The 72,089-nt window shown below is 41.9% G+C and overlaps 3 protein-coding genes across 3 annotated transcripts; all 3 read right to left on the bottom strand.

Annotated features, from left to right (window-relative positions):
* Positions 1 to 11,746: 11,746 nt before the first annotated feature.
* On the bottom strand, positions 11,747 to 42,444 carry LOC147962277 (GDSL esterase/lipase At5g03610-like). Its single transcript, XM_087534127.1, has 4 exons — positions 42,247 to 42,444; positions 12,653 to 12,700; positions 12,280 to 12,556; positions 11,747 to 12,175 (listed from the first exon to the last, which is right to left on the bottom strand). Exons 1-4 carry the CDS (start codon positions 42,442 to 42,444, stop codon positions 11,931 to 11,933), a joined length of 768 nt encoding a protein of 255 aa, XP_087390253.1. The 3' UTR covers positions 11,747 to 11,930.
* A 177-nt stretch (positions 42,445 to 42,621) lies between these two features.
* LOC147962276 (GDSL esterase/lipase At5g03610-like) lies at positions 42,622 to 64,938 on the bottom strand. Its single transcript, XM_087534126.1, has 4 exons — positions 64,741 to 64,938; positions 43,528 to 43,575; positions 43,155 to 43,431; positions 42,622 to 43,050 (listed from the first exon to the last, which is right to left on the bottom strand). The coding sequence occupies exons 1-4, from the start codon at positions 64,936 to 64,938 to the stop codon at positions 42,806 to 42,808; spliced, it is 768 nt and encodes a 255-aa protein (XP_087390252.1). The 3' UTR covers positions 42,622 to 42,805.
* Positions 64,939 to 65,115: 177 nt separating this feature from the next.
* Positions 65,116 to 66,929, bottom strand: LOC147962275 (GDSL esterase/lipase At3g09930-like). The gene is made up of 5 exons (XM_087535675.1): positions 66,875 to 66,929; positions 66,503 to 66,733; positions 66,022 to 66,311; positions 65,649 to 65,925; positions 65,116 to 65,544 (listed from the first exon to the last, which is right to left on the bottom strand). The coding sequence occupies exons 1-5, from the start codon at positions 66,927 to 66,929 to the stop codon at positions 65,300 to 65,302; spliced, it is 1,098 nt and encodes a 365-aa protein (XP_087391801.1). The 3' UTR covers positions 65,116 to 65,299.
* Between the last annotated feature and the right edge of the window lie 5,160 nt (positions 66,930 to 72,089).

Genomic DNA, 72,089 nt, shown 5'->3' with positions numbered 1-72,089 from the left:
ATCAAAGAGAGAGAAGAAGCCATCTAGCTACTAGCTATGGACCCATAGGTCTGAGGTAAACTACTCACGCTTCATCGGAAGGGCAATAGAGTTGATGTAGAAGCCCTCCGTGCTCGAATCCTCCTCCGGCAGGGAGCCAGAAAAGGTCCCTAGATGGGATCTGATGGGTACAGAAGGTTGCGGTGGCGGAAAAGTGTTTTCGTGGATGCCTCTGGTGGTTTGGGGATATTTGGGAATATATAGGCGAAAGAATTAGGCCAGGAGGGTCACGGGGGCCCCGCAAGGGTGGGGGCGCGTCCTATCCCCTGGGCGCGCCCTCCGTCCTCGTGGCTGCCTCGTAGCTCCTTCCACTTTATCTCTAAGTCTCCTGGTTGTCTTCTGGTCCATGAAAAATCATTACAAAGGTTTCATTCCGTTTGGACTTCGTTTGGTATTCCGTTTCTGTGAAACTCAAAAATAAGGAAAAAACAGAAAGTGACACTGTGCTCTAGGTTAATAGGTTAGTCCCAAAAATAATATAAAATAGCATATAAAACATCCAAAACAGATAAAATAATATTATGGAACAATCAAAAATTATGGTACAAGTCGAAATTTCACAAGCTAATTCAAAAACTAAGTGTAGAAGAAAATTCAGTTATCTACTAATAGAACAAAATTCAGTTCACTTTAGTGTTCTATAATGAAATGAAAAAAAACAGTTAACTACTAATTTCATTCATTTAACTTCACCTAATTAACCCACTGTACCACTACCACTAGCAGCACTAGTAACCTAAGTGTAGAAGAAAATCCAGTTAACTACTAACAGAACAAAACTTAGTTAACTTTAGTGCTATATAATGATGAGATAAAAAAATCCAGTTAACTATTAATTTCAATCATTTAGGTCATTCATTTAACTTCACCTAGTTAACCTATTGTACCACTACTACCAGTAGCGCTACTAGCCTAATTAACTTAGTAAAACCCTACTACCCTCACTAAAAAACATCTAATTAACATCTACTAGTACCACTACTGCCCTAACCTAATTAACATCTACTAGTACGACTATATACTACTAGCAGCACTGCTGCAACATTTTCTTCAGTTTGTTCTTTCAAGAAAAACATCTATGAAAACAAAAACCCTATTTAAACCCTACTGCCCTACCTAAATTTTTGCTCTAAACCCTACTGCCCTAGATAATTTTTTGATCTAACCTAGCAAACCTAGTTAACCTAATTAACCTAGCTAGTTAACTTAGGTAACCTAGCTAGCTAGTTAACCTAGTTAACCTAGCTAATTCCTAGAATAATATTTTCTGACCTAATTTGATACTTAGCTAATTATATATATATGAAAATAGCTACCTAGGTTTTATACCAAAACCTAGCTATCTAGGGTTCATACCAAAACCTAGGGTCCATGCTTAAACCTAGGGTTCATAACTAAATTCACCTTAGTAAATTAACCTAGAGAGGAGGGTGGGGGCTTACACAGAGGGTGCTCGGAGGAGACGGTGGCAGGGAGGTGCTCGGGGGAGACAGTGGCAGGGAGGGCGTCAAGGGTGGCTTCAGTGGCGTCTACAACAGCTCCGACGGCGAGGGTGGCTCCGGGGGCGTCGAGGGCACGCGGCTCCGGTGGCGGCGACGGCGCGCGGCTCCGATGACGGTGACGGAGGCAGGATGGCGAGGGAGCAGGGACGGCGAGGGAGAGGTAGGAGACGCGAGAAGAATGAGGAATTGGGGGAAGGAGGGACGCCCGTGCAGGGGCAAGTCAAACATAACGGCAACGCAGTTTCTGCAACAGCGCTATAGCTACTTAGCTATAGTGCTGTTTGGTGGACTGCCCTACTAGTTTAGCTAAGTTAAATATAGCGCGTGTAGCGAAAACACGTTGCTACAACGCTTTCATAAACATGCGCTACTGCTATTGCTGTCATTTTTTCCATTCTCTTTAATTTTCTTTTTCTTTTTTCTTTTCTTTTCCTTTTCTTAGTTGCAGCGCTGTCGCCTTAAAACACACTACTACTATTTTTTGTCTGTTTTCTGAATTATCCATGCAATAAAAATGTCCCGAAAATAAAAGTTCTCCAAATGCCCTGAAAATTTGATATGATTTTTTATAGAATGTTTAAGAATTTCTAGCACTGAACGCACACACCAGGAGGCAGCTCACCAAGCAGTAGCTGCTGCATTACTACAACCCCGACTACAACTTTGGATATCCGCTAGGCCAACCGTGGCCTTAGACCAACAGAGGCCAAAAGCCTAAGCTTGGGAGAGTACGTATTTCTCACCGACATTACATTCATGTTCACACACTCATTCTAGTTTTCGGTGCTCATAATTTTTCATTGTTTTATCCATGTTAGTTTATTTCTTTTTCCGCTTTCTTCCTGTGTGTTTGAAAAACCTTAAGAAAAAAATTAGTTGTAGTTAGTTTACTTTTTATGCATGCTTAGTAGTATCAATAGAAAACCCAAAAAGATTTCTCATTCTTCTTTTTCTTGTTGGGAGCTTTTTCGTGTAAATAGTTTTCTCATTCTTGTTTTACTTTCTTCAAAAAAAACAAAATCTCCAAAAATATTTAGTGTGTTTCTTTGAAGTTATTTTATTTTCTTTGGGGGTCGAGAGGAGAAGACCACGATGAAAATGTTGAGTGGCTCTCATATGCATTATTGTTGATCTAACAAAGAGCCCATATTACCTTGTCTTCTCATTTGAATAAATGTTTGCAAATTCCAACTTAGTCCAATGCATGTGCACTCTTATTATTATCCACGCCGTTCGGTCGTGCAAGTGAAAGGCAATAATGACGATATATGATGAAATGATTGAGATGAGGAAAAGCTGGTATGAACTCGACCTATCTTGTTTTTGTAAATATGATTAGTTCATTGTTCCTGATTCAAGCTATTATGAATGAAACATGTTTAGCTAATTATAGTTGCTCGTACCATGCTTAATTAGCTAGGAGTTTATAATGGTTTATCTTGCATGCCAACATAGAAAATTAAAATGGTTGTGATGTAGTATGATAGGATGGTATCCTCCTTTGAATGATTCGAGTGGCTTGACTTGGCACATGTTTACGCATGTAGTTGAAAGAAAATCAACATAGCCTCTACGATATTTATGTTCATGGAGATATATATCCTACTCATGCTTGGACTCAATGTTGGTTAATCTCAATGCATGCTTATGACTGTTGTCGCTCTCTAGTTGGTTGCTTCCCAGTCTCTTTCTAGCCTTCACTTCTACTAAGTGGGAATACTGCTTGTCCATCCACTTCCACAAACCCCAAAGTTGTTCCATACGAGTCCACCATACCTTCCTATATGCGGTTTTTACCTGCCATTCCAAGTAAATTTGCATGTGCCAAACTCTAAACCTTCAAATAATAATCTGTTTTGTATGCTCGAATCGCTCATGTACCAACTAGGGCTGTCAATATCTTCCATGCTAGGTGGGTTATTCTCACGATGAGTGGACTCCGCTCATCATTCACGAGAAAATGGCTGGTAAATGGGATGCCCAGTCCCATGCTCAAATCAAATCAGAATAATAGCAAAGGAAACTCCCCCAGGATTGTTGTTAGTTGGACGGTACCCGTTGTTTCAGACCAGTTGTGGAGTGTTCTTGTTGGTGGTGGGGGAGTATAAAATTTACCATTTTGTTTGGGAACCGCCTATAATGTATGTAGCATGGAAAATACCGAGATCTCTTAGATGTTATGTTGACAATGAAAGCATACCGCTCAAAATATTATTTATCTCTATTTCAAAACTCAAGCTCTGGCACCTTTGCAAATCCATGCTTCCCTCTGCAAAGGGCCTATCTATTTAATTTTATTACCAAGTCATCATCCTCTTATAAAAAGCTGAGCACCACTGTCATTTGTATGCATTGCTATTAATTTATATTGAGTATGACTGTGACTGGATCTTTTTACTATGAATTACAACGTATAGTCAGTCCTTGATCTTCAGGGGTGCTCTGCATTTATGTTTTGCGATCTCAGAAAGGGCTAGCGAGATATCATCTTGTTATATCATATCACGATTGATTTGAGAAAGTGTTGTCATCCGAGATTTATTATTATTGCTCGCAAGTTGATTATGTCATTGATATGAGTAAATGTGAGACTTAAATGTTATTGTGAATATGGTTAGTCCATAATCTTTGCTGAAAAATTGAATGCCGGCTTTACATATTTGCAACAACAAGATCAAACAGAGTTTGTAAAAGTTTTTCTTTATCACTTTCAGTTTGTCAACTGAATTGCTTGGGGGAGTTGATACGTCTCCGTCATATCTACTTTTCCAAACTCTTTTGCCCTTATTTTGGACTCTAATTTGCATGATTTGAATGGAACTAACCCGGACTGACGCTGTTTTTAGCAGAATTGCCATGGTGTTATTTTTATGCAGAATAAAAATTTCTCGGAATGAACTAAAACATCACGGAGATAAGTTTTGGAATTAACAAAAAATATTGGCGAAAGAATCAAGTGAAGGGGCCCAACACCCTGGCCACAAGGGTGTGGGGTGCGCCCACCCCCTGGGGCGCGCCACCCAACCTTGTGGCCCCCCTAGACCTCCACCGACCTCAACTCCAACTCCATATATTCTCTTTCGGGGAGAACAAAAAATAGAGAGAAGGCTTTATTGTGTTTTACGATACGGAGCCGCCGCCAAGCCCTGTTCTTCCTCAGGAGGGCAGATCTCGAGTCCGTTTTGGGCTCCGGAGAGGGGAATCCATCGCCATCGTCATCATCAACCATCCTCCATCACCAATTTCATGATGCTCACTTCTGTGCGTGAGTAATCCCATCGAAGTCTTGCTGGACCGTGATGGGTTGGATGAGATTTACCATGTACTCGAGTTAGTTTTGTTAGGGTTTGACCCCTAGTATCCACTATGTTGTAAGCTGATGTTGCTATGACTTTGCTATGCCTAATGCTTGTCACTAGGGCCCGAGTGCCATGATTTCAGATATGAAACTATTATGTTTTCATGAATATATATGTGTTCTTGATGCGATATTGCAAGTTATAGTCACCTACTACGTGTTATGATCCGGCAACCCCGGAGTGACAATAGTCGGGACCACTCCCGGTGATGACTGTAGTTTGAGGAGGTCATGTATTCACTAAGTGCTAATGCTTTGGTCCGGTACTCTATTAAAAGCAGGCCTTAATATCCCTTAGTTTCTAATAGGACCCCGCTGCAACGGTAGGGTAGGACAAAAGATGTCATGCAAGTTCTTTTCCATAAGCACGTATGACTATATTCGGAATACATGCCTACATTATATTGATGAATTGGAGATAGTTATGTGTCACCCTATGTTATAAACGTTGCATGATGAATGCCATCCGATGTAATTATCCATCATTGATCCATTGCCTACGAGCTTTTCACATATTGATCTCTTCTTAGTTACTTTTCCGTTGCCACTGTTACGATTGCTACAATACTACTACTATACTTTTGCCACTATTACCATTACTTCCATACTACTTTGCTACTAAATATTTTGTTGCAGATATTAAGTCTTTCGGGTGTGGTTGAATTGATAACTCAGCTGCTAATACTTGAGAATATTCTTTGGCTCCCCTTGTGTCGAATCAATAAATTTGGGTTGAATACTCTACCCTCGAAAACTGTTGCTCAAGGGCCCAGAGATACCTCTCCGATACTCGGAGTGACAAATCCTAATCTCGATCTATGCCAACCCAACAAACACCTTCGGAGATACCTGTAGAGCATCTTTATAATCACCCAGTTACGTTGTGGCATTTGATATCACACAAGGTATTCCTCCGGTATCCGGGAGTTGCATGATCTCATGGTCAAAGGAATATGTATAAGTCATGAAGAAAGCAATAGCAATAAAACTTAATGATCATTATTCTAAGCTAATCGGATGGGTATTGTCCATCACATCATTCTTCTAATGATGTGATCCCGTTCATCAAATGACAACACATGTCCATGGTTAGGAAACTTAACCATCTTTGATTAACGAGCTAGTCTAGTAGAGGCTTACTAGGGACACGGTGTTTTGTCTATGTATCCACACATGTATCAAGTTTCCGGTTAATGCAATTCTAGCATGAATAATAAACATTTATCATGATATAAGGAAATATAAATAACAACTTTATTATTGCCTCTAGGGCATATTTCCTTCATGAACTACCGCCACTGCTAACATGCCATCAGTGGTGGGTGAACGCCCGCCATTGGTGGGTCCATAGTACTAGCGGGCGAGTCACAGTGCCCTCCAGAACTTCTACTCTCTACCCGCCACTTCTATGCATAACATTAGTGGCATGGACTAATGGTACCCACCCACTAGTAGTGATCTAGGCCTATAGAATAATTGCTGTTGCAACAACATTTTTTTGCTGCCATGGCGACATCATTTTAATGACGGGGTTGCAGTATGTTGCATTTGATCATCAGAATGCATTACATATATAGAATTTTGTCTCAACATTCAAACAATCACACATACATTATATTACAACGTCGATCCAATAATTAAGAGTATTAGCGGAGCACGACAGTGAGTATAGATGTGTAGCAAAACAAACATGCATGTCTCAACACACAATGAACAATTTCTGAAGCTGTTTTGAAGCATTGTGTCTATCAACATGGCTAGTTGCTGGCAATCAATGACCGAAATGTGTCTTCGACTCGGTGAAGTTGTTCGCCATCTGACTCTGGCGGACAGTAGAACATCCCATCCTCATTTACATCCTCCTTGTTGTTTATTTCTTGCACCCCTTGGGCATATATATAGGAGTACCTGATCGTCTTGGAGTACAAGGCAAGATAGAATAATATCCTATGCTATCCTAGCTTTCTTAATAATTACGATACTCAACATCCCTCCGCAATCACAACGGTAGCGACGCAGACGATGAGACTAGAGAAGAATCCGGAGGCAAGCCAACGGACCATGTTAGAAGGGAGAGAGAGGAATTGTTGCGGAATAGTTGATGTATTGCTTGAGCCTCATGGGCATATATATAAGAGTGCATGATCGTCTTGGAGTACAAGGCAATAAAGAATAATATCCTACGCTATCCTAACTTTCCTAATAATCATGATACTCAACACATGCAACTGAGGGCGCCTCGCTATGTGACCGCACAACAAAACTATGAATGAATACATTTCGCACTTCTGCAGCAGGAGAGAGCCAACTAATCTAGTCGTCTCTACTCATGTGTATTCGTTATTTCTTGAAAATTCAAAACTTCGTACAAGTACTCCCTCCATCCGGGTTTATAAGGTCCCCTCTTATTTTGGCCTTAAGTTTTTTTTATGGAGAAACTTTCAATCCGATTCATCATTTGTCATGGCAGTACAATGAACACCGGAGTAAAAAATATACTCAAAGCAACCGTTTATTTATAGGGACTGTCATCAATTAGAAAAACCAATCATGGGGAACCATGCTCTTTCACATACATAATTGATGTAAATATAGCATGAATACTTCATAAACTATAGATACGTTAGAGATGTATTAGCATCCCAAACTTAATTCATGCCCATCCTCGAATAGGTAAATGATAAACAAATAATTTATGTAGTGTGAATGCTAGGATAGAAAAAACTTTTGCTCACATAGGCAATGATAATTCTGATAACAAGTCACATCAGTCCATTAACTTCAATATATCATAAAGTTGTAATGTAGTATCTAACGAATCTTTCAAGATTATATTGCAAACATAAAGCAACCTAGTATGCATTCTTCTAATAGAGCTCATTGGTTTAAAATAGAGATGAGGTTTATTTTGAGAGGTATATATTCGAGAGCATCAAATGAGAAGTATGTATAGTTGGGTTTCCATCTAATCACGAATCCCGAGTAACCTTTTTTCTGCCTTTTTGCGTTCTAAGCAGTATAATTCAGAATACCTTTTTTGTTCCCTTTACTTTAACATGGGTGCAAGGAACAATACCATTATCCTTCCTGATGTTTTTGTACATATGTTTTCAAATAAATACATTAGATGTTTAGGATTTTCTTCAGAAGTACTTCTATGATATCATAATTTTGTTAGGAAACAGGCGTTTTGTGAATAATAGTGGGATTTTGTAAAAAGTTACTACCATTATCAAATAATTGGATCTTGTTAGGAAACAGACACTTCCATATATACAAAAAATAGTAAGTTTAAGTTTTATTAGTTCTGTAGTTATATGCATTTTTTACAATATAGGGCCTAATATTTTATTTTTCCCTGGCCTGCAAATTTCAGGAGACGGGCCTGGTCCCACCCGACCACCTAGACTGGTGAATCAAACTTACCTACAGTTGGGCTCGCGCCCGCTCTGCCGCGCGCATTCATGACGACGTGTTAGATGTGAGGTTCAGGGTCGGGGCAGGAGCCTTTCATCGTCCTTGGTGACGTGTGCTACAAGCGCTCGTGTGTTCAAGCTAGCCTTGCTGTCCTCTGCGCCCAAGTATTTGGAGCAACAATATGTGGTAGAGCACCTTTCGTTCATTAACATCCATGTAAAATATTTTAAGATAAATGAATATTTTTTGTGAGTTGTAAAATAGTAGATCGGAAACTAATATGATGGAAAACAGAAACTTATATGATGGAAAATAGACCCGGGGGCCATAGGCTTCACTAGAGACTTCTCTCAAGATAGCAAATAATAAGGTGGGTGACCAGATTACTGCCGAGCAATTAATAGAAAAGCACAAAGTTATGACGATATCTAAGGCAATAATCATGAACATAGGCATCACATCCGTGTCAAGTAGACCGAAACGACTCTGCATCTACTACTATTACTCCACATATCGACAGAGTCCTGCCAGCATCTAGAATATTAAGTTCATTAAGAACAGAGTAATGCATTAAGTAAGATGAATGATGAAGAGGAATTTACTCAAGCAATATGACGAAAATCCCATCTTTTTATCCTCGATGGCAAAAATATGATACGTGCCTTGCTGCCCCTACTGTCACTGGGAAAGGACACCGCAAGATTGAACCCAAAGCTAAGCACTTCTCCCATTGCAAGAAAAACCAGTCTAGTTGGCCAAACCAAACCGATAGTTCAAAGAGAATTACAAAGATATCAAATCATGCATAAAAGAATTCAGAGAATATTCAAATAATATTCATAGATAAGCTGATCATAAATCCACAATTCATCGGATCTCGGCAAACACACCGCAAAAAATTATTACATCGAATAGATCTCCAAGAACATCGAGGAGAACATGGTATTGAGAATCAAAGAGAGAGAAGAAGCCATCTAGCTACTAGCTATGGACCCATAGGTCTGAGGTAAACTACTCACGCTTCATTGGAAGGGCAATAGAGTTGATGTAGAAGCCCTCCGTGCTCGAATCCTCCTCCGGCAGGGAGCCAGAAAAGGTCCCTAGATGGGATCTGATGGGTACAGAAGGTTGCGGTGGCGGAAAAGTGTTTTCGTGGATGCCTCTGGTGGTTTGGGGATATTTGGGAATATATAGGCGAAAGAATTAGGCCAGGAGGGTCACGGGGGCCCCGCAAGGGTGGGGGCGCGTCCTATCCCCTGGGCGCGCCCTCCGTCCTCGTGGCTGCCTCGTAGCTCCTTCCACTTTATCTCTAAGTCTCCTGGTTGTCTTCTGGTCCATGAAAAATCATTACAAAGGTTTCATTCCGTTTGGACTTAGCTAGGGTCCATGCCAAAACCTAGCTATCTAGGGTTCATACCAAAACCTAGGGTCCATGCTTAAACCTAGGGTTCATAACTAAATTCACCTTAGCAAATTAACCTAGAGAGGAGGGTGGGGGCTTACACAGAGGGTGCTCGGAGGAGACGGTGGCAGGGAGGTGCTCGGGGGAGACAGTGGCAGGTAGGGCGTCAAGGGTGGCTTCAGTGGCGTCTACAACAGCTCCGACGGCGAGGGTGGCTCCGGGGGCGTCGAGGGCGCGCGGCTCCGGTGGCGGCGACGACGCGCGGCTCCGATGACGGTGACGGAGGCAGGATGGCGAGGGAGCAGGGACGGCGAGGGAGAGGTAGGAGACGCGAGAAGAATGAGGAATTGGGGGAAGGAGGGACGCCCGTGCAGGGGCAAGTCAAACATAACGGCAACGCAGTTTCTGCAACAGCGCTATAGCTACTTAGCTATAGTGCTGTTTGGTGGACTGCGCTACTAGTTTTGCTAAGTTAAATATAGCGCGTGTAGCGAAAACACGTTGCTACAGTGCTTTCATAAACATGCGCTACTGCTATTGCTTTCATTTTTTCCATTTTCTTTAATTTTCTTTTTCTTTTTTCTTTTCTTTTTCTTTTCTTAGTTGCAGCGCTGTCGCCTTAAAACACGCTACTACTATTTGCTTAGCAGTAGCGCGGTGTGTAGACGGGCGCTACTACTACTATACCTAGCTTGTCTCCAACGGTGTGGCAGTTATAGTAGTAGCGCTTTTTATTTGGCCGCACTACTACTATATAAATAGTAGCGGGCTTGTTCTCCCCGCGTTATTGTTTGGTAGTAGTAGCGCCTTGTTTTAGCCAGCGCTACTGATAATCCTCTGTGCATAAGGTTTTCCTTAGTAGTAAATAAATTCTTGGCGTCTTCTGTGTGAGGCATGAATGTTAAAATTTTGACTCACATCCAAGGGTCAAAAGAGGTCCTGTAAATAGTGAGACTTCCATGCACCATTCACGTCAAAAAAATAAGCAACACGGTGTAGTCTGCAATCTCTCTTCAGCACGCTGGGGCGGAAGGATGGTCCTCACAGGATCCAAGTCTTCATGGAAATACCGTCATCAACTCTGTAAAATTATCCCTTCCTTGACTAGCGCCAGCCCGTTTTCTACCGCTATCCACACAGCGGACACATTGCCGGTAAACACTATATCCAACAAATTCCCACTGGGGTACTATTTTCCCTATCGCAATCAGGCACATAAGCCCGTCGGAGCATCAAGCAATCGCCAAACTTGTTTTGCTAGAAGTTCTTGGTTGAATGCACGCACACGATGTAAACAGATACCACCCTTTGACTTAGGCAGCATCATTTTGCGCCAATTCAACTAGGCCATCTTCCTTTGTACTTTCTTCACCATCTACTAGGTGCTGAATATGCTCAAAACATGTTGGACTAGCTTGAGCCACCGACTTGATCAATATTTCCTTGTTCCCCGAAGACATCTCTCTCCCCCCTTAACTTGCTTCCAATACTTGAAATCTACACATTGCAGCTACACGATCAAATGCTTAACAAAATATGTGGCATATGGCCTAGCTTGTTACAGACATGTTTTTGCCATTTGAATTGAAACAAATACCGATTAATGCAAAGGTCATCCCCAACAGCGGCAGGGAGCTAAGTGGAAGTTCTCACAGGCATGACCCGTGCACTTTTAATTACAGGTATGGGAACAACGGCATAAACACGGCCTTGGCGAGCCGGGGTGTACATGGTGAAGGCAGAACCTGATGGAACAGCCGAGAAGGCTGAACGAACGTATGGGGTGCGGTTGCCAGTGTGCCTCTTTCTCGTCTTTGCAACGTCAAACATAGCTGGCTTGGCACCGATCATACCCGTGCTACCACTAGGTGTGGAGCGTTACCTCAATCGACTAAGCCGCAGTCTTTGAGACCAAAGATCGCACATGCAGAGCTATATATCTACTCTTTACTCAAATAGAACCCATCATCCAAGCACCTTCTCGTTTGCTGCAACTCCCCCGTGCTCCTCAAATAGATCCATGCTAGATTCAACATATATAGTATGACAAACTTTCTTAAAACATTAAGCTCACTAGACAAAATTTCATGGAATACAAGGCTATAAAAACTCACAAGTTTCTTCCTAAATATGAATACTATCTAGGCTAACCTAACAAAAAGATATTGCACCAACAAGCAACGGATCGATCCAAACCTAAATTACAAAGAAATCATGGAACATAGTCCCGATCTAGGAACTCCCTCAAAGGTTCTTCTAGTGCCTCTGTAACAGCTTCCCACCCAGCGGTCGTCGGGTAAGTCTCATCCCAGTAGAAATTCTTGGCAGGATTCTTGCATAGGCTGTAGAGGCGCTTCCCTGAAGGGCTAACCTGTCCACAGTACCCCAGCTTGGTGGAAGCCTCACAGCAAGGTGTCAGCTTGCGCTTGAAATTGTTTGACTGCTCCGACCCTTCACCTGCATACACACAGTTCCAACAGACGTTGAATAAAGTGCATACATGTGAAACCAGACTTAATTTTCATCATGCGCGTGCAGACATATAAAGTACGAGTACTTACCCGGGGCGTGATTAACGATGTCAGTGAAGGCAGTGTAGAGGTCCAGCATGTGGGCATTATTCTTGTTCCCCATCAGGTGTTCTATATTGTTGTTGTGCACAGTTGCGGCATAGTTTGCCAGAAGGTCGCATGTCGTGTAGTTGTTCGCACTAGTCCGCAAAGGCGTGCAGCCAATGGGATGCATGTTGTTCACTAGTACCTTTCTCACACCTAGCCTCTGTAGCTTCCCCACGTTCTTCGCAATCTCAGTCGTCACGTTCCCAATATAACTATCAATCTGCATGCAAGAGATGTTACTTGGTAAGAAGCTGGGTATATAGTAATTGCATACTGGTTAGTGTTTGCAAGTTTGAGTCTGCTAACTACTACTCACATCATCGAAGCTACTCAAATAGTTATAATCATTTGAGAGGTACAGATACTCAAATAGTTATAATCAGTACGGTCTGACCAAGTTGTTCTGGTCTGTATATTGAGAATAGTTGTTAAAAAGTATGCAAAATATTAAATAAAACCACCAGTTTATCTTGGCAAAAGTTATATTCAACAATTTTTTTAACTTTTGTGTACACGTGCATCATTACACTAATTTTGTTATTTTCATCTTTTGCGCTACAGTCAAATTGTTTGGGCAAGACAGTTGGCGAGTTGCTCAGGTTGTCATGCTCCAAATTTTTTAAGATAGTAGCTCGTTCGAATTAAGGTTTGGTGTTTTCTATGTTGTTATCTCGAGAATAGGAGTTCATTCACATGATTCTTGCTCGGTTTACAAAACAGAAAAATCATGCATTAATGTTTTACAAAAACACAAAGTTTAAGTTTTATTAGTTCTATAGTTATATGCATTTTGTACAATATAGGGCCTAATATTTCATTTTGCCCTGGCCTGCAAATTTCAGGAGACGGGCCTGGTCCCACCCGACCACCTAGAATGAAGAATCAAACTTACCTACAGTTGGGCTGGCACCCGCTCTGCCGTGCGCATTCATAACGCCGTGTTAGATGTGAGGTTCAGGGCCAGGGCAGGAGCCTTTCATCGTCCTTGCTGACGTGTGCTGCAAGTGCTCGTGTGTTCTAGCTAGCCTTGCTGTCCCCTGCGCCCAAGTATTTGGAGCAACAACATATCGTAGAGCACCTTTAGTTCCTTAACATCCATGTAAAATATTTTAAGATAAACGAATAATTGCTGTGAGTTGCACACACTCGAATACTTATTAGTACAACCCCAAATCCGAAATACAATATATGTGAACTCAATACAACACAAGATACATATGGACTAGGGGCAGCATGCAAATTCGTTGAGAGTCAATTACAAACCTTTACATGTAACTGATTCATATATTCCTCTTAGTTCCCTACGTAGCGACTTAATTACAATCAACTTATCAGAGAGTACAATACACATATACTAGTATTCATTGTTTTAGAGACAGAGTATGTCGATCGAAGATCAGACGGCTGTGATCTTTTCGATGCTTCGCCTAATTGAACTGCTACACACATCGTAGCTTGCCTCAGAAAAAACAAGATTGGTTTGAATAAGACAAAGTGTTTGACGTGTGCAGTATGTACATAAGTAGAACAATAAATTGTTACCATCCATGAGTATGAAACTATATAGTTCACTTGTTTTTTGTTCCTGCAGACTTCGGTTTTCCGGCACCGTGAGACTCCTTATCATGCCCCCTTGGACTTGCTGATGACTACCCATTCCTATTGCTTGATGATGGGGCATGAGGTCTAGGTTGATCTGCATTCACGCAAGGTCACAGGGAGATGGCCAAAGAAACTTTAGCAAACTCACATTTTGGATAAAAAATGCTGAGAAAAAAGCAGATGCCACGTAATGTACATATGTTCACTGCGGTCTAGTGTGTTATGCGTCGATTAGTACTCCTTCCGTCTATGTATACAAGGCCATTTAATCTTCTCTTTGTATAAGTCAAACTATCAAGTTCACAGGAAAAAATATCTGACATGTACAGTACCTGATAGAGCAGATGCTGATATTTTTTACTAAACATGGTCAAACAAAAAACAGTTTGTTTGACTCGAGACAAGATTAAGTGGTCTTGTATACTCCCTTCATTCCAAAATAGATGACTCAACTTTGTATTAACTTTAGTACATATGCATAACCGCTGGATTAAGCGATGCCAAGTTTGCATGTACTGACTTTCTGCACACGGTGCAGAAAGTGGACAAAAATTATTGGAAGTGAATTAAAATTAATGCTCAGTTCTCTGAACACGATGTACAAACCACATATGAAATATATTTCTAGTCGCAATTGAGACTGGTCACATGTATGTGTTTTTTTAGAACGTCACATGTATGTGTTGTGATCATCTCTTCCATAGATATATCTTTCAAACTATATTTATTAGTAGCTAGAAGAAAGGCACACAATGACTAATGAAGTTTACATTTCTTTTGCTCTAGCTAGTAAACGGCACGAAATGTACTACTCCCGCTGTGAACATGATATTCTGCAACAAAAGCTGGATCATGTGTAATTTCCTTGACCTTGTCGTTCAACTCAGGACAAGTCTTTTGAGAGTTAATCTGGCGGGTCTTAGCTTTTTTCGATAAAGAGTGGCTTTATTGACTCAAAATATAGCATTAAGGGATACAATTATAATGAGCTACACCCGACCTTTGCATAACTAAGATGCACACAGCCAACACACACAAAGAAGCACGCTAGCAAAGGAACAAAAAGAAAAATCCCGAAGCGATAGAAAGAACGATTGACAATGTATAGTGACAACCATCATAGCTAGCTAGGTCCTACTATTCTGCACGAACAACTACTGGTATACATAGGGTATAACTTTCATGGCACAACTTTTCATTGTTTGACTTGCTGATGTATATGCGTACATACAGTATACTTTTCCTTAGTCGGCGCTTCAAGTTGGAGTGGGCAGATCATGGTAACACCGCAGTTCCGAGACAGGAAGACGGAGCGGCAAGCATGCGGCCGCCTCATCAGCTGGTACCCTTGTGGGCAATCGGCGAGGTCACACCGGTGCGGTAGTCTCTCCTCCGATCGGTTCCCTAGGACGACGCTGCAAGTTAATATGTGTGGTGGTGCTATCTCGCTCGATCTGCGGACAAAAATGCTACACCTACGGAATTCTAGTACGGACTGGTTTTACGGGCTGCTCTCTCACCAACCAACCCTCCTTGATTTTCGCTGGTGGGCCTCTCTTCCCTAATCTTCTCCAACCACAACTCTTCCGTAAGTCCGTAACAGAAATCCTATGAGAATACTTCCATTAGTCTAGCATTGCCCATCTGCGGATTGCGGCATCCACTGATGGCTCTTGGTTATGGTTCATCTCTCTAAATATAGTTCCTACTGTCGGCAGCTCGTTCTGAAGAGGTTATTGGATGCAGTCGAAAGGCTCCTTTGTGAAGTGCGGTTGCTCTCACACTGACAAGCTTGCCTTCGGCATTGAGATGTGATCTACGATAGCGGCTTGACAAAAAGGCATGGTTGTGCAGTGGCAACGGCGGAATTTCTAGCCAAGCACCTATAGTTGTTGGGATCATAGAAAAATGGCGGCGACAACATACGATTGACCCGATTTGGTGGTGAACATGTTCTCAAGCTTGGTGGTGAAACCCCAAGGTCTCACCCTAGTGGGTTATATCTAGCAATGATGATCTTGCGTCGTTACCGTATTTAAGTCATTGACCAGATATGTTTGTACTTGCTCTTCTGGATGAAAACATAGAATCTGGCCTTTGATGGTTGGATCCATTGGCAATAGCCCTTGATCATTATTCCTTCTTGAAGGCATGGTTGTTGAACACTTGCTGGGCCACATCCTTACCCAACGGCTGTCACTACCACAAACGCACCCAGTCGGGCCTAGCCAGCATCCCAGCATAGCATGCACCTCCGCGCCCAATGCACGCTCGCACCACTCCATTGAGAGTGCCACACAACACTATCACGCCTGCATCACCAGGTGAGCCGTGATGCACATGAAACTCCCTGCCGGGTCTTTGCGGCCCACCAGTGGAGGGGCAATGAGAGGACAGGAGGGAGAATGGCCTAGAGGCGTTCGTAGGGTGTTTTTTGGAAAAGGAGGTTAAACCCCTGGCCTCTGCATCAATCGATGCATACAGTCATCTTTATTAATTATTCAACAAAGGTCTAATAAGAACATATATACATCAAGCCACTGATACGTCTCCATCGTATCTACTTTTGCAAACACTTTTGCCCTTGTTTTGGACTCTAAGTTGCATGATTTGAATGGAACTAACCCGGACTGACGCTGTTTTCAGCAGAATTGTCATGGTATTATTTTTGTGTAGAAATAAAAGTTCTCGGAATGACATGAAAATCAACGGAGAGTTATTTTGGAATATATAAAAAATACTGGAAGGAAGATCCACGTCAGGGGGGCCTCCACCTGTCCACGAGGGTAGGAGGCGCGCCCTACCCCCCCTGGGCGCGCCCTACCCCCCTAGGCGCGCCCCCTGCCTCGTGGCCCCCCTGACGCTCCACCGACCTCAACCCTGACTCCATATATTCACTTTCGGGGAGAGAAAAACCAGGGAGAAGGATTCATCGCGTTTTATGATACGGAGTCGCCGCCAAGCCCTAAACTCTCTCGGGAGGGCTGATCTCGAGTCCGTTCAGGGCTCCAGAGAGGGGAATCCGTCGCCATCGTCATCATCAACCATCCTCCATCACCAATTTCATGATGCTCACCGTCGTGCATGAGTAATTCCATCGTAGGCTTGCTGTACTGTGATGGGTTGGATGAGATTTATCATGTAATCGAGTTAGTTTTGTTACGGTTTGATCCTCAGTATCCACTATGTTCTGAGATTGATGTTGCTATGACTTTGCTATGCTTAATGCTTGTCACTAGGGCCCGAGTGCCATGATTTCAGATCTGAACCTATTATGTTTTCATCAATACATGAGAGTTCTTGATCCTATCTTGCAAGTCTATGGTCACCTACTATGTGTTATGATCCGGCAACCCTGAAGTGACAATAATCGGGACCACTCCCGGTGATGACCGTAGTTAGAGGAGTTCATGTATTCACTATGTGTTAATGCTTTGTTCCGGTACTCTATTAAAAAAAGGCCTTAATATCCCTTAGTTTCCAATAGGACCCCGCTGCCATGGGAGGGTAGGACAAAAGATGTCATGCAAGTTCTTTTCCATAAGCACGTATGACTATATTCGGAATGCATGCCTACATTACATTGATGAATTGGAGCCAGTTCTATGTCACCCTAGGTTATGACTATTACATGATGAACCGCATCCGGCACAATTCTCTGTCACCGATCCATTGCCTACGAGCTTTCCATATATTGTTCTTCGCTTATTTACTTTTCCGTTGCTATTGTTATCATCACTACAAAACACCAAAAATATTACTTTTGATACCGTTACCTTTTGCTACCATTACCACTACTATCATATTACTTTGCTACTAAATACTTTGCTGTAGATATTAAGTTTCCAGGTGTGGTTGAATTGACAACTCAGCTGCTAATACTTGAGAATATTCTTTGGCTCCCCTTGTCTCGAATCACTAAATTTGGGTTGAATACTCTACCCTCGAAAACTGTTGCGATCCCCTACACTTGTAGGTTATCAAGACTATTTTCTGGCGCCGTTGCCGGGGAGCATAGCTCTATTCTTTGAGTCACTTGGGATTTATATCTGCTTATCTTTATGAAGAACTTGAAATATCCAAGAACCAAGATTTATCCCTCAACTACGAGGGGAGGTAAGGAACTGTCATCTAGCTCTGCACTTGATTCACCTTCTGTTTTGAGTCAGCTTGCGACACCTAGACCTGCTTCCGCTATTAATTCTGATATGTCGCCTGTTATTGATGATGCCACTTCTGCTATGCATGATACTTATGATGAAACTACTTCTATGCTTGATACTACTGTGCCACTTGGTGAATTTCTTGATGAACAACTTGCTAGGGCTAGAGAGAATGAAATTATTGAAACTGATAATATTGGTGAAAGTGATGATGAAGATTCTCCCCCTAGATATGAATTACCTGTTGTGCCTGAGGGCTATGTTATGGATGAAGAAACTGCTAGAGATTTTCTTTCTCGCAAGGATAGGAGTGATCTTAAGAAATTATTAGCTAAGCTGAAACAAAAAACTCTGAATGCTAGAATGAAATATGATCCTTCTTATGCTACTTCACCTATCTTTGTTACTGATAAAAATTATGATTTCTCTGTTGATCCAGAGATAATTACTTTAGTTGAATCTGATCCTTTCTATGGGTATGAATCTGAAACTGTTGTGGCACATCTTACTAAATTAAATGATATAGCCACCCTGTTCACTAATGAAGAGAAAACTTGCTACTATTATATCCTTAAATTATTTCCATTCTCATTAAAGGGTGATGCTAAGATATGGTTTAATTCTCTTGATCCTGGTTGTGTGTGTAGTCCCCAAGATATGATTTATTACTTCTCTGCTAAATATTTCCCCGCTCAGAAGAAACAAGCTGCTTTAAGGGAAATATATAATTTTGTGCTAATTGAAGAAGAGAGTCTCCCACAAGCTTGGGGGAGGCTTCTCCAATTACTTAATGCTTTTCCTGATCATCCTCTTAAGAAAAATGAAATACTTGATATCTTTTATAATGGACTAACTGATGCTTCCAGAGACCACCTGGATAGTTGTGTTGGTTGTGTTTCAGGGAAAGAACACCAGATGAAGCTGAAATTCTATTGGATAATATGTTGACCAACGAAAATAATTGGACACTTCCTGATCCAATTCCTGATCCAATTCCTGATCCAATTCCTGAACCAACTCCGAAGAAAAGGGGTATTCTATTTCTCAGCCCTGAAGATATGCAAGAGGCAAAGAAATCTATGAAAGAAAAAGGTATTAAAGCTGAAGATGTTAAGAATTTACCTCCTATTGAAGAAATACATGGTCTTAATCTACCGCCTGTTGAAGAAGTACGTGGTCTTGATAACCCGACATAGGTAGTAAAGGTAAATTCTCTATAGATATGATAAAGCTGAAATCTCATTTACTAAGTTTGCTAGCCCATGCTTGGATGAGTTTGATGACTTTATGGTTAAACAAAAAACTTCAATGCTTACTTTGGTAGAGAATTAAAACACAACGCTGATATGCTTGAACACTTGGGTGATTATATGGCTAATATTAAAGGTGAACTAAAACTTATTAGTAAACATGCTTCTATGGTTACCACTCAAGTATAACAAGTACTTAAAGCTCAGAATGATTTGCTCAATGAATTGAATAGTAAGAAAAATGATAATGCTGTTAGAGTTATGACTAGAGGTGCTAAAATGACTCAGGAACCTTTGTATCCTGAAGGCCATCCTAAGAGAATTGAGTTAGATTCTCAGAGAACTAATGTTGATGCACCTAGTCCTTCTAAGAGGAAGAAGAAGAAAAATGATAGGACTTTGCATGCTTCTAGTGAACCTGTTGTAGACACATCTGAGAATCCGAATGATATCTCTATTTCTGATGCTGAAACACAATCTGGTAATGAGCATGAACCTAGTGATAATGTTAATAATGATGTTCATGCTGATGCTCATCCTAGTAATGATAATGAAGTAGAGATTGAACCTGTTGTTGATCTTGATAACCCACAATCAAAGAATCAACGTTATTATAAGAGAGACTTTGTTGCTAGAAAGCACGGTAAAGAAAGAGATCCATGGGTTCAGAAACCCATGCATTTTCCTCCTAAACCATCCAAGAAAAAGGATGATGACGATTTTGAGCGCTTTGCTGAAATGATTAGACCTATCTTCTTGCGTATGTGTTTGACTGATATGCTTAAAATGAATCCTTATGCTAAATACATGAAAGATATTGTTACTAATAAAAGAAAGATACCGGAAGCTGAAATTTCCATCATGCTTGCTAATTATACATTTAAGGGTGGAATACCTAAGAAACTAGGATATCCCGGAGTACCAACTATACCATGCTCCACTAAAAGAAACTATGTTAAAACTACTTTATGTGATCTTGGAGTCGGTGTTAGTGTTATGCCTCTCTCTTTATATCGTAGACTTGATTTGAATAAGTTGACACCGACCGAAATATCTTTGCAAATGGCTGATAAATCAACTGTTATACCTGTCGGTATTTGTGAGGATGTGCCTGTTGTGGTTGCAAACGTTACTATTTTAACGGACTTTGTTATTCTTGATATTCCCGAGGACGATAGTATGTCTATTATTCTTGGAAGACCATTTTTGAATACTGCAGGGGCTATTATTGATTACACCAAAGGCAATGTCACTTTTCATGTTAATGGTAATGAGCATACGGTACACTTTCTGAGGAAACAACCTCAAGTCCACAGTATCAATTCTATTGGAAAAATTTCAACAATTACTGTTGGAGGTTTTGAATTTCCTCTTCCTACTGTCAAGAAGAAATATGATATTCTTATTGTTGGGGACATGCATATCCCTGTTGAGGTAACCTACTGTTATTCGAAAATTCTCTGGTTCCATATTATTCGGAATGAGTTTGTTAACATGACCTGATCAACCTTGTTAGTGGATTCCTTTTGATGAGCATGAGATGGATGAATTTAGAAAACACAACTCTCTGTACCCTCTTTTACTTTCTGTTATTTATATGAAATAAAGCAAAAATAGTATATTCTGTCTGTTTTCTCAATTATCCGTGCAATAAAAAATACTTCGGAAATAAAAGTTTTTCAAATGCCCTGAAATTTAAATATGATTTTTTCCGGAATATTTGAGAATATCTGGCACTCAGAACATAGCAGGGGAGCAAGCACCTAGCCATGAGGGTCCAGGGCGCGCCCTACCCCCCTGGCCGTGCCCCCTGCCTCATGGGCCCACGGGGCTCCCCTCCACTAATTCCAGCTACCACACACTTCTTCTTCCTCCCACAAACATCACTAACCAGCTCAAACCCTAGTCCAAGCTCCTTGCTCAAAGCTCCATTCAAAAAACTGCTTTGGGGGATTGTTCGTTGGTATGTGACTCCTCCAATGGTCCAATTAGTTTTTGTTAGTGCTTTATTCATTGCATATTTTTGCTGCTTAGGTGACCCTGTTCTTGAGCTTGCATGTCAAATTTATATGGTCAAAAGTAGTTTTGATGCATGATATTGCCTCTAGGCACTTGTATGAGTAGTTGCTATCAATTTTGTTGAGTTTGGTCCACTTTTATTTTGAAGTTACTTAAAATTTCAGAAATTTTCAGAAAAATATGAAGAGATTTTTGAGGGGCTCATCGAGCCGAAGCTCAAACGATAAGCAAAGTGAGGAGGATAAGAGACCCAAATATAATCTTCCTCGCACCGCGGAGGTTCGGCCATGTGAATGGCCTTGTGATGATTTCTTGAGAGCAGCCGGGATTGATGATGATTTCTATGAATTGGCTGAGAATGCAGGCCTCAACGCCTTCCTCCACGACCAACGCGAACAATATCTCTTACTCACCAATATCTTTGTGCAAAACTTTCATTTTCATGCTAGGAGCTCACCACCTACGGTGGAATTTTATTTATATGATGAGCATAAGGAGATGTCACTTCATGACTTTTATCGGGTTTGTTTGATCCCTTTCGAGGGCAGCGTAGAGGAACCACATCGTGATGATGTGGATGGGTTTATTGATACCATTACTGTAGGGGAAACGAGGAAGGTTTCCGACGCACGAATTACTAGCATACACTTTCCTGTTCTACGTTACTTTGCTATATTTGCTAGTAGATGCTTAATTGGGCGCGGAAACTGTGGAAACCTTAGTGCCCCTGATATTGTTATTTTGTGCCATGCCTTGTTCCGTGATGACACATTTAGTATGGGCGCTATTGTTGCAAAGCGGTTCTAAGGGCCCTGTCCTTTGAGGCATCTTCGCCTCGCGCCTCGCTGCACACTTTAACATACCTATTAGGCATTATGAGAAGGAAGAGAAGTTGCTACCTCCTATTTATCTAGATTATAAGAGTATGGTAGCACAGGATTTTATTGTTAAGAATAGGGAAAAGGCGCTTAAGTACAAATTAATATTTGGTAAAAACTATCCTGAGACTATTACCTTGCCTGCTCCTTCCTTGTTTGATTTGTCTGTAGGCAAGTATCTTGTTCCGTTGGAGGCCATTCACGCCTACCGGAACCTTACATCAGCTACAGAGCCAGAGCCGGAACCACAATTTGATCCTCCACGATAGTCTGATTACCAGTGGGATCCGGAAGTGATTGCCAACCAGTGGCAATCCAAGGCTTCTTCATAGTACGACCCTAACTATTACTTTGGATATCCCCCAGGCCAGCCGCAGCCATAGACCAACTTAGGCCAAAAGCCTAAGCTTGGGGGGAGTACGTATATGAGTTCTTTATGACTAATGTGAGTCCATGGATTATACGCACTCTTACCTTTTCGCAATTTGCTAGCGTCGACAGTACTGTGCATTGCCCTTTCTCACCTCGAGAGTCAGTGCAAACTTGGCAGGTGCATCCAAACCCCGAGATATGATACACTCTATCACACATAAGCTTACTATATCTTCCTCAAAACAGCCACCAGACCTACCTATTAAGGCTTCTCCATGGCCATTCCGAGATATATTGTCATGCAACTTCCACCGCTTCCGTTTGATGACTCGAGCATTCATTGTCATATTGCTTTGCATGATAATATACCTGACATAGTAGTGAGGAAAGGATGATGGTGACTATGATTCCCCCACAAGTCGGGATGAGACTCCGGACAATGAGAGAAAAGAAAAAAAAGAAAAAAATAAACAAAGAGAGAAGGGGCATTGTTAGTATCCTTTACCACACTTGTGCTTCAAAGTAGAACCTTGTTTTTCATACGAAGAGTATCCTATGTTGTCACTTTCATATACTAGTGGGAAATTTTCATTATAAGATTAGATGCACACCCACTTAGTTTTCATATTGAGATTTCATACACTTATAGCTCTTAGTGCATCCGTTGCATGGCAATCCGTACTGCTCACATTGATATTGATTGATGGGCACCTCCATAGCCCGTTGGTTAGCCGCATCTATGTGAGACTTTCTTACCTTTTTGTCTTCTCTATATTTACCCCTATCATCATACTCTATTCCACCCCTAGTGCTATATCCATGGCTTGCGCTCATGTATTCTGTAAGAGTTGAAAAAGCGGAAGCGCGTTAAAAAGTATGAACCAATTGCTCGGCTTGTCATCGGGGTTGTGCATGATAAATACTTTGTGTTAAGAAGACAGAGCATGACAAGACTATATGATTTTGTAGGGATAACTTATTTTAGCATTGATATTTTGAAAGACATGGTTGCTTGTTGATATGCTTGAGTATCTAAATTACTATGTCAAAAGTAGACTATTGCTTTGAATCACATAAAAAGTCCAAATGTCCATGGTATAAAGAAAATAATATGATATGACATGTTAAACAACACTCCACATCAAAAAATTTGTTTTTATCACTTACCTACTCAAGGACGAGTAGGAGTTAAGCTTGGGGATGTTGATATGTCTCAATGTACCTATAATTTTTGATTGTTCCATGCTGTTATATTATCATTCTTTGATATTTTATAATCATTTTATATCATTTTTGGTACTAACTTATTGACATAGTGCCAAGTGCTAGTTCCTGTTTTTTCCGTGTTTTTTACATCACAGAAAATCAATATCAAACGGAGTCCAAATGCCACGAAAATTTACAGAGATTTTTTATGGAATAGGAAGAACATGTTGGGCCCTGGTTGCACATGGGTGGAGTCCTGAGGAGGGGACAACCCACCAGGGTGCGCCAGGAGGCCCAGGCGCGCCCTGGTGGGTTGTGCCCACCTCGGGTGCCCCCCGGACCGCCTCTTTGCTCTATAAATAACCCAAAAATATCAGAACCCTAGGGGAGTTGGCAAAATATCCATCCAGCCGCTGCAGTGTCCAGAACCACTAGATCTAATCTAGACACCATCTTGGATGGGGTTCACCACCTTCATTGGTGCCTCTCCAATGATACGTGAGTAGTTCTTTGTAGACCTTCGGGTCCGTAGTTAGTATCTAGATGGATTCATCTCTCTCTCTCTCTCTCCCCCTCTCTTGTTCATCAATACAATGGTCTCTTTGAGATCCATATGATGTAACTCTTTTTGCGGTGTGTTTGTTGGATCTGATGAACATTGAGTTTATGATCAGTCATATATTTTTATATCCATGAAAGTTATTTGAGTTTCTTTGATCTCTTATAGCCTCGTATTTCTTCTCCGATATTTGGGTTTTGTTTGGCCAATTTGATCTATTTATCTTGCAATGGGAAGAGGTGCTTGGTAGTGGGTTCGATCTTACAGTGCTTGATCCCAGTGACAGAAAGGGAACTGACACGTATGTATCGTTGCTACTAAGGATAAAAAGATGTGATCTATATCTACGCAATAGATAAGCGGATCTTGTCTACATCATGTCATCGTTCTTATTGCATTACTCCGTTTTCCATGAACTTAATACACTATATGCATGCTGGATAGCGGTCGATGTGTGGAGTAATAGCAGTTAATGCAGGCAGGAGTCGGTCTACTAATCTTGGATGTGATGCCTATGTAATGATCATTGCCTGGATATCGTCATAATTATTTGAGGTTCTATCAATTGCCCAACAGTAATTTGTTTACCCATCGTTTGCTATCTTTCTCGAGAGAAGCCACTAGTGAAACCTACGGCCCCGGGTCTTCTTCCTCATATATTTCTTGCGATCTACTTTTTCTTTGCATTTTTATTCAGATCTACCAAAAATACAAAAATACTTTTCTGCACTTTATTTTATTTACGATATATTATTTCAATCTACTACAAATTTCTGGCATCGTTACCTGAAAGGGATTGACAACCCCTTTAAGACGTCGGGTTGCGAGGTGTTGTTATTTGTGTGCAGGTAACGTTTACATTGTGTTTCTTGGTTCTCCTATTGGTTCGGTAACCATGGTTTAATCACTGAGGGAAATACCTACCTTCACTATGCTACATCATCCCTTCCTCTTTGGGGAAATACCGACGTAGTCCTAGCAGACAAGAGTTTTGTGGCGCTATAGTCCGGGAAAAATCAATGCCACCGCCCTGCGCTCGTTCATCTAGACACGAAGACACAGGAAGATCGGTCGTGCGTAGTACCTATCGAACAGGCATGACATAGCGTAGCACCTGTCGTCCAGGCATGACTTGACATCTCCACTGAAGCTCCATGCAAGACAGAGCCTCTGCATGCCTCCTACCTTTGTCTTTCAGCGATGCTCCACAAACTATGCTCCCAAGAGAGAAACAACATCACAACGCCGCCATTGTCTGATCTATAAGACGAGATCCTAGAGTTTCCCCTGGAGCTCGACAGTAGTTACACGACGATGCGTTCGTCAAGGTAACGGCGTTGAACACAACCATCGCCCACTGTCAGCTCGCTTTTCACTGGCAACTATGTCTCCCCGACTCGCGGCCGGGACTAGATGACGGATCTCGAGATCAGACCACCCAGCATCAGGCGGACCACCTCCGACGGAGGAGATGGCCACCACCACCAATCTGAGGTCCACCCCGTCGCCGCTCGCCCTTCGCGAGGACGTCGCCGCCATGCCACCGAGCCCTGAGCTCGCCCGCCGCCGCCGCCTTGATAGGCCACCCCACATCGGCCATCCCCGAGCATCAGAGAAAACGTGCCCCGCCGCAAGCCACCACGAGGGGTTTTGCGATGGTCTGGGAGGGTGGCGGGAGGGGAGGGTGGCACGCACCGCCGCCCGAGTCACCCACGGGAGGGATGACGCGGGGGCTCGGATGTGATTTGGGAGGGTTCGCAAGTGTGCATGTCGTTGGTAGGGTGCTTGTATACCCCACAAAAAGGTAGGGTCCTTGTATAGCATTTCAATTTCTTTTGTGTTTTTAGACCATATACTAGTTTCTTTGAACAAAAGTTGTATTAATAAATTTGTCTTGCATGCTACTTATCGTCACATTAATTTCTTTTAAACAATACAAGTACAGTCTCTTAAAATTGTGCAAATGATAATATAGCTGCAAATTGTGCAAATGATAATATAGTGTCAAACACCCGGTTGGCCTACCTATTTGTGAGAGAAAAGTAAGGTTTGTATTGAACACTTGCTTCAAAACAAGTCTCAACTTTATTGATATGTGCCAAAGAAACATGTTCATAACGGGAACTTGATTTTCATGGTAAAAGTAGTTCTTCGACAATATTCATCAGAACATGCCCATATGGGCTCGAATTTCAAAGAAGATCTCATCACAATGAACACAATGACGAAAGCATATTTTGATTTGGCGAAGTTTTTAAAATCGATGCAATTTTTCATCCATGGCGCCGACCTCGTCTTGTTTGAAATTTGAATGCATGTGTGTTGCCGGTCTTTTCATTTATAGGTTGGTCCATCACTAATGTATTTTAGAGTGCTCTTGCATGTGGGATGCGCTTCCTTACATCCATAGGTTGATCCATCACTAAATTTACATTTAGAGAGCTCCTGCATATGGGGAGCACCAACTCAACGAAAAAGGAAAAAAGAGTTGCAAGTGTGGGGGAGAAATTCTCAGGCAACGAGCGGGCCTCCTCGGAGAAGTCGGATCCCAACAATCGCCTTATCTTACATCCTACATTTTTAAGAAGTTGATCCCCACTACTACCAATTCTCTTAACATGCACACTGTCCACATCATCATCATGCCACATCACCATTCAGTTTGCAAATCATCTTAACATGCACCTAGTCAACTCAGCCATGCAGCCACATCATCGCATCGCCGGCTGGCTTTGTCCCTGAAGAAGGGTTCTCAATGCATCAGTTCCTTTCTTCTTCACGCTGCCAGCCATTATTGCTACCGTTTACATCTTCCACTATCCCACACGTACAAGATTAACTAACGGGGTAATCAAGCGGCCGGCCGGCGGTTCATTACCCGTCCGCTTCCTGTACTTTATAGTTGTAGGTCCCCTCACGTCCTTTTCCACTTCCCAGTCTACGTCGGCAAATTTCTACTCTAGAAGGCGGTGTCAATCTGCATCTTTGTTATGTGGTTGCAACGCTTGTCGGAAAATTCACTGGTAACTCCGCGGGTGCAGCAGCTGCAGGTGCCACCGTTGCTCTCCGTCAACCTCAAAGGTCTGCCTCACAAATCACGATTCGTTTGTTTTTCTATATCCATTATTCCATTGATTGTTGAGAGTATGTAGAATAGCAGAGCACGCGCTAGCTTTTGGTGTTGACGAACATATTCTACCGGTTCTCATACGTAGCCGGGGTGGTAGCCAGCCAATTGCTATGTCCGTGACGGACCCGCATGACGTACCTCCACGTGCGAGCGCGGGCGCCATGGAGTGCCCGCCTGAATCCGACACCGAGAACTACAGTCCTGCCCGTCGCCGTGGAAAGTGCATCGCCCTACCTTGCCGACTCTTTGCCCCCCGAAGCGTGGGGTGACAGGCCCGTTCCACCAGGCCCGGCAGCACAGGTGCACGCGCGTCCCCTCTTAAGCGTGTCGCCAGCGATGACAGTTACCCGTGTGAGACTAATAAAATGTAAAAAAATCAAGTATCCGTACTTGTTCTTCAAAGCACTTAAACAACTCAAAAACACTAGCCATGCGCGCACGCACATAGATCGACATGGTCGGCAAAGGGCAGGCGCATCGATCGAACATAGTGTGTACGCGAGTATTGTCTTTTCGGTGGCGGTCATTAGAACATCGAGCAATGCAAATGCGGACATAAACGTACATACAATCATCCTATCCTATAAGCACCACTGTCTGAGATACCGAACCGGCATAATATCTTGAGATTAATAAAATAATCATGAGCACCTTCGTAGTGGATGAGAACGCCTATAACAAATTCAAACAAAAAAATGCAAGAACCAGTTCCAAACTTAGGACCTAAACCCTGATGAGCTGGTTCAACCATAAGCAAACTAATCATCTGAGCTATACTCAGTTCACGGTGGCGGCCATTTGCGAAGACTAATTATGCATGCTGTTAGAATGGAGAGACAGGGATTGTTGCGGAATAGTTGGTGTATTTCTTGCACCCCATGGGCATATATATAGGAGTACCTGATCGTCTTGGAGTACAAGGCAAGATAGAATAATATCCTATGCTATCCTAGCTTTCTTAATAATTACGATACTCAACATCCCTCCGCAATCACAACGGTAGCGACGCAGACGATGAGACTGGAGAAGAATCCGGAGGCAAGCCAACGGACCATGTTAGAAGGGAGAGAGAGGAATTGTTGCGGAATAGTTGATGTATTGCTTGAGCCTCATGGGCATATATATAAGAGTGCATGATCGTCTTGGAGTACAAGGCAATAAAGAATAATATCCTACGCTATCCTAACTTTCCTAATAATCATGATACTCAACACATGCAACTGAGGGCGCCTCGCTATGTGACCGCACAACAAAACTATGAATGAATACATTTCGCACTTCTGCAGCAGGAGAGAGCCAACTAATCTAGTCGTCTCTACTCATGTGTATTCGTTATTTCTTGAAAATTCAAAACTTCGTACAAGTACTCCCTCCATCCGGGTTTATAAGGTCCCCTCTTATTTTGGCCTTAAGTTTTTTTTATGGAGAAACTTTCAATCCGATTCATCATTTGTCATGGCAGTACAATGAACACCGGAGTAAAAAATATACTCAAAGCAACCGTTTATTTATAGGGACTGTCATCAATTAGAAAAACCAATCATGGGGAACCATGCTCTTTCACATACATAATTGATGTAAATATAGCATGAATACTTCATAAACTATAGATACGTTAGAGATGTATTAGCATCCCAAACTTAATTCATGCCCATCCTCGAATAGGTAAATGATAAACAAATAATTTATGTAGTGTGAATGCTAGGATAGAAAAAACTTTTGCTCACATAGGCAATGATAATTCTGATAACAAGTCACATCAGTCCATTAACTTCAATATATCATAAAGTTGTAATGTAGTATCTAACGAATCTTTCAAGATTATATTGCAAACATAAAGCAACCTAGTATGCATTCTTCTAATAGAGCTCATTGGTTTAAAATAGAGATGAGGTTTATTTTGAGAGGTATATATTCGAGAGCATCAAATGAGAAGTATGTATAGTTGGGTTTCCACCTAATCACGAATCCTGAGTAACCTTTTCTCTGCCTTTTTGCGTTCTAAGCAGTATAATTCAGAATACCTTTTTTGTTCCCTTTACTTTAACATGGGTGCAAGGAACAATACCATTATCCTTCCTGATGTTTTTGTACATATGTTTTCAAATAAATACATTAGATGTTTAGGATTTTCTTCAGAAGTACTTCTATGATATCATAATTTTGTTAGGAAACAGGCGTTTTGTGAATAATAGTGGGATTTTGTAAAAAGTTACTACCATTATCAAATAATCGGATCTTGTTAGGAAACAGACACTTCCATATATACAAAAAATAGTAAGTTTAAGTTTTATTAGTTCTGTAGTTATATGCATTTTTTACAATATAGGGCCTAATATTTTATTTTTCCCTGGCCTGCAAATTTCAGGAGACGGGCCTGGTCCCACCCGACCACCTAGACTGGTGAATCAAACTTACCTACAGTTGGGCTCGCGCCCGCTCTGCCGCGCGCATTCATGACGACGTGTTAGATGTGAGGTTCAGGGTCGGGGCAGGAGCCTTTCATCGTCCTTGGTGACGTGTGCTACAAGCGCTCGTGTGTTCAAGCTAGCCTTGCTGTCCTCTGCGCCCAAGTATTTGGAGCAACAATATGTGGTAGAGCACCTTTCGTTCATTAACATCCATGTAAAATATTTTAAGATAAATGAATATTTTTTGTGAGTTGTAAAATAGTAGATCGGAAACTAATATGATGGAAAATAGAAACTTATATGATGGAAAATAGACCCGGGGGCCATAGGTTTCACTAGAGACTTCTCTCAAGATAGCAAATAATAAGGTGGGTGAACAGATTACTGCCGAGCAATTAATAGAAAAGCACAAAGTTATGACGATATCTAAGGCAATAATCATGAACATAGGCATCACATCCGTGTCAAGTAGACCGAAACGACTCTGCATCTACTACTATTACTCCACATATCGACCGAGTCCTGCCAGCATCTACAATATTAAGTTCATTAAGAACAGAGTAATGCATTAAGTAAGATGAATGATGAAGAGGAATTTACTCAAGCAATATGATGAAAATCCCATCTTTTTATCCTCGATGGCAAAAATATGATACGTGCCTTGCTGCCCCTACTGTCACTGGGAAAGGACACCGCAAGATTGAACCCAAAGCTAAGCACTTCTCCCATTGCAAGAAAAACCAATCTAGTTGGCCAAACCAAACCGATAGTTCAAAGAGAATTACAAAGATATCAAATCATGCATAAAAGAATTCAGAGAATATTCAAATAATATTCATAGATAAGCTGATCATAAATCCACAATTCATCGGATCTCGGCGAACACACCGCAAAAAATTATTACATCGAATAGATCTCCAAGAACATCGAGGAGAACATGGTATTGAGAATCAAAGAGAGAGAAGAAGCCATCTAGCTACTAGCTATGGACCCATAGGTCTGAGGTAAACTACTCACGCTTCATCGGAAGGGCAATAGAGTTGATGTAGAAGCCCTCCGTGCTCGAATCCTCCTCCGGCAGGGAGCCAGAAAAGGTCCCTAGATGGGATCTGATGGGTACAGAAGGTTGCGGTGGCGGAAAAGTGTTTTCGTGGATGCCTCTGGTGGTTTGGGGATATTTGGGAATATATAGGCGAAAGAATTAGGCCAGGAGGGTCACGGGGGCCCCGCAAGGGTGGGGGCGCGTCCTATCCCCTGGGCGCGCCCTCCGTCCTCGTGGCTGCCTCGTAGCTCCTTCCACTTTATCTCTAAGTCTCCTGGTTGTCTTCTGGTCCATGAAAAATCATTACAAAGGTTTCATTCCGTTTGGACTTCGTTTGGTATTCCGTTTCTGTGAAACTCAAAAATAAGGAAAAAACAGAAAGTGACACTGTGCTCTAGGTTAATAGGTTAGTCCCAAAAATAATATAAAATAGCATATAAAACATCCAAAACAGATAAAATAATATTATGGAACAATCAAAAATTATGGTACAAGTCGAAATTTCACAAGCTAATTCAAAAACTAAGTGTAGAAGAAAATTCAGTTATCTACTAATAGAACAAAATTCAGTTCACTTTAGTGTTCTATAATGAAATGAAAAAAAACAGTTAACTACTAATTTCATTCATTTAACTTCACCTAATTAACCCACTGTACCACTACCACTAGCAGCACTAGTAACCTAAGTGTAGAAGAAAATCCAGTTAACTACTAACAGAACAAAACTTAGTTAACTTTAGTGCTATATAATGATGAGATAAAAAAATCCAGTTAACTATTAATTTCAATCATTTAGGTCATTCATTTAACTTCACCTAGTTAACCTATTGTACCACTACTACCAGTAGCGCTACTAGCCTAATTAACTTAGTAAAACCCTACTACCCTCACTAAAAAACATCTAATTAACATCTACTAGTACCACTACTGCCCTAACCTAATTAACATCTACTAGTACGACTATATACTACTAGCAGCACTGCTGCAACATTTTCTTCAGTTTGTTCTTTCAAGAAAAACATCTATGAAAACAAAAACCCTATTTAAACCCTACTGCCCTACCTAAATTTTTGCTCTAAACCCTACTGCCCTAGATAATTTTTTGATCTAACCTAGCAAACCTAGTTAACCTAATTAACCTAGCTAGTTAACTTAGGTAACCTAGCTAGCTAGTTAACCTAGTTAACCTAGCTAATTCCTAGAATAATATTTTCTGACCTAATTTGATACTTAGCTAATTATATATATATGAAAATAGCTACCTAGGTTTTATACCAAAACCTAGCTATCTAGGGTTCATACCAAAACCTAGGGTCCATGCTTAAACCTAGGGTTCATAACTAAATTCACCTTAGTAAATTAACCTAGAGAGGAGGGTGGGGGCTTACACAGAGGGTGCTCGGAGGAGACGGTGGCAGGGAGGTGCTCGGGGGAGACAGTGGCAGGGAGGGCGTCAAGGGTGGCTTCAGTGGCGTCTACAACAGCTCCGACGGCGAGGGTGGCTCCGGGGGCGTCGAGGGCACGCGGCTCCGGTGGCGGCGACGGCGCGCGGCTCCGATGACGGTGACGGAGGCAGGATGGCGAGGGAGCAGGGACGGCGAGGGAGAGGTAGGAGACGCGAGAAGAATGAGGAATTGGGGGAAGGAGGGACGCCCGTGCAGGGGCAAGTCAAACATAACGGCAACGCAGTTTCTGCAACAGCGCTATAGCTACTTAGCTATAGTGCTGTTTGGTGGACTGCCCTACTAGTTTAGCTAAGTTAAATATAGCGCGTGTAGCGAAAACACGTTGCTACAACGCTTTCATAAACATGCGCTACTGCTATTGCTGTCATTTTTTCCATTCTCTTTAATTTTCTTTTTCTTTTTTCTTTTCTTTTCCTTTTCTTAGTTGCAGCGCTGTCGCCTTAAAACACACTACTACTATTTTTTGTCTGTTTTCTGAATTATCCATGCAATAAAAATGTCCCGAAAATAAAAGTTCTCCAAATGCCCTGAAAATTTGATATGATTTTTTATAGAATGTTTAAGAATTTCTAGCACTGAACGCACACACCAGGAGGCAGCTCACCAAGCAGTAGCTGCTGCATTACTACAACCCCGACTACAACTTTGGATATCCGCTAGGCCAACCGTGGCCTTAGACCAACAGAGGCCAAAAGCCTAAGCTTGGGAGAGTACGTATTTCTCACCGACATTACATTCATGTTCACACACTCATTCTAGTTTTCGGTGCTCATAATTTTTCATTGTTTTATCCATGTTAGTTTATTTCTTTTTCCGCTTTCTTCCTGTGTGTTTGAAAAACCTTAAGAAAAAAATTAGTTGTAGTTAGTTTACTTTTTATGCATGCTTAGTAGTATCAATAGAAAACCCAAAAAGATTTCTCATTCTTCTTTTTCTTGTTGGGAGCTTTTTCGTGTAAATAGTTTTCTCATTCTTGTTTTACTTTCTTCAAAAAAAACAAAATCTCCAAAAATATTTAGTGTGTTTCTTTGAAGTTATTTTATTTTCTTTGGGGGTCGAGAGGAGAAGACCACGATGAAAATGTTGAGTGGCTCTCATATGCATTATTGTTGATCTAACAAAGAGCCCATATTACCTTGTCTTCTCATTTGAATAAATGTTTGCAAATTCCAACTTAGTCCAATGCATGTGCACTCTTATTATTATCCACGCCGTTCGGTCGTGCAAGTGAAAGGCAATAATGACGATATATGATGAAATGATTGAGATGAGGAAAAGCTGGTATGAACTCGACCTATCTTGTTTTTGTAAATATGATTAGTTCATTGTTCCTGATTCAAGCTATTATGAATGAAACATGTTTAGCTAATTATAGTTGCTCGTACCATGCTTAATTAGCTAGGAGTTTATAATGGTTTATCTTGCATGCCAACATAGAAAATTAAAATGGTTGTGATGTAGTATGATAGGATGGTATCCTCCTTTGAATGATTCGAGTGGCTTGACTTGGCACATGTTTACGCATGTAGTTGAAAGAAAATCAACATAGCCTCTACGATATTTATGTTCATGGAGATATATATCCTACTCATGCTTGGACTCAATGTTGGTTAATCTCAATGCATGCTTATGACTGTTGTCGCTCTCTAGTTGGTTGCTTCCCAGTCTCTTTCTAGCCTTCACTTCTACTAAGTGGGAATACTGCTTGTCCATCCACTTCCACAAACCCCAAAGTTGTTCCATACGAGTCCACCATACCTTCCTATATGCGGTTTTTACCTGCCATTCCAAGTAAATTTGCATGTGCCAAACTCTAAACCTTCAAATAATAATCTGTTTTGTATGCTCGAATCGCTCATGTACCAACTAGGGCTGTCAATATCTTCCATGCTAGGTGGGTTATTCTCACGATGAGTGGACTCCGCTCATCATTCACGAGAAAATGGCTGGTAAATGGGATGCCCAGTCCCATGCTCAAATCAAATCAGAATAATAGCAAAGGAAACTCCCCCAGGATTGTTGTTAGTTGGACGGTACCCGTTGTTTCAGACCAGTTGTGGAGTGTTCTTGTTGGTGGTGGGGGAGTATAAAATTTACCATTTTGTTTGGGAACCGCCTATAATGTATGTAGCATGGAAAATACCGAGATCTCTTAGATGTTATGTTGACAATGAAAGCATACCGCTCAAAATATTATTTATCTCTATTTCAAAACTCAAGCTCTGGCACCTTTGCAAATCCATGCTTCCCTCTGCAAAGGGCCTATCTATTTAATTTTATTACCAAGTCATCATCCTCTTATAAAAAGCTGAGCACCACTGTCATTTGTATGCATTGCTATTAATTTATATTGAGTATGACTGTGACTGGATCTTTTTACTATGAATTACAACGTATAGTCAGTCCTTGATCTTCAGGGGTGCTCTGCATTTATGTTTTGCGATCTCAGAAAGGGCTAGCGAGATATCATCTTGTTATATCATATCACGATTGATTTGAGAAAGTGTTGTCATCCGAGATTTATTATTATTGCTCGCAAGTTGATTATGTCATTGATATGAGTAAATGTGAGACTTAAATGTTATTGTGAATATGGTTAGTCCATAATCTTTGCTGAAAAATTGAATGCCGGCTTTACATATTTGCAACAACAAGATCAAACAGAGTTTGTAAAAGTTTTTCTTTATCACTTTCAGTTTGTCAACTGAATTGCTTGGGGGAGTTGATACGTCTCCGTCATATCTACTTTTCCAAACTCTTTTGCCCTTATTTTGGACTCTAATTTGCATGATTTGAATGGAACTAACCCGGACTGACGCTGTTTTTAGCAGAATTGCCATGGTGTTATTTTTATGCAGAATAAAAATTTCTCGGAATGAACTAAAACATCACGGAGATAAGTTTTGGAATTAACAAAAAATATTGGCGAAAGAATCAAGTGAAGGGGCCCAACACCCTGGCCACAAGGGTGTGGGGTGCGCCCACCCCCTGGGGCGCGCCACCCAACCTTGTGGCCCCCCTAGACCTCCACCGACCTCAACTCCAACTCCATATATTCTCTTTCGGGGAGAACAAAAAATAGAGAGAAGGCTTTATTGTGTTTTACGATACGGAGCCGCCGCCAAGCCCTGTTCTTCCTCAGGAGGGCAGATCTCGAGTCCGTTTTGGGCTCCGGAGAGGGGAATCCATCGCCATCGTCATCATCAACCATCCTCCATCACCAATTTCATGATGCTCACTTCTGTGCGTGAGTAATCCCATCGAAGTCTTGCTGGACCGTGATGGGTTGGATGAGATTTACCATGTACTCGAGTTAGTTTTGTTAGGGTTTGACCCCTAGTATCCACTATGTTGTAAGCTGATGTTGCTATGACTTTGCTATGCCTAATGCTTGTCACTAGGGCCCGAGTGCCATGATTTCAGATATGAAACTATTATGTTTTCATGAATATATATGTGTTCTTGATGCGATATTGCAAGTTATAGTCACCTACTACGTGTTATGATCCGGCAACCCCGGAGTGACAATAGTCGGGACCACTCCCGGTGATGACTGTAGTTTGAGGAGGTCATGTATTCACTAAGTGCTAATGCTTTGGTCCGGTACTCTATTAAAAGCAGGCCTTAATATCCCTTAGTTTCTAATAGGACCCCGCTGCAACGGTAGGGTAGGACAAAAGATGTCATGCAAGTTCTTTTCCATAAGCACGTATGACTATATTCGGAATACATGCCTACATTATATTGATGAATTGGAGATAGTTATGTGTCACCCTATGTTATAAACGTTGCATGATGAATGCCATCCGATGTAATTATCCATCATTGATCCATTGCCTACGAGCTTTTCACATATTGATCTCTTCTTAGTTACTTTTCCGTTGCCACTGTTACGATTGCTACAATACTACTACTATACTTTTGCCACTATTACCATTACTTCCATACTACTTTGCTACTAAATATTTTGTTGCAGATATTAAGTCTTTCGGGTGTGGTTGAATTGATAACTCAGCTGCTAATACTTGAGAATATTCTTTGGCTCCCCTTGTGTCGAATCAATAAATTTGGGTTGAATACTCTACCCTCGAAAACTGTTGCTCAAGGGCCCAGAGATACCTCTCCGATACTCGGAGTGACAAATCCTAATCTCGATCTATGCCAACCCAACAAACACCTTCGGAGATACCTGTAGAGCATCTTTATAATCACCCAGTTACGTTGTGGCATTTGATATCACACAAGGTATTCCTCCGGTATCCGGGAGTTGCATGATCTCATGGTCAAAGGAATATGTATAAGTCATGAAGAAAGCAATAGCAATAAAACTTAATGATCATTATTCTAAGCTAATCGGATGGGTATTGTCCATCACATCATTCTTCTAATGATGTGATCCCGTTCATCAAATGACAACACATGTCCATGGTTAGGAAACTTAACCATCTTTGATTAACGAGCTAGTCTAGTAGAGGCTTACTAGGGACACGGTGTTTTGTCTATGTATCCACACATGTATCAAGTTTCCGGTTAATGCAATTCTAGCATGAATAATAAACATTTATCATGATATAAGGAAATATAAATAACAACTTTATTATTGCCTCTAGGGCATATTTCCTTCATGAACTACCGCCACTGCTAACATGCCATCAGTGGTGGGTGAACGCCCGCCATTGGTGGGTCCATAGTACTAGCGGGCGAGTCACAGTGCCCTCCAGAACTTCTACTCTCTACCCGCCACTTCTATGCATAACATTAGTGGCATGGACTAATGGTACCCACCCACTAGTAGTGATCTAGGCCTATAGAATAATTGCTGTTGCAACAACATTTTTTTGCTGCCATGGCGACATCATTTTAATGACGGGGTTGCAGTATGTTGCATTTGATCATCAGAATGCATTACATATATAGAATTTTGTCTCAACATTCAAACAATCACACATACATTATATTACAACGTCGATCCAATAATTAAGAGTATTAGCGGAGCACGACAGTGAGTATAGATGTGTAGCAAAACAAACATGCATGTCTCAACACACAATGAACAATTTCTGAAGCTGTTTTGAAGCATTGTGTCTATCAACATGGCTAGTTGCTGGCAATCAATGACCGAAATGTGTCTTCGACTCGGTGAAGTTGTTCGCCATCTGACTCTGGCGGACAGTAGAACATCCCATCCTCATTTACATCCTCCTTGTTGTTTATTTCTTGCACCCCTTGGGCATATATATAGGAGTACCTGATCGTCTTGGAGTACAAGGCAAGATAGAATAATATCCTATGCTATCCTAGCTTTCTTAATAATTACGATACTCAACATCCCTCCGCAATCACAACGGTAGCGACGCAGACGATGAGACTAGAGAAGAATCCGGAGGCAAGCCAACGGACCATGTTAGAAGGGAGAGAGAGGAATTGTTGCGGAATAGTTGATGTATTGCTTGAGCCTCATGGGCATATATATAAGAGTGCATGATCGTCTTGGAGTACAAGGCAATAAAGAATAATATCCTACGCTATCCTAACTTTCCTAATAATCATGATACTCAACACATGCAACTGAGGGCGCCTCGCTATGTGACCGCACAACAAAACTATGAATGAATACATTTCGCACTTCTGCAGCAGGAGAGAGCCAACTAATCTAGTCGTCTCTACTCATGTGTATTCGTTATTTCTTGAAAATTCAAAACTTCGTACAAGTACTCCCTCCATCCGGGTTTATAAGGTCCCCTCTTATTTTGGCCTTAAGTTTTTTTTATGGAGAAACTTTCAATCCGATTCATCATTTGTCATGGCAGTACAATGAACACCGGAGTAAAAAATATACTCAAAGCAACCGTTTATTTATAGGGACTGTCATCAATTAGAAAAACCAATCATGGGGAACCATGCTCTTTCACATACATAATTGATGTAAATATAGCATGAATACTTCATAAACTATAGATACGTTAGAGATGTATTAGCATCCCAAACTTAATTCATGCCCATCCTCGAATAGGTAAATGATAAACAAATAATTTATGTAGTGTGAATGCTAGGATAGAAAAAACTTTTGCTCACATAGGCAATGATAATTCTGATAACAAGTCACATCAGTCCATTAACTTCAATATATCATAAAGTTGTAATGTAGTATCTAACGAATCTTTCAAGATTATATTGCAAACATAAAGCAACCTAGTATGCATTCTTCTAATAGAGCTCATTGGTTTAAAATAGAGATGAGGTTTATTTTGAGAGGTATATATTCGAGAGCATCAAATGAGAAGTATGTATAGTTGGGTTTCCATCTAATCACGAATCCCGAGTAACCTTTTTTCTGCCTTTTTGCGTTCTAAGCAGTATAATTCAGAATACCTTTTTTGTTCCCTTTACTTTAACATGGGTGCAAGGAACAATACCATTATCCTTCCTGATGTTTTTGTACATATGTTTTCAAATAAATACATTAGATGTTTAGGATTTTCTTCAGAAGTACTTCTATGATATCATAATTTTGTTAGGAAACAGGCGTTTTGTGAATAATAGTGGGATTTTGTAAAAAGTTACTACCATTATCAAATAATTGGATCTTGTTAGGAAACAGACACTTCCATATATACAAAAAATAGTAAGTTTAAGTTTTATTAGTTCTGTAGTTATATGCATTTTTTACAATATAGGGCCTAATATTTTATTTTTCCCTGGCCTGCAAATTTCAGGAGACGGGCCTGGTCCCACCCGACCACCTAGACTGGTGAATCAAACTTACCTACAGTTGGGCTCGCGCCCGCTCTGCCGCGCGCATTCATGACGACGTGTTAGATGTGAGGTTCAGGGTCGGGGCAGGAGCCTTTCATCGTCCTTGGTGACGTGTGCTACAAGCGCTCGTGTGTTCAAGCTAGCCTTGCTGTCCTCTGCGCCCAAGTATTTGGAGCAACAATATGTGGTAGAGCACCTTTCGTTCATTAACATCCACGTAAAATATTTTAAGATAAATGAATATTTTTTGTGAGTTGTAAAAGAGTAGATCGGAAACTAATATGATGGAAAACAGAAACTTATATGATGGAAAATAGACCCGGGGGCCATAGGCTTCACTAGAGACTTCTCTCAAGATAGCAAATAATAAGGTGGGTGACCAGATTACTGCCGAGCAATTAATAGAAAAGCACAAAGTTATGACGATATCTAAGGCAATAATCATGAACATAGGCATCACATCCGTGTCAAGTAGACCGAAACGACTCTGCATCTACTACTATTACTCCACATATCGACAGAGTCCTGCCAGCATCTAGAATATTAAGTTCATTAAGAACAGAGTAATGCATTAAGTAAGATGAATGATGAAGAGGAATTTACTCAAGCAATATGACGAAAATCCCATCTTTTTATCCTCGATGGCAAAAATATGATACGTGCCTTGCTGCCCCTACTGTCACTGGGAAAGGACACCGCAAGATTGAACCCAAAGCTAAGCACTTCTCCCATTGCAAGAAAAACCAGTCTAGTTGGCCAAACCAAACCGATAGTTCAAAGAGAATTACAAAGATATCAAATCATGCATAAAAGAATTCAGAGAATATTCAAATAATATTCATAGATAAGCTGATCATAAATCCACAATTCATCGGATCTCGGCAAACACACCGCAAAAAATTATTACATCGAATAGATCTCCAAGAACATCGAGGAGAACATGGTATTGAGAATCAAAGAGAGAGAAGAAGCCATCTAGCTACTAGCTATGGACCCATAGGTCTGAGGTAAACTACTCACGCTTCATTGGAAGGGCAATAGAGTTGATGTAGAAGCCCTCCGTGCTCGAATCCTCCTCCGGCAGGGAGCCAGAAAAGGTCCCTAGATGGGATCTGATGGGTACAGAAGGTTGCGGTGGCGGAAAAGTGTTTTCGTGGATGCCTCTGGTGGTTTGGGGATATTTGGGAATATATAGGCGAAAGAATTAGGCCAGGAGGGTCACGGGGGCCCCGCAAGGGTGGGGGCGCGTCCTATCCCCTGGGCGCGCCCTCCGTCCTCGTGGCTGCCTCGTAGCTCCTTCCACTTTATCTCTAAGTCTCCTGGTTGTCTTCTGGTCCATGAAAAATCATTACAAAGGTTTCATTCCGTTTGGACTTAGCTAGGGTCCATGCCAAAACCTAGCTATCTAGGGTTCATACCAAAACCTAGGGTCCATGCTTAAACCTAGGGTTCATAACTAAATTCACCTTAGCAAATTAACCTAGAGAGGAGGGTGGGGGCTTACACAGAGGGTGCTCGGAGGAGACGGTGGCAGGGAGGTGCTCGGGGGAGACAGTGGCAGGTAGGGCGTCAAGGGTGGCTTCAGTGGCGTCTACAACAGCTCCGACGGCGAGGGTGGCTCCGGGGGCGTCGAGGGCGCGCGGCTCCGGTGGCGGCGACGACGCGCGGCTCCGATGACGGTGACGGAGGCAGGATGGCGAGGGAGCAGGGACGGCGAGGGAGAGGTAGGAGACGCGAGAAGAATGAGGAATTGGGGGAAGGAGGGACGCCCGTGCAGGGGCAAGTCAAACATAACGGCAACGCAGTTTCTGCAACAGCGCTATAGCTACTTAGCTATAGTGCTGTTTGGTGGACTGCGCTACTAGTTTTGCTAAGTTAAATATAGCGCGTGTAGCGAAAACACGTTGCTACAGTGCTTTCATAAACATGCGCTACTGCTATTGCTTTCATTTTTTCCATTTTCTTTAATTTTCTTTTTCTTTTTTCTTTTCTTTTTCTTTTCTTAGTTGCAGCGCTGTCGCCTTAAAACACGCTACTACTATTTGCTTAGCAGTAGCGCGGTGTGTAGACGGGCGCTACTACTACTATACCTAGCTTGTCTCCAACGGTGTGGCAGTTATAGTAGTAGCGCTTTTTATTTGGCCGCACTACTACTATATAAATAGTAGCGGGCTTGTTCTCCCCGCGTTATTGTTTGGTAGTAGTAGCGCCTTGTTTTAGCCAGCGCTACTGATAATCCTCTGTGCATAAGGTTTTCCTTAGTAGTAAATAAATTCTTGGCGTCTTCTGTGTGAGGCATGAATGTTAAAATTTTGACTCACATCCAAGGGTCAAAAGAGGTCCTGTAAATAGTGAGACTTCCATGCACCATTCACGTCAAAAAAATAAGCAACACGGTGTAGTCTGCAATCTCTCTTCAGCACGCTGGGGCGGAAGGATGGTCCTCACAGGATCCAAGTCTTCATGGAAATACCGTCATCAACTCTGTAAAATTATCCCTTCCTTGACTAGCGCCAGCCCGTTTTCTACCGCTATCCACACAGCGGACACATTGCCGGTAAACACTATATCCAACAAATTCCCACTGGGGTACTATTTTCCCTATCGCAATCAGGCACATAAGCCCGTCGGAGCATCAAGCAATCGCCAAACTTGTTTTGCTAGAAGTTCTTGGTTGAATGCACGCACACGATGTAAACAGATACCACCCTTTGACTTAGGCAGCATCATTTTGCGCCAATTCAACTAGGCCATCTTCCTTTGTACTTTCTTCACCATCTACTAGGTGCTGAATATGCTCAAAACATGTTGGACTAGCTTGAGCCACCGACTTGATCAATATTTCCTTGTTCCCCGAAGACATCTCTCTCCCCCCTTAACTTGCTTCCAATACTTGAAATCTACACATTGCAGCTACACGATCAAATGCTTAACAAAATATGTGGCATATGGCCTAGCTTGTTACAGACATGTTTTTGCCATTTGAATTGAAACAAATACCGATTAATGCAAAGGTCATCCCCAACAGCGGCAGGGAGCTAAGTGGAAGTTCTCACAGGCATGACCCGTGCACTTTTAATTACAGGTATGGGAACAACGGCATAAACACGGCCTTGGCGAGCCGGGGTGTACATGGTGAAGGCAGAACCTGATGGAACAGCCGAGAAGGCTGAACGAACGTATGGGGTGCGGTTGCCAGTGTGCCTCTTTCTCGTCTTTGCAACGTCAAACATAGCTGGCTTGGCACCGATCATACCCGTGCTACCACTAGGTGTGGAGCGTTACCTCAATCGACTAAGCCGCAGTCTTTGAGACCAAAGATCGCACATGCAGAGCTATATATCTACTCTTTACTCAAATAGAACCCATCATCCAAGCACCTTCTCGTTTGCTGCAACTCCCCCGTGCTCCTCAAATAGATCCATGCTAGATTCAACATATATAGTATGACAAACTTTCTTAAAACATTAAGCTCACTAGACAAAATTTCATGGAATACAAGGCTATAAAAACTCACAAGTTTCTTCCTAAATATGAATACTATCTAGGCTAACCTAACAAAAAGATATTGCACCAACAAGCAACGGATCGATCCAAACCTAAATTACAAAGAAATCATGGAACATAGTCCCGATCTAGGAACTCCCTCAAAGGTTCTTCTAGTGCCTCTGTAACAGCTTCCCACCCAGCGGTCGTCGGGTAAGTCTCATCCCAGTAGAAATTCTTGGCAGGATTCTTGCATAGGCTGTAGAGGCGCTTCCCTGAAGGGCTAACCTGTCCACAGTACCCCAGCTTGGTGGAAGCCTCACAGCAAGGTGTCAGCTTGCGCTTGAAATTGTTTGACTGCTCCGACCCTTCACCTGCATACACACAGTTCCAACAGACGTTGAATAAAGTGCATACATGTGAAACCAGACTTAATTTTCATCATGCGCGTGCAGACATATAAAGTACGAGTACTTACCCGGGGCGTGATTAACGATGTCAGTGAAGGCAGTGTAGAGGTCCAGCATGTGGGCATTATTCTTGTTCCCCATCAGGTGTTCTATATTGTTGTTGTGCACAGTTGCGGCATAGTTTGCCAGAAGGTCGCATGTCGTGTAGTTGTTCGCACTAGTCCGCAAAGGCGTGCAGCCAATGGGATGCATGTTGTTCACTAGTACCTTTCTCACACCTAGCCTCTGTAGCTTCCCCACGTTCTTCGCAATCTCAGTCGTCACGTTCCCAATATAACTATCAATCTGCATGCAAGAGATGTTACTTGGTAAGAAGCTGGGTATATAGTAATTGCATACTGGTTAGTGTTTGCAAGTTTGAGTCTGCTAACTACTACTCACATCATCGAAGCTACTCAAATAGTTATAATCATTTGAGAGGTACAGATACTCAAATAGTTATAATCAGTACGGTCTGACCAAGTTGTTCTGGTCTGTATATTGAGAATAGTTGTTAAAAAGTATGCAAAATATTAAATAAAACCACCAGTTTATCTTGGCAAAAGTTATATTCAACAATTTTTTTAACTTTTGTGTACACGTGCATCATTACACTAATTTTGTTATTTTCATCTTTTGCGCTACAGTCAAATTGTTTGGGCAAGACAGTTGGCGAGTTGCTCAGGTTGTCATGCTCCAAATTTTTTAAGATAGTAGCTCGTTCGAATTAAGGTTTGGTGTTTTCTATGTTGTTATCTCGAGAATAGGAGTTCATTCACATGATTCTTGCTCGGTTTACAAAACAGAAAAATCATGCATTAATGTTTTACAAAAACACAAAGTTTAAGTTTTATTAGTTCTATAGTTATATGCATATTGTACAATATAGGGCCTAATATTTCATTTTGCCCTGGCCTGCAAATTTCAGGAGACGGGCCTGGTCCCACCCGACCACCTAGAATGAAGAATCAAACTTACCTACAGTTGGGCTGGCACCCGCTCTGCCGTGCGCATTCATAACGCCGTGTTAGATGTGAGGTTCAGGGCCAGGGCAGGAGCCTTTCATCGTCCTTGCTGACGTGTGCTGCAAGTGCTCGTGTGTTCTAGCTAGCCTTGCTGTCCCCTGCGCCCAAGTATTTGGAGCAACAACATATCGTAGAGCACCTTTAGTTCCTTAACATCCATGTAAAATATTTTAAGATAAACGAATAATTGCTGTGAGTTGCACACACTCGAATACTTATTAGTACAACCCCAAATCCGAAATACAATATATGTGAACTCAATACAACACAAGATACATATGGACTAGGGGCAGCATGCAAATTCGTTGAGAGTCAATTACAAACCTTTACATGTAACTGATTCATATATTCCTCTTAGTTCCCTACGTAGCGACTTAATTACAATCAACTTATCAGAGAGTACAATACACATATACTAGTATTCATTGTTTTAGAGACAGAGTATGTCGATCGAAGATCAGACGGCTGTGATCTTTTCGATGCTTCGCCTAATTGAACTGCTACACACATCGTAGCTTGCCTCAGAAAAAACAAGATTGGTTTGAATAAGACAAAGTGTTTGACGTGTGCAGTATGTACATAAGTAGAACAATAAATTGTTACCATCCATGAGTATGAAACTATATAGTTCACTTGTTTTTTGTTCCTGCAGACTTCGGTTTTCCGGCACCGTGAGACTCCTTATCATGCCCCCTTGGACTTGCTGATGACTACCCATTCCTATTGCTTGATGATGGGGCATGAGGTCTAGGTTGATCTGCATTCACGCAAGGTCACAGGGAGATGGCCAAAGAAACTTTAGCAAACTCACATTTTGGATAAAAAATGCTGAGAAAAAAGCAGATGCCACGTAATGTACATATGTTCACTGCGGTCTAGTGTGTTATGCGTCGATTAGTACTCCTTCCGTCTATGTATACAAGGCCATTTAATCTTCTCTTTGTATAAGTCAAACTATCAAGTTCACAGGAAAAAATATCTGACATGTACAGTACCTGATAGAGCAGATGCTGATATTTTTTACTAAACATGGTCAAACAAAAAACAGTTTGTTTGACTCGAGACAAGATTAAGTGGTCTTGTATACTCCCTTCATTCCAAAATAGATGACTCAACTTTGTATTAACTTTAGTACATATGCATAACCGCTGGATTAAGCGATGCCAAGTTTGCATGTACTGACTTTCTGCACACGGTGCAGAAAGTGGACAAAAATTATTGGAAGTGAATTAAAATTAATGCTCAGTTCTCTGAACACGATGTACAAACCACATATGAAATATATTTCTAGTCGCAATTGAGACTGGTCACATGTATGTGTTTTTTTAGAACGTCACATGTATGTGTTGTGATCATCTCTTCCATAGATATATCTTTCAAACTATATTTATTAGTAGCTAGAAGAAAGGCACACAATGACTAATGAAGTTTACATTTCTTTTGCTCTAGCTAGTAAACGGCACGAAATGTACTACTCCCGCTGTGAACATGATATTCTGCAACAAAAGCTGGATCATGTGTAATTTCCTTGACCTTGTCGTTCAACTCAGGACAAGTCTTTTGAGAGTTAATCTGGCGGGTCTTAGCTTTTTTCGATAAAGAGTGGCTTTATTGACTCAAAATATAGCATTAAGGGATACAATTATAATGAGCTACACCCGACCTTTGCATAACTAAGATGCACACAGCCAACACACACAAAGAAGCACGCTAGCAAAGGAACAAAAAGAAAAATCCCGAAGCGATAGAAAGAACGATTGACAATGTATAGTGACAACCATCATAGCTAGCTAGGTCCTACTATTCTGCACGAACAACTACTGGTATACATAGGGTATAACTTTCATGGCACAACTTTTCATTGTTTGACTTGCTGATGTATATGCGTACATACAGTATACTTTTCCTTAGTCGGCGCTTCAAGTTGGAGTGGGCAGATCATGGTAACACCGCAGTTCCGAGACAGGAAGACGGAGCGGCAAGCATGCGGCCGCCTCATCAGCTGGTACCCTTGTGGGCAATCGGCGAGGTCACACCGGTGCGGTAGTCTCTCCTCCGATCGGTTCCCTAGGACGACGCTGCAAGTTAATATGTGTGGTGGTGCTATCTCGCTCGATCTGCGGACAAAAATGCTACACCTACGGAATTCTAGTATGGACTGGTTTTACGGGCTGCTCTCTCACCAACCAACCCTCCTTGATTTTCGCTGGTGGGCCTCTCTTCCCTAATCTTCTCCAACCACAACTCTTCCGTAAGTCCGTAACAGAAATCCTATGAGAATACTTCCATTAGTCTAGCATTGCCCATCTGCGGATTGCGGCATCCACTGATGGCTCTTGGTTATGGTTCATCTCTCTAAATATAGTTCCTACTGTCGGCAGCTCGTTCTGAAGAGGTTATTGGATGCAGTCGAAAGGCTCCTTTGTGAAGTGCGGTTGCTCTCACACTGACAAGCTTGCCTTCGGCATTGAGATGTGATCTACGATAGCGGCTTGACAAAAAGGCATGGTTGTGCAGTGGCAACGGCGGAATTTCTAGCCAAGCACCTATAGTTGTTGGGATCATAGAAAAATGGCGGCGACAACATACGATTGACCCGATTTGGTGGTGAACATGTTCTCAAGCTTGGTGGTGAAACCCCAAGGTCTCACCCTAGTGGGTTATATCTAGCAATGATGATCTTGCGTTGTTACCGTATTTAAGTCATTGACCAGATATGTTTGTACTTGCTCTTCTGGATGAAAACATAGAATCTGGCCTTTGATGGTTGGATCCATTGGCAATAGCCCTTGATCATTATTCCTTCTTGAAGGCATGGTTGTTGAACACTTGCTGGGCCACATCCTTACCCAACGGCTGTCACTACCACAAACGCACCCAGTCGGGCCTAGCCAGCATCCCAGCATAGCATGCACCTCCGCGCCCAATGCACGCTCGCACCACTCCATTGAGAGTGCCACACAACACTATCACGCCTGCATCACCAGGTGAGCCGTGATGCACATGAAACTCCCTGCCGGGTCTTTGCGGCCCACCAGTGGAGGGGCAATGAGAGGACAGGAGGGAGAATGGCCTAGAGGCGTTCGTAGGGTGTTTTTTGGAAAAGGAGGTTAAACCCCTGGCCTCTGCATCAATCGATGCATACAGTCATCTTTATTAATTATTCAACAAAGGTCTAATAAGAACATATATACATCAAGCCACTGATACGTCTCCATCGTATCTACTTTTGCAAACACTTTTGCCCTTGTTTTGGACTCTAAGTTGCATGATTTGAATGGAACTAACCCGGACTGACGCTGTTTTCAGCAGAATTGTCATGGTATTATTTTTGTGTAGAAATAAAAGTTCTCGGAATGACATGAAAATCAACGGAGAGTTATTTTGGAATATATAAAAAATACTGGAAGGAAGATCCACGTCAGGGGGGCCTCCACCTGTCCACGAGGGTAGGAGGCGCGCCCTACCCCCCCTGGGCGCGCCCTACCCCCCTAGGCGCGCCCCCTGCCTCGTGGCCCCCCTGACGCTCCACCGACCTCAACCCTGACTCCATATATTCACTTTCGGGGAGAGAAAAACCAGGGAGAAGGATTCATCGCGTTTTATGATACGGAGTCGCCGCCAAGCCCTAAACTCTCTCGGGAGGGCTGATCTCGAGTCCGTTCAGGGCTCCAGAGAGGGGAATCCGTCGCCATCGTCATCATCAACCATCCTCCATCACCAATTTCATGATGCTCACCGTCGTGCATGAGTAATTCCATCGTAGGCTTGCTGTACTGTGATGGGTTGGATGAGATTTATCATGTAATCGAGTTAGTTTTGTTACGGTTTGATCCTCAGTATCCACTATGTTCTGAGATTGATGTTGCTATGACTTTGCTATGCTTAATGCTTGTCACTAGGGCCCGAGTGCCATGATTTCAGATCTGAACCTATTATGTTTTCATCAATACATGAGAGTTCTTGATCCTATCTTGCAAGTCTATGGTCACCTACTATGTGTTATGATCCGGCAACCCTGAAGTGACAATAATCGGGACCACTCCCGGTGATGACCGTAGTTAGAGGAGTTCATGTATTCACTATGTGTTAATGCTTTGTTCCGGTACTCTATTAAAAAAGGCCTTAATATCCCTTAGTTTCCAATAGGACCCCGCTGCCATGGGAGGGTAGGACAAAAGATGTCATGCAAGTTCTTTTCCATAAGCACGTATGACTATATTCGGAATGCATGCCTACATTACATTGATGAATTGGAGCCAGTTCTATGTCACCCTAGGTTATGACTATTACATGATGAACCGCATCCGGCACAATTCTCTGTCACCGATCCATTGCCTACGAGCTTTCCATATATTGTTCTTCGCTTATTTACTTTTCCGTTGCTATTGTTATCATCACTACAAAACACCAAAAATATTACTTTTGATACCGTTACCTTTTGCTACCATTACCACTACTATCATATTACTTTGCTACTAAATACTTTGCTGTAGATATTAAGTTTCCAGGTGAGGTTGAATTGACAACTGAATTGCTAATACTTGAGAATATTCTTTGGCTCCCCTTGTCTCGAATCACTAAATTTGGGTTGAATACTCTACCCTCAAAAACTGTTGCGATCCCCTATACTTGTAGGTTATCAAGACTATTTTCTGGCGCCGTTGCCGGGGAGCATAGCTATATTCTTTGAGTCACTTGGGATTTATATCTGCTTATCTTTATGAAGAACTAGAAATATCCAAGAACCAAGATTTATCCCTCAACTACGAGGGGAGGTAAGGAACTGTCATCTAGCTCTGCACTTGATTCACCTTCTATTTTGAGTAAGCTTGCGACACCTAGACCTGCTTCTGCTATTAATTCTTATATGTCGCCTGTTATTGATGATGCCACTTCTGCTATGCATGATACTTATGATGAAACTACTTCTATGCTTGATACTACTGTGCCACTTGGTGAATTTCTTGATGAACAACTTGCTAGGGCTAGAGAGAATGAAATTATTGAAACTGAGAATATTGATGAAAGTGATGATGAAGATTCTCCCCGTAGATATGAATTAACTGTTGTCCCTGAGGACTATGTTATGGATGAAGAAACTGCTAGAAATTTTCTTTCTCGCAAGGATAGGAGTGATCTTAAGAAATTATTAGCTAAGCTGAAACAAAAAACTCTGAATGCTAGAATGAAATATGATCCTTCTTATGCTACTTCACCTATCTTTGTTACTGATAAAAATTATGATTTCTCTGTTGATCCAGAGATAATTACTTTAGTTGAATCTGATCCTTTCTATGGGTATGAATCTGAAACTGTTGTGGCACATCTTACTAAATTAAATGATATAGCCACCCTGTTCACTAATGAAGAGAAACTCGCTACTATTATATCCTTAAATTATTTCCATTCTCATTAAAGGGTGATGCTAAGATATGGTTTAATTCTCTTGATCCTGGTTGTGTGCGTAGTCCCCAAGATATGATTTATTACTTCTCTGCTAAATATTTCCCCGCTCAGAAGAAACAAGCTGCTTTAAGGGAAATATATAATTTTGTGCTAATTGAAGAAGAGAGTCTCCCACAAGCTTGGGGGAGGCTTCTCCAATTACTTAATGCTTTTCCTGATCATCCTCTTAAGAAAAATGAAATACTTGATATCTTTTATAATGGACTAACTGATGCTTCCAGAGACCACCTGGATAGTTGTGTTGGTTGTGTTTTCAGGGAAAGAACACCAGATGAAGCTGAAATTCTATTGGATAATATGTTGACCAACGAAAATAATTGGACACTTCCTGATCCAATTCCTGATCCAATTCCTGAACCAACTCCTAAGCCAACTCCGAAGAAAAGGGGTATTCTATTTCTCAGCCCTGAAGATATGCAAGAGGCAAAGAAATCTATGAAAGAAAAAGGTATTAAAGCTGAAGATGTTAAGAATTTACCTCCTATTGAAGAAATACATGGTCTTAATCTACCGCCTGTTGAAGAAGTACGTGGTCTTGATAACCCGACATAGGTAGTAAAGGTAAATTCTCTATAGATATGATAAAGCTGAAATCTCATTTACTAAGTTTGCTAGCCCATGCTTGGATGAGTTTGATGACTTTATGGTTAAACAAAAAACTTCAATGCTTACTTTGGTAGAGAATTAAAACACAACGCTGATATGCTTGAACACTTGGGTGATTATATGGCTAATATTAAAGGTGAACTAAAACTTATTAGTAAACATGCTTCTATGGTTACCACTCAAGTATAACAAGTACTTAAAGCTCAGAATGATTTGCTCAATGAATTGAATAGTAAGAAAAATGATAATGCTGTTAGAGTTATGACTAGAGGTGCTAAAATGACTCAGGAACCTTTGTATCCTGAAGGCCATCCTAAGAGAATTGAGTTAGATTCTCAGAGAACTAATGTTGATGCACCTAGTCCTTCTAAGAGGAAGAAGAAGAAAAATGATAGGACTTTGCATGCTTCTAGTGAACCTGTTGTAGACACATCTGAGAATCCGAATGATATCTCTATTTCTGATGCTGAAACACAATCTGGTAATGAGCATGAACCTAGTGATAATGTTAATAATGATGTTCATGCTGATGCTCATCCTAGTAATGATAATGAAGTAGAGATTGAACCTGTTGTTGATCTTGATAACCCACAATCAAAGAATCAACGTTATTATAAGAGAGACTTTGTTGCTAGGAAGCACGGTAAAGAAAGAGAACCATGGGTTCAGAAACCCATTCATTTTCCTCCTAAACCATCCAAGAAAAAGGATGATGACGATTTTGAGCGCTTTGCTGAAATGATTAGACCTATCTTCTTGCGTATGTGTTTGACTGATATGCTTAAAATGAATCCTTATGCTAAATACATGAAAGATATTGTTACTAATAAAAGAAAGATACCGGAAGCTGAAATTTCCATCATGCTTGCTAATTATACATTTAAGGGTGGAATACCTAAGAAACTAGGAGATCCCGGAGTACCAACTATACCATGCTCCACTAAAAGAAACTATGTTAAAACTACTTTATGTGATCTTGGAGTCGGTGTTAGTGTTATGCCTCTCTCTTTATATCGTAGACTTGATTTGAATAAGTTGACACCTACCGAAATATCTTTGCAAATGGCTGATAAATCAACTGTTATACCTGTCGGTATTTGTGAGGATGTGCCTGTTGTGGTTGCAAACGTTACTATTTTAACGGACTTTATTATTCTTGATATTCCCGAGGACGATAGTATGTCTATTATTCTTGGAAGACCATTTTGAATACTGCAGGGGCTATTATTGATTACACCAAAGGAAATGTCACTTTTCATGTTAATGGTAATGAGCATATGGTACATTTTCTGAGGAAACAACCTCAAGTCCACAGTATCAATTCTATTGGAAAAATTTCAACAATTACTGTTGGAGGTTTTGAATTTCCTCTTCCTACTGTCAAGAAGAAATATGATATTCTTATTGTTGGGGACATGCATATCCCTGTTGAGGTAACCTACTGTTATTCGAAAATTCTCTGGTTCCATATTATTCGGAATGAGTTTGTTAACATGACCTGATCAACCTTGTTAGTGGATTCCTTTTGATGAGCATGAGATGGATGAATTTAGAAAACACAACTCTCTGTAACCTCTTTTTACTTTCTGTTATTTATATGAAATAAAGCAAAAATAGTATATTCTGTCTATTTTCTCAATTATCCGTGCAATAAAAAATACTTCGGAAATAAAAGTTTTTCAAATGCCCTGAAATTTAAATATGATTTTTTCCGGAATATTTGAGAATATCTGGCACTCAGAACATAGCAGGGGAGCAAGCACCTAGCCATGAGGGTCCAGGGCGCGCCCTACCCCCCTGGCCGTGCCCCCTGCCTCATGGGCCCACGGGGCTCCCCTCCACTAATTCCAGCTACCACACACTTTTTCTTCCTCCCACAAACATCACTAACCAGCTCAAACCCTAGTCCAAGCTCCTTGCTCAAAGCTCCATTCAAAAAACTGCTTTGGGGGATTGTTCGTTGGTATGTGACTCCTCCAATGGTCCAATTAGTTTTTGTTAGTGCTTTATTCATTGCATATTTTTGCTGCTTAGGTGACCCTGTTATTGAGCTTGCATGTCAAATTTATATGGTCAAAAGTAGTTTTGATGCATGATATTGCCTCTAGGCACTTGTATGAGTAGTTGCTATCAATTTTGTTGAGTTTGGTTCACTTTTATTTTGAAGTTACTTAAAATTTCAGAAATTTTCAGAAAAATATGAAGAGATTTTTGAGGGGCTCATCGAGCCGAAGCTCAAAGGATAAGCAAAGTGAGGAGGATAAGAGACCCAAATATAATCTTCCTCGCACCGCGGAGGTTCGGCCATGTGAATGGCCTTGTGATGATTTCTTGAGAGCAGCCGGGATTGATGATGATTTCTATGAATTGGCTGAGAATGCAGGCCTCAACGCCTTCCTCCACGATCAACGCGAACAGTATCTCTTACTCACCAATATCTTTGTGCAAAACTTTCATTTCCATGCTAGGAGCTCACCACCTACGGTGGAATTTTATTTATATGATGAGCATAAGGAGATGTCACTTCATGACTTTTATCGGGTTTGTTTGATCCCTTTCGAGGGCAGCGTAGAGGAACCACATCGTGATGATGTGGATGGGTTTATTGATACCATTACTGTAGGGGAAACGAGGAAGGTTTCCGACGCACGAATTACTAGCATACACTTTCCTGTTCTACGTTACTTTGCTATATTTGCTAGTAGATGCTTAATTGGGCGCGGAAACTGTGGAAACCTTAGTGCCCCTGATATTGTTATTTTGTGCCATGCCTTGTTCCGTGATGACACATTTAGTATGGGCGCTATTGTTGCAAAGCGGTTCTAAGGGCCCTGTCCTTTGAGGCATCTTCGCCTCGCGCCTCGCTGCACACTTTAACATACCTATTAGGCATTGTGAGAAGGAGAAGTTGCTACCTCCTATTTATCTAGATTATAAGAGTATGGTAGCAAAGGATTTTATTGTTAAGAATAGGGAAAAGGCGCTTAAGTACAAATTAATATTTGGTAAAAACTATCCTAAGACTATTACCTTGCCTGCTCCTTCCTTGTTTGATTTGTCTGCAGGCAAGTATCTTGTTCCGTTGGAGGCCATTCACGCCTACCGGAACCTTACATCAGCTACAGAGCCAGAGCCGGAACCACAATTTGATCCTCCACGATAGTCTGATTACCAGTGGGATCCGGAAGTGATTGCCAACCAATGGCAATCCAAGGCTTCTTCATAGTACGACCCTAACTATTACTTTGGATATCCGCCAGGCCAGCCGCAGCCATAGACCAACTTAGGCCAAAAGCCTAAGCTTGGGGGGAGTACGTATATGAGTTCTTTATGACTAATGTGAGTCCATGGATTATACGCACTCTTACCTTTTCGCAATTTGCTAGCGTCGACAGTACTGTGCATTGCCCTTTCTCACCTCGAGAGTCAGTGCAAACTTGGCAGGTGCATCCAAAACCCGTGATATGATACACTCTATCACACATAAGATTACTATATCTTCCTCAAAACAGCCACCAGACCTACCTATTAAGGCTTCTCCATGGCCATTCCGAGATATATTGTCATGCAACTTCCACCGCTTCCGTTTGATGACTCGAGCATTCATTGTCATATTGCTTTGCATGATAATATACCTGACATAGTAGTGAGGAAAGGATGATGGAGACTATGATTCCCCCACAAGTCGGGATGAGACTCCGGACAATGAGAGAAAAGAAAAAAAAGAAAAAAATAAACAAAGAGAGAAGGGGCATTGTTAGTATCCTTTACCACACTTGTGCTTCAAAGTAGAACCTTGTTTTTCATATGGAGAGTATCCTATGTTGTCACTTTCATATCCTAGTGGGAAATTTTCATTATAAAATTAGATGCACACCCACTTAGTTTTCATATTGAGATTTCATACACTTATAGCTCTTAGTGCATCCGTTGCATGGCAATCCGTACTGCTCACATTGATATCGATTGATGGGCACCTCCATAGCCCGTTGGTTAGCCGCATCTATGTGAGACTTTCTTACCTTTTTGTCTTCTCTATATTTACCCCTATCATCATACTCTATTCCACCCCTAGTGCTATATCCATGGCTTGCGCTCATGTATTCCGTAAGAGTTGAAAAAGCGGAAGCGCGTTAAAAAGTATGAACCAATTGCTCGGCTTGTCATCGGGGTTGTGCATGATAAATACTTTGTGTTAAGAAGACAGAGCATGACAAGACTATATGATTTTGTAGGGATAACTTATTTTAGCATTGATATTTTGAAAGACATGGTTGCTTGTTGATATGCTTGAGTATCTAAATTACTATGTCAAAAGTAGACTATTGCTTTGAATCACATAAAAAGTCCAAATGTCCATGGTATAAAGAAAATAATATGATATGACATGTTAAACAACACTCCACATCAAAAAATTTGTTTTTATCACTTACCTACTCAAGGACGAGTAGGAGTTAAGCTTGGGGATGTTGATATGTCTCCAACGTACCTATAATTTTTGATTGTTCCATGCTATTATATTATCATTCTTTGATATTTTATAATCATTTTATATCATTTTTGGTACTAACTTATTGACATAGTGCCAAGTGCCAGTTCCTGTTTTTTCCGTGTTTTTTACATCACAGAAAATCAATATCATACGGAGTCCAAATGCCACGAAAATTTACGGAGATTTTTTATGGAATAGGAAGAACATGGTGGGCCCTGGTTGCACATGGGTGGAGTCCTGAGGAGGGGACAACCCACCAGGGTGCGCCAGGAGGCCCATGCGCGCCTTGGTGGGTTGTGCCCACCTCGGGTGCCCCCGGACCGCCTCTTTGCTCTATAAATAACCCAAAAATATCAGAACCCTAGGGGAGTTGGCAAAATATCCATCCAGCCGCCGCAGTGTCCAGAACCACTAGATCTAATCTAGACACCATCTTGGATGGGGTTCACCACCTTCATTGGTGCCTCTCCAATGATACGTGAGTAGTTCTTTGTAGACCTTCGGGTCCGTAGTTAGTATCTAGATGGATTCATCTCTCTCTCTCTCTCTCTCCCTCTCTCTTGTTCCTCAATACAATGGTCTCTTTGAGATCCATATGATGTAACTCTTTTTGCGGTGTGTTTGTTGGATCTGATGAACATTGAGTTTATGATCAGTCATATATTTTTATATCCATGAAAGTTATTTGAGTTTCTTTGATCTCTTATAGCCTCATATTTCTTCGCCGATGTTTGGGTTTTGTTTGGCCAATTTGATCTATTTATCTTGCAATGGGAAGAGGTGCTTGGTAGTGGGTTCGATCTTACGGTGCTTGATCCCAGTGACAGAAAGGGAACTGACACGTATGTATCGTTGCTACTAAGGATAAAAAGATGTGATCTATATCTACGCAATAGATAAGCGGATCTTGTCTACATCATGTCATCGTTCTTATTGCATTACTCCATTTTCCATGAACTTAATACACTATATGCATGCTGGATAGCGGTCGATGTGTGGAGTAATAGTAGTTAATGCAGGCAGGAGTCGGTCTACTAATCTTGGATGTGATGCCTATCTAATGATCATTGCCTGGATATCGTCATAATTATTTGAGGTTCTATCAATTGCCCAATAGTAATTTGTTTACCCATCGTTTGCTATCTTTCTCGAGAGAAGCCACTAGTGAAACCTACGGCCCCGGGTCTTCTTCCTCGTATATTTCTTGCGATCTACTTTTTCTTTGCATTTTATTCAGATCTATTGAACCAAAAATACAAAAATACTTTTCTGCACTTTATTTTATTTACAATATATTATTTCAATCTACTACAAATTTCTGGCATCGTTACACGAAAGGGATTGACAACCCCTTTAAGACGTCGGGTTGCGAGGTGTTGTTATTTGTGTGCAGGTAACGTTTACATTGTGTTTCTTGGTTCTCCTACTGGTTCGGTAACCATGGTTTAATCACTGAGGGAAATACCTACCTTCACTATGCTACATCATCCCTTCCTCTTTGGGGAAATACCGACGTAGTCCTAGCAGACAAGAGTTTTGTGGCGCTATAGTCCGGGAACAATCAATGCCACCGCCCTACGCTCGTCCATCTAGACACGAACACACTGGAAGATCGGTCGTGCGTAGTACCTGCCGAACAGGCATGACATAGCGTAGCACCTGTCGTCCAGGCATGACTTGACATCTCCACTGAAGCTCCATGCAAGACGGAGCCTCTGCATGCCTCCTACCTTTGTCTTTCAGCGATGCTCCACAAACTATGCTCCCAAGAGAGAAACAACATCACAATGCCGCCATTGTCTGATCTATAAGACGAGATCCTAGAGTTTCCCCTGGAGCTCGACAGTAGTTACACGACGATGCGTTCGTCAAGGTAATGGCGTTGAACACCACCATCGCCCACTGTCAGCTCGCTTTTCACTGGCAACTATGTCTCCCCGACTCGCGGCCGGGACTAGATGACGGATCTCGAGATCAGACCACCCAACATCAGGCGGACCACCTCCGACGGAGCAGATGGCCACCACCGCCAATCTGAGGTCCACCCCGTCGCCGCTCGCCCGTCGCGAGGACGTCGCCGCCGTGCCACCGAGCCCTGAGCTCGCCCGCCGCCGCCTTGATAGGCCACCCCACATCGGCCATCCCCGAGCATCAGAGAAAACGTGCCCCGCCGCAAGCCACCACGAGGGGTTTTGCGAAGGTTTGGGAGGGTGGCGGGAGGGGAGGGTGGCACGCACCGCCGCCCGAGTCACCCACGGGAGGGATGACGCGGGGGCTCGGATGTGATTTGGGAGGGTTCGCAAGTGTGCATGTCGTTGGTAGGGTGCTTGTATACCCCACAAAAAAGGTAGGGTCCTTGTATAGCATTTCAATTTCTTTTGTGTTTTTAGACCATATACTAGTTTCTTTGAAGAAAAGTTGTATTAATAAATTTGTCTTGCATGCTACTTATCGTCACATTAATTTCTTTTAAACAATACAAGTGCAGTCTCTTAAAATTGTGCAAATGATAATATAGCTGCAAATTGTGCAAATGATAATATAGTGTCAAACACCCGGTTGGCCTACCTATTTGTGAGAGAAAAGTAAGGTTTGTATTGAACACTTGCTTCAAAACAAGTCTCAACTTTATTGATATGTGCCAAAGAAACATGTTCATAATGGGAACTTGATTTTCATGGTAAAAGTAGTTCTTCCACAATATTCATCAGAACATGCCCATATGGGCTCAAATTTCAAAGCAGATCTCATCACAATGAACACAATGACGAAAGCATATTTTGATTTGGCGAAGTTTTTAAAATCGATGCAATTTTTCATCCATGGCGCCGACCTCGTCTTGTTTGAAATTTGAATGCATGTGTGTTGCCGGTCTTTTCATTTATAGGTTGGTCCATCACTAATGTATTTTAGAGTGCTCTTGCATGTGGGATGCGCTTCCTTACATCCATAGGTTGATCCATCACTAAATTTACATTTAGAGAGCTCCTGCATATGGGGAGCACCAACTCAACGAAAAAGGAAAAAAGAGTTGCAAGTGTGGGGGAGAAATTCTCAGGCAACGAGCGGGCCTCCTCGGAGAAGTCGGATCCCAACAATCGCCTTATCTTACATCCTACATTTTTAAGAAGTTGATCCCCACTACTACCAATTCTCTTAACATGCACACTGTCCACATCATCAACATGCCACATCACCATTCAGTTTGCAAATCATCTTAACATGCACCTAGTCAACTCAGCCATGCAGCCACATCATCGCATCGCTGGCTGGCTTTGTCCCTGAAGAAGGGTTCTCAACGCATCAGTTCCTTTCTTCTTCACGCTGCCAGCCATTATTGCTACCGTTTACATCTTCCACTATCCCACACGTACAAGATTAACTAACCGGGTAATCAAGCGGCCGGCCGGCGGTTCATTACCGGTCCGCTTCCTGTACTTTATAGTTGTAGGTCCCCTCACGTCTTCTTCCACTTCCCAGTCTACGTCGGCAAATTTCTACTCTAGAAGGCGGTGTCAATCTGCATCTTTGTTATGTGGTTGCAACGCTTGTCGGAAAATTCACTGGTAACTCCGCGGGTGCAGCAGCTGCAGGTGCCACCGTTGCTCTCCGTCAACCTCAAAGGTCTGCCTCACAAATCACGATTCGTTTGTTTTTCTATATCCATTATTCCATTGATTGTTGAGAGTATGTAGAATAGCAGAGCACGCGCTAGCTTTTGGTGTTGACGAACATATTCTACCGGTTCTCATACGTAGCCGGGGTGGTAGCCAGCCAATTGCTATGTCCGTGACGGACCCGCATGACGTACCTCCACGTGCGAGCGCGAGCGCCATGGAGTGCCCGCCGGAATCCGACACCGAGAACTACAGTCCTGCCCGTCGCCGTGGAAAGTGCATCGCCCTACCTTGCCGACTCTTTGCCCCCCGAAGCGTGGGGTGACAGGCCCGTGCCACCAGGCCCGGCAGCACAGGTGCACGCGCGTCCCCTCTTAAGCGTGTCGCCAGCGATGACAGTTACCCGTGTGGGACTAATAAAATGTAAAAAAATCAAGTATCCGTACTTGTTCTTCAAAGCACTTAAACAACTCAAAAACACTAGCCATGCGCGCACGCACATAGATCGACATGGTCGGCAAAGGGCAGACGCACCGATTGAACATAGTGTGTACGCGAGTATTGTCTTTTCGGTGGCGGTCATTTGAACATCGAGCAATGCAAATGCGGACATAAACGTACATACAATCATCCTATCCTATAAGCACCACTGTCTGAGATACCGAACCGGCATAATATCTTGAGATTAATAAAATAATCATGAGCACCTTGGTAGTGGATGAGAACGCTTATAACAAATTCAAACAAAAATGCAAGAACCAGTACCAAACTTAGGACCTAAACCCTGATCAGCTGGTTCAACCATAAGCAAACTAATCATCTGAGCTATACTCAGTTCACGGTGGCGGCCATTTGCGAAGACTAATTATGCACGCTGTTAGAATGGATAGACAGGGATTGTTGCGGAATAGTTGGTGTATTTCTTGCACCCCATGGGCATATATATAGGAGTACCTGATCGTCTTGGAGTACAAGGCAAGATAGAATAATATCCTATGCTATCCTAGCTTTCTTAATAATTACGATACTCAACATCCCTCCGAAGTCACAACGGTAGCGACGCAGACGATGAGACTGGAGAAGAATCCGGAGGCAAGCCAACGGACCATGTTAGAAGGGAGAGAGAGGAATTGTTGCGGAATAGTTGATGTATTGCTTGAGCCTCATGGGCATATATATAAGAGTGCATGATCGTCTTGGAGTACAAGGCAATAAAGAATAATATCCTACGCTATCCTAACTTTCCTAATAATCATGATACTCAACACATGCAACTGAGGGCGCCTCGCTATGTGACCGCGCAACAAAACTATGAATGAATACATTTCGCACTTCTGCAGCAGGAGAGAGCCAACTAATCTACTCGTCTCTACTCATGTGTATTGTTATTTCTTGAAAATTCAAAACTTCATACAAGTACTCCCTTCATCCGGGTTTATAAGGTCCCCTCTTATTTTGGCCTTAAGTTTTTTTATGGAGAAACTTTCAATCCGATTCATCATTTGGCATGGCAGTACAATGAACACCGGAGTAAAAAATATACTCAAAGCAACCGTTTATTTATAGGGACTGTCATCAATTAGAAAAACCAATCATGGGGAACCATGCTCTTTCACATACATAATTGATGTAAATATAGCATGAATACTTCATAAACTATAGATACGTTAGAGATGTATTAGCATCCCAAACTTAATTCATGCTCATCCTCGAATAGGTAAATGATAAACAAATAATTTATGTAGTGTGAATGCTAGGATAGAAAAAACTTTTGCTCACATAGGCAATGATAATTCTGATAACAAGTCACATCAGTCCATTAACTTCAATATATCATAAAGTTGTAATGTAGTATCTAATGAATCTTTCAAGATTATATTGCAAACATAAAGCAACCTAGTATGCATTCTTCTAATAGAGCTCATTGGTTTAAAATAGAGATGAGGTTTATTTTGAGAGGTATATATTCGAGAGCATCAAATGAGAAGTATGTATAGTTGGGTTTCCATCTAATCACGAATCCTGAGTAACCTTTTTTCTGCCTTTTTGCGTTCTAAGCAGTATAATTCAGAATACCTTTTTTGTTCCCTTTACTTTAACATGGGTGCAAGGAACAATACCATTATCCTTCCTGATGTTTTTGTACATATGTTTTCAAATAAATACATTAGATGTTTAGGATTTTCTTCAGAAGTACTTCTATGATATCATAATTTTGTTAGGAAACAGGCGTTTTGTGAATAATAGTGGGATTTTGTAAAAAGTTACTACCATTATCAAATAATTGGATCTTGTTAGGAAACAGACACTTCCATATATACAAAAAATAGTAAGTTTAAGTTTTATTAGTTCTGTAGTTATTGCATTTTTTACAATATAGGGCCTAATATTTTATTTTGCCCTAGCCTGCAAATTTCAGGAGACGGGCCTGGTCCCACCCGACCACCTAGACTGGTGAATCAAACTTACCTACAGTTGGGCTCGCGCCCGCTCTCCCACGCGCATTCATGACGACGTGTTAGATGTGAGGTTCAGGGTCGGGGCAGGAGCCTTTCATCGTCCTTGGTGACGTGTGCTACAAGCGCTCGTGTGTTCAAGCTAGCCTTGCTGTCCTCTGCGCCCAAGTATTTGGAGCAACAATATGTGGTAGAGCACCTTTCGTTCATTAACATCCATGTAAAATATTTTAAGATAAATGAATATTTTTTGTGAGTTGTAAAATAGTAGATCGGAAACTAATATGATGGAAAACAGAAACTTATATGATGGAAAATAGACCCGGGGGCCATAGGTTTCACTAGAGACTTCTCTCAAGATAGCAAATAATAAGGTGGGTGAACAGATTACTGCCGAGCAATTGATAGAAAAGCACAAAGTTATGACGATATCTAAGGCAATAATCATGAACATAGGCATCACATCCGTGTCAAGTAGACCGAAATGACTCTGCATCTACTACTATTACTCCACATATCAACCGAGTCCTGCCAGCATCTAGAATATTAAGTTCATTAAGAACAGAGTAATGCATTAAGTAAGATGAATGATGAAGAGGAATTTACTCAAGCAATATGATGAAAATCCCATCTTTTTATCCGCGATGGCAAAAATATGATACGTGCCTTGCTGCCCCTACTGTCACTGGGAAAGGACACCGCAAGATTGAACCCAAAAAAGCCAAACCAAACCGATAGTTCAAAGAGAATTACAAAGATATCAAATCATGCATAAAAGAATTCAGAGAATATTCAAATAATATTCATAGATAAGATGATCATAAATCCACAATTCATCGGATCTCGGCAAACACACCGCAAAAAATTATTACATCGAATAGATATCCAAGAACATCGAGGAGAACATGGTATTGAGAATCAAAGAGAGAGAAGAAGCCATCTAGCTACTAGCTATGGACCCATAGGTCTGAGGTAAACTACCCACGCTTCATCGGAAGGGCAATAGAGTTGATGTAGAAGCCCTCCGTGCTCGAATCCTCCTCCGGCAGGGAGCCAGAAAAGGTCCCTAGATGGGATCTGATGGGTACAGAACGTTGCGGTGGCGGAAAAGTGTTTTCGTGGATGCCTCTGGTGGTTTGGGGATATTTGGGAATATATAGGCGAAAGAATTAGGCCAGGAGGGTCACGGGGGCCCCGCAAGGGTGGGGGCGCATCCTATCCCCTGGGCGCGCCCTCCGTCCTCGTGGCTGCCTCGTAGCTCCTTCCACTTTATCTCCAAGTCTCCTGGTTGTCTTCTGGTCCATGAAAAATCATTACAAAGGTTTCATTCCGTTTGGACTTTGTTTGGTATTCCGTTTCTTTGAAACTCAAAAATAAGGAAAAAAACAGAAAGTGACACTGTGCTCTGGGTTAATAGGTTAGTCCCAAAAATAATATAAAATAGCATATAAAACATCCAAAACAGATAAAATAATATTATGGAACAATCAAAAATTATGATACAAGTCGAAATTTCACAAGCTAATTCAAAAACTAAGTGTAGAAGAAAATTCAGTTATCTACTAATAGAACAAAATTCAGTTCACTTTAGTGTTCTATAATGAAATGAAAAAAAAAACAGTTAACTACTAGTTTCATTCATTTAACTTCACCTAATTAACCCACTGTACCACTACCACTAGCAGCACTAGTAACCTAAGTGTAGAAGAAAATTCAGTTAACTACTAACAGAACAAAACTTAGTTAACTTTAGTGCTATATAATGATGAGATAAAAAAATCCAGTTAACTAATTTCAATCATTTAGGTCATTCATTTAACTTCACCTAGTTAACCTATTGTACCACTACTACCAGTAGCGCTACTAGCCTAATTAACTTAGTAAAACCCTACTACCCTCACTAAAAAACATCTAATTAACATCTACTAGTACCACTACTGCCCTAACCTAATTAACATCTACTAGTACGACTATATACTACTAGCAGCACTGCTGCAACATTTTCTTCAGTTTGTTCTTTCAAGAAAAACATCTATGAAAACAAAAACACTATTTAAACCCTACTGCCCTACCTAAATTTTTGCTCTAAACCCTACTGCCCTAGTTAAATTTTTGCTCTAACCTAGCAAACCTAGTTAACCTAATTAACCTAGCTAGTTAACTTAGGTAACCTAGCTAGCTAGTTAACCTAGTTAACCTAGCTAATTCCTAGAATAATATTTTCTGACCTAATTTGATACTTAGATAATTTTATATATATGAAAATAGCTACCTAGGTTTTATACCAAAACCTAGCTATCTAGGGTTCATACCAAAACCTAGGGTTCATGCTTAAACCTAGGGTTCATAACTAAATTCACCTTAGCAAATTAACCTAGAGAGGAGGGTGGGGGCTTACACAGAGGGTGCTCGGAGGAGACGGTGGCAGGGAGGTGCTCGGGGGAGACAGTGGCAGGTAGGGCGTCAAGGGTGGCTTCAGTGGCGTCTACAACAGCTCCGACGGCGAGGGTGGCTCCGGGGGCGTCGAGGGCGCGCGGCTCCGGTGGCGGCGACGACGCGCGGCTCCGATGACGGTGACGGAGGCAGGATGGCGAGGGAGCAGGGACGGCGAGGGAGAGGTAGGAGACGCGAGAAGAATGAGGAATTGGGGGAAGGAGGGACGCCCGTGCAGGGGCAAGTCAAACATAACGGCAACGCAGTTTCTGCAACAGCGCTATAGCTACTTAGCTATAGTGCTGTTTGGTGGACTGCGCTACTAGTTTTGCTAAGTTAAATATAGCGCGTGTAGCGAAAACACGTTGCTACAGCGCTTTCATAAACATGCGCTACTGCTATTGCTTTCATTTTTTCCATTTTCTTTAATTTTCTTTTTCTTTTTTCTTTTCTTTTCCTTTTCTTAGTTGCAGCGCTGTCGCCTTAAAACACGCTACTACTATTTGCTTAGCAGTAGCGCGGTGTGTAGACGGGCGCTACTACTACTATACCTAGCTTGTCTCCAACGGTGTGGCAGTTATAGTAGTAGCGCTTTTTATTTGGCCGCACTACTACTATATAAATAGTAGCGGGCTTGTTCTCCCCGCGTTATTGTTTGGTAGTAGTAGCGCCTTGTTTTAGCCAGCGCTACTGATAATCCTCTGTGCATAAGGTTTTCCCTAGTAGTAAATAAATTCTTGGCGTCTTCTGTGTGAGGCATGAATGTTAAAATTTTGACTCACATCCAAGGGTCAAAAGAGGTCCTGTAAATAGTGAGACTTCCATGCACCATTCACGTCAAAAAAATAAGCAACACGGTGTAGTCTGCAATCTCTCTTCAGCACGCTGGGGCGGAAGGATGGTCCTCACAGGATCCAAGTCTTCATGGAAATACCGTCATCAACTCTGTAAAATTATCCCTTCCTTGACTAGCGCCAGCCCGTTTTCTACCGCTATCCACACAGCGGACACATTGCCGGTAAACACTATATCCAACAAATTCCCACTGGGGTACTATTTTCCCTATCGCAATCAGGCACATAAGCCCGTCGGAGCATCAAGCAATCGCCAAACTTGTTTTGCTAGAAGTTCTTGGTTGAATGCACGCACACGATGTAAACAGATACCACCCTTTGACTTAGGCAGCATCATTTTGCGCCAATTCAACTAGGCCATCTTCCTTTGTACTTTCTTCACCATCTACTAGGTGCTGAATATGCTCAAAACATGTTGGACTAGCTTGAGCCACCGACTTGATCAATATTTCCTTGTTCCCCGAAGACATCTCTCTCCCCCCTTAACTTGCTTCCAATACTTGAAATCTACACATTGCAGCTACACGATCAAATGCTTAACAAAATATGTGGCATATGGCCTAGCTTGTTACAGACATGTTTTTGCCATTTGAATTGAAACAAATACCGATTAATGCAAAGGTCATCCCCAACAGCGGCAGGGAGCTAAGTGGAAGTTCTCACAGGCATGACCCGTGCACTTTTAATTACAGGTATGGGAACAACGGCATAAACACGGCCTTGGCGAGCCGGGGTGTACATGGTGAAGGCAGAACCTGATGGAACAGCCGAGAAGGCTGAACGAACGTATGGGGTGCGGTTGCCAGTGTGCCTCTTTCTCGTCTTTGCAACGTCAAACATAGCTGGCTTGGCACCGATCATACCCGTGCTACCACTAGGTGTGGAGCGTTACCTCAATCGACTAAGCCGCAGTCTTTGAGACCAAAGATCGCACATGCAGAGCTATATATCTACTCTTTACTCAAATAGAACCCATCATCCAAGCACCTTCTCGTTTGCTGCAACTCCCCCGTGCTCCTCAAATAGATCCATGCTAGATTCAACATATATAGTATGACAAACTTTCTTAAAACATTAAGCTCACTAGACAAAATTTCATGGAATACAAGGCTATAAAAACTCACAAGTTTCTTCCTAAATATGAATACTATCTAGGCTAACCTAACAAAAAGATATTGCACCAACAAGCAACGGATCGATCCAAACCTAAATTACAAAGAAATCATGGAACATAGTCCCGATCTAGGAACTCCCTCAAAGGTTCTTCTAGTGCCTCTGTAACAGCTTCCCACCCAGCGGTCGTCGGGTAAGTCTCATCCCAGTAGAAATTCTTGGCAGGATTCTTGCATAGGCTGTAGAGGCGCTTCCCTGAAGGGCTAACCTGTCCACAGTACCCCAGCTTGGTGGAAGCCTCACAGCAAGGTGTCAGCTTGCGCTTGAAATTGTTTGACTGCTCCGACCCTTCACCTGCATACACACAGTTCCAACAGACGTTGAATAAAGTGCATACATGTGAAACCAGACTTAATTTGCATCATGCGCGTGCAGACATATAAAGTACGAGTACTTACCCGGGGCGTGATTAACGATGTCAGTGAAGGCAGTGTAGAGGTCCAGCATGTGGGCATTATTCTTGTTCCCCATCAGGTGTTCTATATTGTTGTTGTGCACAGTTGCGGCATAGTTTGCCAGAAGGTCGCATGTCGTGTAGTTGTTCGCACTAGTCCGCAAAGGCGTGCAGCCAATGGGATGCATGTTGTTCACTAGTACCTTTCTCACACCTAGCCTCTGTAGCTTCCCCACGTTCTTCGCAATCTCAGTCGTCACGTTCCCAATATAACTATCAATCTGCATGCAAGAGATGTTACTTGGTAAGAAGCTGGGTATATAGTAATTGCATACTGGTTAGTGTTTGCAAGTTTGAGTCTGCTAACTACTACTCACATCATCGAAGCTACTCAAGAAGGCATTGTCGACGTTGGCACCAGTCATGTAGTCACTGCCGGAGATGGAGACGAGAGCGACGGAGCTCTGAAGCTGTTGTTTTGAGATGACCCCAGTATTAAGTAGCCTCGTGAAAGCATTAACCTGTGTTGCAAGGGTCGGCACCTTCTTGTCCGGCACCTCGTAGACGCCAGCACCGCCGAAAGCAAAGGTCATGCCAGATGGGTCGCAAGATAGATGTGGCGTGAGCCTGTACGATGGAGGGGCTTCATTGAGGCCCAAGATCCTTGCTGCAAGGGAAATAAATCAATAAATATGAAGGATTATTTTTAGTACAACACATATAAGATTGTAAGGGTCAGAACTAAATGATCTAGAGCCTTGATATGATGGATTATTTTGGATGGTCTTAGATATAAGGTTGTACGTGCTCAAAAATATTTTTTCTATCTAGCATACCAGTATATATCTAGCTACGTACCGATGAAGTCAGATTGAATCCAATAGTTGGAAAGGCGTCCAGTTGGAACAGGAGTCGTAGATCCACGGGAGTTGAGATAGGAGCCATAGGGATAGCTCCATTGACGCCATGTGTCGGTCTTTGGGAGGTTGCCGTTGTCGACGAAGCCATCGCCGAAGACGAACATGCTGGACCATTGGTTCTTTGACCCCTGATCAGCCGAAGGTGTGCCTCGAGCCTCCACACGAGCCCCTGTAACGTAGATCAATCATGTCTTAGTGCATGCATGAAGAACATGACGTGGTCGAACTAACATGTATACTTGTAGATCGCGCTAGCAAGGAATATCTAAAAGCTAAAGCAAGGCAGTAATGAGTTAATGATGTGCATTACCACCCAATGCAAGGACGACGAGGAGAAGGCAGAAGACGGTCGGCATGAGCTTCATGGTTACGAGGCCCCGGGAGGCGGCTATGGGGAGCTAGATGGTTGCGCCGTGCATGAGCCTATAGCTATATTTATAGAAGATTTTTCTGGTCGGTAGGTAGGTACGTATTGCACATGGAGTCAGCAATCCCACGTACGTACGCTTGTAGCTATAGCCGCGGCCAGACTAAGAATGCATGCGTCAACGTGGAGACGAAGAAACGTCTTGGGAAACCAATAGATACAAGAATCGTGTGTAGCAAACTTTGAACGACAGGTAGATAGAATGGTGCGTCCTACCTGTACCTGTTAATTTGAAAGTCCTACAAGGCCACCTGGATTCAGGAATCCTTGTACAAAGTTCTACCCCTGCACCTCGATTCAGGAATCGGTTGGGCCGCAACCTGGAAGTCACACCGGAGGTGAGAGAGAGAGAGAGCTCCTTACCATGCGTGATAAAATCATAGTTTTAAATAGCACTTAGCCTGTTAGCGGCGGACCCTTTCTAAACCTATAGCGTGCTATTGCACGCCATTGTGATGTTATAGCGCGCTATTTCAAATGTTTGTTCGTGTGTTTGGATTAATGTTTTAAATAGCGGGCTATGTCAAATAGCGGTGGCCCTCCAAATCAGCTCCTATAGCCAGCTATTTCGAAAGTTTAGCGGGCTATAGCCCCGCTATAGCTGGGCTATAGCCGGCTACTAAAAAGTTTGGTTTGGACCAAAGATTCTTAGCGCAGGACGTCGTCTAAACGCTATAGCGTGTGGGGTAAACACACTAAGATACTTATAATTACTACAATCCCAAGTACAATATGACTACTATATAAAAACATAGTGCATGCATTTTGCAATCGCTGCCGAGTTGGGCATTTTGGAGACCAAGCTACATGCATACCTTAAAATCCAAGCATGTAATGTGTATGTTTATAAAATTTCAGAATGAAATACTTGAATTGCGAGCTGCACAAATAAAACCATTGACGTTCAGAATGAATACCTCGTTATATATATGCATGCATGTAGAAAATACGAAAAAAAACTGATGTCATCAAAGTTTTCATCAAAATTCAATATTCAAAATGCTTTATATCTCAAACCATCGGTCCAATTCGAAATTCATTTGAGAGGTACAGATACTCAAATAGTTATAATCAGTACGGTCTGACCAAGTTGTTCTGGTCTGTATATTGAGAATAGTTGTTAAAAAGTATGCAAAATATTAAATAAAACCACCAGTTTATCTTGGCAAAAGTTATATTCAACAATTTTTTTAACTTTTGTGTACACGTGCATCATTACACTAATTTTGTTATTTTCATCTTTTGCGCTACAGTCAAATTGTTTGGGCAAGACAGTTGGCGAGTTGCTCAGGTTGTCATGCTCCAAATTTTTTAAGATAGTAGCTCGTTCGAATTAAGGTTTGGTGTTTTCTATGTTGTTATCTCGAGAATAGGAGTTCATTCACATGATTCTTGCTCGGTTTACAAAACAGAAAAATCATGCATTAATGTTTTACAAAAACACTAAGTTTAAGTTTTATTAGTTCTTTAGTTATATGCATTTTGTACAATATAGGGCCTAATATTTCATTTTGCCCTGGCCTGCAAATTTCAGGAGACGGGCCTGGTCCCACCCGACCACCTAGACTGAAGAATCAAACTTACCTACAGTTGGGCTGGCACCCGCTCTGCCGTGCGCATTCATAACACCGTGTTAGATGTGAGGTTCAGGGCCAGGGCAGGAGCCTTTCATCGTCCTTGCTGACGTGTGCTGCAAGTGCTCGTGTGTTCTAGCTAGCCTTGCTGTCCCCTGCGCCCAAGTATTTGGAGCAACAACATATCGTAGAGCACCTTTAGTTCCTTAACATCCATGTAAAATATTTTAAGATAAACGAATAATTTCTGTGAGTTGCACACACTCGAATACTTATTAGTACAACCCCAAATCCGAAATACAATATATGTGAACTCAATACAACACAAGATACATATGGACTAGGGGCAGCGTGCAAATTCGTCGAGAGTCAATTACACACCGTTACATGTAACTGATTCATATATTCCTCTTAGTTCCCTACGTAGCGACTTAATTACAATCAACTTATCAGAGAGTACAATACACATATACTAGTATTCATTGTTTTAGAGACAGAGTATGTCGATCGAAGATCAGACGGCTGTGATCTTTTCGATGCTTCACCTAATTGAACTGCTACACACATCGTAGCTTGCCTCAGAAAAAACAAGATTGGTTTGAATAAGACAAAGTGTTTGACGTGTGCAGTATGTACATAAGTAGAACAATAAATTGTTACCATCCATGAGTATGAAACTATATAGTTCACTTGTTTTTTGTTCCTGCAGACTTCGGTTTTCCGGCACCGTGAGACTCCTTATCATGCCCTCTTGGACTTGCTGATGACTACCCATTCCTATTGCTTGATGATGGGGCATGAGGTCTAGGTTGATCTGCATTCACGCAAGGTCACAGGGAGATGACCAAAGAAACTTTAGCAAACTCACATTTTGGACATGGGATGAAACCTAGATAAAAAATGCTGAGAAAAAAGCAGATGTCACGTAATGTACATATGTTCACTGCGGTCTAGTGTGTTATGCGTCGATTAGTACTCCTTCCGTCTATGTATACAAGGCCATTTAATCTTCTCTTTGTATAAGTCAAACTATCAAGTTCACAGGAAAACATATCTGACATGTACAGTACCTGATAGAGCAGATGCTGATATTTTTTACTAAACATGGTCAAACAAAGAAAACAGTTTGTTTGACTCAGAGACAAGATTAAGTGGTCTTGTATACTCCCTTCGTTCCAAAATAGATGACTCAACTTTGTATTAACTTTAGTACATATGCATAACCGCTGGATTGAGCGATGCCAAGTTTGCATGTACTGACTTTCTGCAGACGGTCCAGAAAGTGGACAAAAATTATTGGAAGTGAATTAAAATTAATGCTCAGTTCTCTGAACACGATGTACAAACCAGATATGAAATATATTTCTAGTCGCAATTGAGACTGGTCACATGTATGTGTTTTTTTAGAACGTCACATGTATGTGTTGTGATCGTCTCTTCCATAGATATATCTTTCAAACTATATTTATTAGTAGCTAGAAGAAAGGCACACAATGACTAATGAAGTTTACATTTCTTTTGCTCTAGCTAGTAAACGGCACGAAATGTACTACTCCCGCTGTGAACATGATATTCTGCAACAAAAGCTGGATCATGTGTAATTTCCTTGACCTTGTCGTTCAACTCAGGACAAGTCTTTTGAGAGTTAATATGGCGGGTCTTAGCTTTTTTCGATAAAGAGTGGCTTTATTGACTGAAAATATAGCATTAAGGGATACAATTATAATGAGCTACACCCGACCTTTGCATAACTAAGATGCACACAGCCAACACACACAAAGAAGCACGCTAGCAAAGGAACAAAAAGAAAAATCCCGAAGCGATAGAAAGAACGATTGACAATGTATAGTGACAACCATCATAGCTAGCTAGGTCCTACTATTCTGCACGAACAACTACTGGTATACATAGGGTATAACTTTCATGGCACAACTTTTCATTGTTTGACTTGCTGATGTATATGCGTACATACAGTATACTTTTCCTTAGTCGGCGCTTCAAGTTGGAGTGGGCAGATCATGGTAACACCGCAGTTCCGAGACAGGAAGACGGAGCGGCAAGCATGCGGCCGCCTCATCAGCTGGTACCCTTGTGGGCAATCGGCGAGGTCACACCGGTGCGGTAGTCTCTCCTCCGATCGGTTCCCTAGGACGACGCTGCAAGTTAATATGTGTGGTGGTGCTATCTCGCTCGATCTGCGGACAAAAATGCTACACCTACGGAATTCTAGTACGGACTGGTTTTACGGGCTGCTCTCTCACCAACCAACCCTCCTTGATTTTCGCTGGTGGGCCTCTCTTCCCTAATCTTCTCCAACCACAACTCTTCCGTAAGTCCGTAACAGAAATCCTATGAGAATACTTCCATTAGTCTAGCATTGCCCATCTGCGGATTGCGGCGTCCACTGATGGCTCTTGGTTATGGTTCATCTCTCTAAATATAGTTCCTACTGTTGGCAGCTCGTTCTGAAGAGGTTGTTGGATGCAGTCGAAAGGCTCCTTTGTGTAGTGCGGTTGCTCTCACACTGACTAGCTTGCCTTCGGCATTGAGATGTGATCTACGATAGCGGCTTGACAAAAAGGCATGGTTGTGCAGTGGCAACGGCGGAATTTCTAGCCAAGCACCTATAGTTGTTGGGATCACAGAAAAATGGCAGCGACAACATACGATTAACCCGATTTGGTGGTGCTTCTTGAGAACATGTTCTCAAGCTTCGTGATGAAACCCCAAGGTCTCGCCCTAGTGGGTTATATCTAGCAATGATGATCTTGCGTTGTTACCGTATTTAAGTCATTGACCAGATATGTTCGTACTTGCTCTTCTGGATGAAAACATAGAATCTGGCCTTTGATGGTTGGATCCAGTGGCAATAGCCCTTGATCATTATTCCTTCTTGAAGGCATGGTTGTTGAACACTTGCTGGGCCACATCCTTACCCAACGGCTGTCACTACCACAAACGCACCCAGTCGGGCCTAGCCAGCATCCCAGCATAGCATGCACCTCCGCGCCCAATGCACGCTCGCACCACTCCATTGAGAGTGCCACACAACACTATCATGCCTGCATCACCAGGTGAGCCCTGATGCGCATGAAACTCCCTGCCGGGTCTTTGCGGCCCACCAGTGGAGGGGCAATGAGAGGACAGGAGGGAGAATGGCCTAGAGGCGTTCGTAGGGTGTTTTTTTGGAAAAGGAGGTTAAACCCCTGGCCGCCGCATCAATCGATGCATACAGTCATCTTTATTAATTATTCAACAAAGGTCTAATAAGAACATATATACATCAAGCCACTGATACGTCTCCATCGTATCTACTTTTTCAAACACTTTTGCCCTTGTTTTGGACTCTAAGTTGCATGATTTGAATGGAACTAACCCGGACTGACGCTGTTTTCAGCAGAATTGTCATGGTATTATTTTTGTGTAGAAATAAAAATTCTCGGAATGACATGAAAATCAACGGAGAATTATTTTGGAATATATAAAAAATACTGGAAGGAAGATCCACGTCAGGGGGCCTCCAC

Source organism: Triticum urartu, chromosome 7A, assembly GCF_056163025.1.
Source record: "Triticum urartu cultivar PI428250 chromosome 7A, HENAU_Tu73, whole genome shotgun sequence".
Classification (NCBI taxonomy): domain Eukaryota; kingdom Viridiplantae; phylum Streptophyta; class Magnoliopsida; order Poales; family Poaceae; genus Triticum; species Triticum urartu.
The sequence above is the reverse complement of the archived record's forward strand: the minus strand, read 5'-3'. Positions and strand labels throughout refer to the sequence as shown.

What these genes read in the sequence shown, in the direction of transcription:
- LOC147962277 (XM_087534127.1), bottom strand. Translation starts at nt 42,444, where the DNA reads ATGATCGGTGCCAAGCCAGCTATGTTTGACGTTGCAAAGACGAGAAAG. An exon ending in ATTTGAGTAGCTTCGATGAT is followed by an intron (nt 12,557 to 12,652) that starts GTGAGTAGTAGT and finishes TCTTGCATGCAG; the next exon opens with ATTGATAGTTATATTGGGAA. An exon ending in CATCGTTAATCACGCCCCGG is followed by an intron (nt 12,176 to 12,279) that starts GTAAGTACTCGT and finishes GTGTGTATGCAG; the next exon opens with GTGAAGGGTCGGAGCAGTCA.
- LOC147962275 (XM_087535675.1), bottom strand. Translation starts at nt 66,929, where the DNA reads ATGAAGCTCATGCCGACCGTCTTCTGCCTTCTCCTCGTCGTCCTTGCA. An exon ending in CGTCGTCCTTGCATTGGGTG is followed by an intron (nt 66,734 to 66,874) that starts GTAATGCACATC and finishes TCTACGTTACAG; the next exon opens with GGGCTCGTGTGGAGGCTCGA. An exon ending in TCTTGAGTAGCTTCGATGAT is followed by an intron (nt 65,926 to 66,021) that starts GTGAGTAGTAGT and finishes TCTTGCATGCAG; the next exon opens with ATTGATAGTTATATTGGGAA.
- LOC147962276 (XM_087534126.1), bottom strand. Translation starts at nt 64,938, where the DNA reads ATGATCGGTGCCAAGCCAGCTATGTTTGACGTTGCAAAGACGAGAAAG. An exon ending in AAAGTGCACGGGTCATGCCT is followed by an intron (nt 43,576 to 64,740) that starts GTGAGAACTTCC and finishes TAACTATTTGAG; the next exon opens with TATCTGTACCTCTCAAATGA. An exon ending in CATCGTTAATCACGCCCCGG is followed by an intron (nt 43,051 to 43,154) that starts GTAAGTACTCGT and finishes GTGTGTATGCAG; the next exon opens with GTGAAGGGTCGGAGCAGTCA.